The sequence below is a fragment of the Crassostrea angulata genome, chromosome 5 (assembly GCF_025612915.1).
Source record: "Crassostrea angulata isolate pt1a10 chromosome 5, ASM2561291v2, whole genome shotgun sequence".
Lineage (NCBI taxonomy): Eukaryota > Metazoa > Mollusca > Bivalvia > Ostreida > Ostreidae > Magallana > Magallana angulata.
In genome coordinates, this window is record NC_069115.1 from 28728256 (window position 1) to 28800155 (window position 71900).

At 30.7% G+C, this 71900-nt stretch overlaps 8 protein-coding genes, 1 long non-coding RNA gene and 2 pseudogenes across 14 annotated transcripts; 3 read left to right on the forward strand and 8 right to left on the reverse strand.

Moving 5' to 3' along the window:
• Positions 1-2047: 2047 nt before the first annotated feature.
• Positions 2048-4959, reverse strand: LOC128184651 (uncharacterized). Of its 2 annotated transcripts, none has more exons than XM_052854213.1 (6): positions 4792-4959; positions 4363-4421; positions 3803-3934; positions 3463-3594; positions 3062-3165; positions 2048-2183 (listed from the first exon to the last, which is right to left on the reverse strand). In XM_052854213.1, the coding sequence occupies exons 1-5, from the start codon at positions 4829-4831 to the stop codon at positions 3127-3129; spliced, it is 402 nt and encodes a 133-aa protein (XP_052710173.1). In that variant the 5' UTR covers positions 4832-4959; the 3' UTR covers positions 2048-2183; positions 3062-3126. The 2 variants fall into 2 exon arrangements, with proteins under 2 accessions (XP_052710173.1, XP_052710172.1); XM_052854212.1 differs by having other exon boundaries at positions 2049-2183; positions 3070-3165; positions 4792-4957.
• A 2388-nt stretch (positions 4960-7347) lies between these two features.
• LOC128185858 (N-acetylglucosamine-1-phosphodiester alpha-N-acetylglucosaminidase-like) lies at positions 7348-10288 on the reverse strand. Its single transcript, XM_052855530.1, has 4 exons — positions 10147-10288; positions 9938-9993; positions 9451-9582; positions 7348-8253 (listed from the first exon to the last, which is right to left on the reverse strand). The coding sequence occupies exons 1-4, from the start codon at positions 10230-10232 to the stop codon at positions 8027-8029; spliced, it is 501 nt and encodes a 166-aa protein (XP_052711490.1). The 5' UTR covers positions 10233-10288; the 3' UTR covers positions 7348-8026.
• Positions 10289-14188: 3900 nt separating this feature from the next.
• Positions 14189-22079, reverse strand: LOC128186088 (multiple epidermal growth factor-like domains protein 10). The gene is made up of 7 exons (XM_052855815.1): positions 21906-22079; positions 20513-20568; positions 18527-18658; positions 18208-18339; positions 15698-15739; positions 15109-15174; positions 14189-14899 (listed from the first exon to the last, which is right to left on the reverse strand). The coding sequence occupies exons 1-7, from the start codon at positions 21983-21985 to the stop codon at positions 14727-14729; spliced, it is 681 nt and encodes a 226-aa protein (XP_052711775.1). The 5' UTR covers positions 21986-22079; the 3' UTR covers positions 14189-14726.
• Positions 22080-24687: 2608 nt separating this feature from the next.
• Positions 24688-29075, reverse strand: LOC128184945 (uncharacterized). The gene is made up of 5 exons (XM_052854596.1): positions 28010-29075; positions 27822-27880; positions 27240-27371; positions 26815-26910; positions 24688-25045 (listed from the first exon to the last, which is right to left on the reverse strand). Exons 1-5 carry the CDS (start codon positions 28102-28104, stop codon positions 24915-24917), a joined length of 513 nt encoding a protein of 170 aa, XP_052710556.1. The 5' UTR covers positions 28105-29075; the 3' UTR covers positions 24688-24914.
• Positions 29076-29117: 42 nt separating this feature from the next.
• LOC128184943 (uncharacterized) lies at positions 29118-32769 on the reverse strand. Its single transcript, XM_052854595.1, has 5 exons — positions 32679-32769; positions 32467-32522; positions 31197-31328; positions 30296-30409; positions 29118-30102 (listed from the first exon to the last, which is right to left on the reverse strand). Exons 1-5 carry the CDS (start codon positions 32765-32767, stop codon positions 29972-29974), a joined length of 522 nt encoding a protein of 173 aa, XP_052710555.1. The 5' UTR covers positions 32768-32769; the 3' UTR covers positions 29118-29971.
• Positions 32770-35421: 2652 nt separating this feature from the next.
• Positions 35422-37598, reverse strand: LOC128182991 (uncharacterized). 2 transcript variants are annotated; one of them, XM_052851776.1, is made up of 4 exons: positions 37497-37598; positions 36822-36880; positions 36106-36215; positions 35422-35839 (listed from the first exon to the last, which is right to left on the reverse strand). In XM_052851776.1, the coding sequence occupies exons 1-4, from the start codon at positions 37583-37585 to the stop codon at positions 35798-35800; spliced, it is 300 nt and encodes a 99-aa protein (XP_052707736.1). In that variant the 5' UTR covers positions 37586-37598; the 3' UTR covers positions 35422-35797. The 2 variants fall into 2 exon arrangements, with proteins under 2 accessions (XP_052707736.1, XP_052707735.1); XM_052851775.1 differs by having other exon boundaries at positions 36099-36215.
• A 3157-nt stretch (positions 37599-40755) lies between these two features.
• Positions 40756-45022, reverse strand: LOC128183099 (uncharacterized; annotated as a pseudogene).
• Positions 45023-48068: 3046 nt separating this feature from the next.
• LOC128185277 (uncharacterized) lies at positions 48069-49921 on the forward strand. The gene is made up of 2 exons (XM_052854911.1): positions 48069-48355; positions 48940-49921. The coding sequence occupies exons 1-2, from the start codon at positions 48213-48215 to the stop codon at positions 49919-49921; spliced, it is 1125 nt and encodes a 374-aa protein (XP_052710871.1). The 5' UTR covers positions 48069-48212.
• Positions 49922-51088: 1167 nt separating this feature from the next.
• Positions 51089-52916, reverse strand: LOC128182820 (THAP domain-containing protein 11-like; annotated as a pseudogene).
• Positions 52917-61068: 8152 nt separating this feature from the next.
• On the forward strand, positions 61069-61689 carry LOC128184335 (uncharacterized). Its single transcript, XR_008243722.1, has 3 exons — positions 61069-61196; positions 61309-61370; positions 61550-61689. It is a non-coding gene; the product is annotated as an uncharacterized LOC128184335 (long non-coding RNA).
• A 7691-nt stretch (positions 61690-69380) lies between these two features.
• LOC128184330 (uncharacterized) lies at positions 69381-71567 on the forward strand. Of its 4 annotated transcripts, none has more exons than XM_052853774.1 (4): positions 69381-69506; positions 70146-70172; positions 70772-70866; positions 71099-71567. In XM_052853774.1, exons 2-4 carry the CDS (start codon positions 70149-70151, stop codon positions 71460-71462), a joined length of 483 nt encoding a protein of 160 aa, XP_052709734.1. In that variant the 5' UTR covers positions 69381-69506; positions 70146-70148; the 3' UTR covers positions 71463-71567. The 4 variants fall into 4 exon arrangements, with proteins under 4 accessions (XP_052709734.1, XP_052709731.1, XP_052709732.1 ...); XM_052853771.1 differs by having other exon boundaries at positions 69383-69506; positions 70139-70172; XM_052853772.1 differs by having other exon boundaries at positions 69390-69506; positions 70117-70172.
• The last annotated feature ends 333 nt before the right edge of the window (positions 71568-71900 follow it).

Below are 71900 nucleotides of genomic sequence, written 5' to 3' on the forward strand. Positions count from 1 at the left end.
TAAGTTCTCAATTGAATCATTTGATTATTATCATTGCATTGTTAATAAAATTTAAAAAATCCCGTGATTTTTCAACTTTTTGGAAGGATTTTATTATCGTTAATTAAACTATAGGTGCAAACATACTAACGCTTACAATCAAATCGATGGGCATCATAGTACTGTAAGTTGTTATGTTGCATAGAACAAAGTGACCTATGAGTAATTCACAATACATATATTATAAATGCATTACATTATGGTAAACTGAAGCTTCAAAACAAAATAGAAGAATATCTTGCATGTACTACAAAAAGCATTGGCCTGGGGAATTGGTGGGACTTTATGATACAATGTAAGTAAGTAAGTAAGTAAGTAAGTACGTACAAACAATACATTTTTATCCATTATTTTCTAAATAACCATTTGTCAGCCGCATGGTTGAGTAAAATCGAAAAATAAACAAGCGAACACGTAGTCAAGACAAAACTATGAACAAAATCCTCACGTTACTAAACAGAACTCTTTCATACAATCTCTCATTCATACTCATACACGCTTGATTGGTAACGTGAGCCAAATAGAAATATACTAATACTTCATACCCGAAAAAGTTTTTGGAAAAATGTCCTTAAAATTGCATGGATCTCACTTGTTGAAAACAATTTTGAATTATTTTTCTTTAACTGTAAATCAGTGTGACAATTACTCACTTTTGTCGTGTGGTGCTGATACATGTTGAATTATTCAGGAGAAAAATAACCATGCAAACCCTTTATGATAAACAATTAATTTGTACTTCTTAAATGAAAAGAAAATCTAAGGGATATTTTATTTTTATTCTGAAACACTGAACATAATTTTACTAAATTTGATCATTAACTCATATACCATGTAATAAAAACAAGCAAATTACATGAACGTTAGAACAGTTTTTCATTGTTGCTGTAACAGACTGTAATTTTAAAAAACCAAATAATTGAAAAAAAGGTTTCAAATCAATTGTAAGGCAAAAGTGAAATCAAAACAGTTAACGCTGGTTTTAAAATCAGCTGGGTTTTTTTTTATTTGACTGCATTTGTCAATAAACATTTTTTTTTTTATAATGGATCTTTTTAAAAGTAAATTACCGCCTAAATTCTTTCTCACATTTGCAAGATCTGGTCATAATAACGCTGCGTGTATGTCTCAAGGTATATTCGTTCAACTTCCTCGCACAATTAAATATTGAACTTGAATATTGAATAATATGAAATATTTTAGAAATCAGTAGTATAGGCGCTAAAACAAAGTTTATGATAAGTGTACAATATTCCTAATTAGTATGACGCAGAGCTGACATTTTTATGATTTTAAAACTGCCTGTCTTCCTTGACTAAAGTCCCCCTTCCATGTTTATGAGAAACAAGCCTGATCACATCTCTTTCTGAGAGGAGACAAACGTGTGTTTCATGTTATCAAACTATTTTGGTGTGAAAATAAGATTCAGTAAATTGTACAAAGATATTTTTTCAGACCACTTTTTTTACATCAACATACACCGTGAATAAATTGACAAACGTGTTTATCCTGTAAATATCTTATGCACAGTTCCCTCGACTAGGTTTAAAGTTAATTTCAGTTAAAAAAGGAAAATTGCATTAAAAATAAAAAATTTCCGCGTTGTTTACGAATGTTAAGGAACATATTTCTAACCTCATGCAAGGAGTTTTAATTGCATTAATTATTTAAATACACCACTTCGTTGCTAATTATTGGAGATATGCCTAAATGTATTACCAACATTACATCATAGAACATAGCAAATGGGGTTTGAGTTCATGCATATCTTAATATATAATCATTGAATATACAGAATGAAGTTATTAACATTGATTTAAAGCAATGAGCTGTGGTATAATTAGCATATCTCAATTCCTAAATACATATTAATTCTTTTCATTTAACTATCATGGTATCTTACATGAAGAATTTTTTGAGATTGCATTAAAACGTCAGTCTTTATTTTCAATGGCTGAAAAAAAAACATTGCTTGTCTAGTCTTCATTTCCGATAGTAACTTATAACTACATTTTTCTTCTTGTTTAAAACAATGATTATTAACAAGAAGATAAAAAAAATGCTTCCGATAATGCAAATGCTAACAAGCATGGCTTTATGTGATGCGTTCATTTTTGACCACGTGGATTTGTTGTTTAGAAGTCCTGCAAGAAGAGAAAGAAATCAATGTTTTTTTGTAAAGGATGTCTGATTTCAGACAGATAGAAAGATAGATAGATAGATAGATAGATAGATAGATAGATAGATAGATAGATAGATAGATAGATAGATAGATAGATAGATAGATATACTGGTAACTCTTGATAGCTCGAAGTCCATGGGACCGAGGAAAAAGTTCAAGGTTTTAAGAGTTCGAGTGTTTAAGAGTTTGGAATTTTCCGGGTTGACCTACGGGTTTTAAAATTAATCTTACCGGATGTTATTATAAAGCCAATTATTTAGTGCTAACATTACGCACGTGCTTAAAGAACGTTTTCGTTTCCCTTAAATATACAGAACTGGATGTTTTTAAAACTAAATACAAACAACTATTGAATAAATTCATATCTATTATTTATTTTATGCATCATATTCAGACCAGATTGCTCAGAACTACTGTACTGAGAGACGATCGACATGTCATACATGTATATGTGATCACTATGTATCACCTATTGTTCCCTTTGTATGGGTCCTTCACCAGCTCTACAAAGTTGTTCAGCAATAATCATTTTAATGACAATAATGCTGATCAGCATGATGTTTACGGTTTAATGATTCTAAAATTTGTCCATGGATCAATATTATCTTTTCGTCTATATTAATGTTCATTTTTATTGCGTTTCAAAATTATCGAAGGATCAAGGGTTTCGAGAGATCAAGAGTTTGAGAGATTGAGTAAATTCGCTAAGTTATATAGGGAAAAGAATCGGGACCCTAGACGCACTTCGAGCGATCAAGAACTTCGATCGATCGATGTTCGAGCCATCGAGAGTTACCTGTAGATAGATAGATGGAGAAATATCGATAGATTGATACGTACATACATACCTTTCTTTGAAGTTTTATGTTCATAAGAAACATACATTATATTTATTCCTGACGTGTTCAGTGGAAGTTCTGTCGTCCAATACATCTCATTTTTGACTAAATAGCAAAAATTAAGAGTTGAATACAACGTAGAATGACAAACATAAACTTTTTAAATTATACAATCGATTCATATTTGTAAGAACGATTCAACGATTGTTTTAGACGAGGGTATTCATAATTAACTTTCATATATTGCAAAGAAAAAAAAAGTTATCGAAATAATTTATAATTTTCACTTGATTTGTTTCAAATACTGTTCTTTGCCGTTTAGATGAGAATATTCAACATGAACATGACTATAAATATATAATCGAGCTATAAATAAATAATCGAGCTAGTTCATAAAAATACTTGAAGTTGCACAGCCAGTGATTGAATCACAATGTTGCCGGTCACACGAACAATTAAATCGGCAGCCTGCACCGTATGATGGGAACTGACATGTCGAATTACAACTAGGTCCAAAATATCCCTTCGGACATGCTAAATAAACCAGAGTAATAATGTTAACACTGAATAATAGTTATAATAAGAATAAAAATATCTTTGATTTTTTTATCGATAGGATTATGTTTTTTTAATAATCGTGGTATATGAACTATACATCATTATTTGATTTATTATTTTTTTTTGTATCCCAATTTTTTAGTTCAATATAAGTCACTTTACAAACACTTAATATAAGCATTACTTTTCTGTTCACACCCCGTGATATGATTACAGATCTCCTCATCACACAGACATTCTGACTGACAGTTTTGTCCATAGTTAGGATATCGGCATGCAAAGATGCAACTCTGTCCAAAATACCCTGATAAACACCCTAATATAGAAAAAAAATTCAAAATAATAAAATTGTAAAGAAATCATCTAACATGTTTTTAGTTTTACTTTTTTCCATTTTATATCGTATTATTTAAATGACATCTTCACTAGTTTTCAATAATTTTACATAGTAACAGAATAACATTCTCGGAAAAGAACCGTTGAATGGGTGTCAAGCATCCATGAGATGTACTGTCATGATTTTCCAACAGTGACAATGATTAAAACATTCAGTGAAGGAAGTTGATATTGGTGTACATAATTTTTACTTTCTAATACCACCTTAGATAAATGTCCCAAATAAATCATCTTTAAACATAAATATCTTTTTAAATTGAAAAATTTGAAATAAATTCTCAGTTCTGAGTAATGTAAAAAAAATTGTTGAGATACATGTACCTTCTCGTGTTTCATCGTAATACATACCAGTACAAACGGTTGGATTGGATTGATTCGAATGGTAACTCTTACAGCATTTTGGTGGTCTACAATATTATAAAAAAGTTTTATCATAAACACAAATAGTCGTTGATTTTGGAAATAAAGAACAACTTTTAATTGTATGTAACGTTATATCGGATTAAAGGAAGCAAAATAATTTTAATTTAATAAACGCAATGATTAAGTGCGCTGAGTGGTCGGAATATTGACAATAAGAGCAATCTTGAAGTTTTGAAAACGATTTGTTAAGCTTTAAACTTGTATTTAGCAAAGAAAATTTTAATATCTTTTAACTTTTAAATTTGAAGCTTTCCTTCATTTTCATACAGGCCTCTTCTTCGGGAGATTTATTCATTATAAAAATTGACAAGGCTATCGAACCCTCTAACAAAAATAACAAACCACAATACTTACGGTAGGCATGTACTACTCGTATTGTACCCTTCATTGACATAGATGTTGGCAAAGAAAATAAAGACAAATACAGTCAACATTTTCCATAGAAAAAAGTCCATTTCATTTGAAACTGCTTACACCATATTTTAGACACTGTCAGAAAATGTTTCCTTATGCTAGAGGAAGCAAATGCAAAATCGAAATTTGTTCTAAATTTGAAATTAACTTGGAGCTGTGTGATATCTCTAAAGTGTCAGGCACCATTTTAAGTGCAAATCAAGAGTAAATTAGTAATTAACGCTTTTGATCAGCAGAAATATGGAAATAAATGTTTCAAATTAATTTTTATCAGATACGCTGAATGAGAAGTGTTCATGTCTTTTTCATACTGATATGAATATCAAACCTAATCACATTCACTTACGTTTAAGTATTTTCGATAACGTATTCAATCTATGGATACAGATTTGTTTACACACCAGGACAAAGTCGTATATTTTTTTTATTTGTGGTTAAAAAAAAAACAAAACAATTATTAAGTTTATATGAAATCTTCCAACAATTTATCACGGAAATAATTGTCAGGATTTTCTCAAAAGATTACATTGCCTGTTAAAGGGTATATGTTGATAAAATTGCAGTTTTCACTTTTGATAAATGTTTCCCTTTGTTTGATTCTGTAATTATAAAAATAACATTGAAGGCTACAATTTATGTACAAAATGACGTAAAAAACCCAATGACATTCCGTTGAAACAAAATTGGCACAAGGAAAAAGACTAATATGGAAATACAGCCATTTAATCACAGTATCATTTTTAAACAGAAAACACAAATCTGAAAGACAATTTCGCAGCACTTATTATTTTATATCATTAAAATAAAATATGCTTATAAAAGATAAAAGATAATAATCGCTCAAAAAACTTAAAATTACTTAAATCTATAGTTAAAATTATTAATTTGTCTAATTAAGAAATTTTGGTAGCAGTGAAATAATGAAGTATCAAAAGGATTCGCTTATTTAATAAATTGACCCTTTGATAATGGTGTGTATATATATATATATATATATATATATATATATATATATATATATATATATATATATATATATATATATATATATATATATATATATATATATATATATATATATATATATATATTTCTGGCATTGGGTAATGCTAAATGCAATGGTAATGTAATGCATTGCAATGCATTACATGTATTCAAAGTAATGGTAGTAATGTGTAATGCCACAAATTTTATGGTAATGTAATGCATTACTTTCCAAAATCTAGTGTAATTCTGTATTACCTGGCATTACTTTTGCATTGCTATGCTTATTTATGGATGCTCATTAAAAAAAATGTGATGAATAAATGAATAACTGAAATTGCAGTTGATTAAGATTATTTTAAAGAAAACACCCAAATCCCCTTCCTTTGAGTATGTTACAATAGAATAGTGGAAAGACATACACCCATAAAAAACATGAATGCACTGTCCATCCATGATGAAATCAAAATCACTTCCAATATTGTAACACATTTGAAAATTATCTCTCTCTCTCTCTCTCTCTCTCTCTCTCTCTCTCTTGTATATTAAGAATATTAGTTTGAACTGCTAGAAAATAAAAGATACACATGTATTTTTTCATTATTCCACTTAATATATCCTAAGATAAAGATTGCCAAACAATCTTTCAGTCCCAGCTTCAACTGCTCCCGTAGAACGTTTATTTAATATAGCTTGGAAGATTTTCAAACCTGACAAGATGCATTTGAAAGATGGACCCTTTGAAATTTTAATGATCACAAAGTGCAAGAGCAATCTTTTGTCTTAAAGTGTCCTCAGTATAAGGAAATTCGATTGAAATATATTAAGAAATATTACTGTAAAAATCCCTCTGTTCATAAATTAATACAATTAAATATCAACATTTTTATAGATATGTGTGTGATCTGGGGGAAATATCTATATTTAGTTTAAATTTAAGTACCGCAACGTTATACCATAATTGTTTATTGTTATGCATGTACTTCTGTGTCTCTAGTTCATACCTGATATTGTACAATGCCAAATGTCTATAAGTATCAATTAACTTATATGATAAGTTGTTCATAATGCCATAATTATGATTATATATTGAACACATAAAGAATGAATCTTGAACAACGTATAAGTCATGAAATTTGAATCTGAAAATGAACATGAACCTGTAAATAAGTTAAATTGTGTTTCATGTTTGAAACACTTGCAAAAACTCTTTATTTAGCTTTACTTTTTAAAATATATTTTTTACTTTACACAAAGTAATGGTAATGCATTACTTTACTCAATTAATGGTAATGTAATGCATTACTTCAAGAAAATAAAGTAATAGTAATGGTAATTTAATGCCCACATTCATGAAGTAATGGTAATGTAATAAATTACTGTACAATGTAATTCGCCCAAAGCCATATATATATATATATATATATGGGAAACGTGATGTTAAGGTTTTTTATGAAGGTCGTAAAGCATCGTGAAAACTCTGTTCATGACAAACGCATTATTTATAGGTTTTTTTATATATATTAACTTAAGGGTGTGAATTTTTTTATAGCAATGGTGTTGGCAATACAATATTTCCGCTTATTTCTCGTGTTTTATCAGCATTATTTTTTCGTATTCATAAAAGCCATATTTCCGCTTATTTTTCGTGTTTTATTAGCATTATTTTGTCTTATTCATAAAATAGAGTCATTGTTTTAACTTATTTATTTGAACAATTATAACATGAAAGGAACTTTTTCAAGCCAAAGAAGTATGCAATGATCATAATTTGATTTTATTTGAGTAATTTAACTCAAACATAATACGGAAATAATGCAATAGCAATGGATATAATTATCCACAGCTAAGTTACACTTGAAACTACATGTCTTAGAAAAGAAAAGTCTTTCTAAACCATGTTTATTTATTAAAATAACAGTAACCATATCTACGTAACAAAGCACTTCAATTGTTTGTAACATTTAAATTGTTTGCGCAATATTTTATATGATACATTGATTTTACATTTGTGTTGAAAAAAGACTATGTACATAAAAAACACGTTCTACCAGTGTGATAATTGATATGCATAGATGTCAATATGTTAGTCCTTTTCTTGTACATTTTATTTGTATGATTTTATTGTATATTAACACACGTGATAGTGTATAAACATGTAGTGAATAATCAATTTATTAGTGTTAAACGGTTATACGTTAGATGAAAGTAACCGAGTATCAGACATTTTGTTGGTATTTTGCTCTCGAAATTGGAGAGAGTACGTTAAATATGTAGACTGCATAGACTTGACTTTGAAATAAAATCCAATGATGAGAATAAAAACACCCATCAATATACAGACACTGATGGTCATCATTCTGCTGTTAGATCGGTCAGTCATGTGTGGATTCTTTGTCGTACAATTGTGCAGCTCACCTGAAAAAGTATTCATCCGTAAATATTGTTGTATTAGAAATGAACGTATACAATTCTGTATGCACGAACACAATAGATTAGAGCAAACGTTTTTAAATTTATTTGTGAGAGCACAATCTGGTTATAACATGATTTTTAATGTTTCAGACCACAATTTGATCAATATTTAATGCTATTTTCTAATTAAACGGTAACAATTATAAACAAAAATTTTAATTCAATGATTAAATGAATGATTAAGAAAGTATCTGTGGGTTCTTTGTCTTTTGGTATACATTATGAAGTATAGAAAAAAGTTGAACATTTACGCATTATTGTAAGTTGTGCTGAAACAGTGTGTACATACCTTAAAACTTTTTAATCTTTTAGACACAATAGAACTGACCTTTACATAACGTTCAGAGGGGCACTTATGTGGCGAATTTACAAAGTTTTATGAATATATGCTTACAGATTTGTTTAACTTATTATAAGCGTTAGCTTAAAAAACGTTCAGTCGACACCTTAAATCATTATGATCGATATTTTTCCTAAGTCAATTGCATTTTATTAGATTCGACACAAAATAGTATTGTAAGGTACAGGCACATAGTTAAATCATGCTACTCCATTTCCTCCGTCATAATTTTTAACGTAAAGGTATAAAAATTATAAAGGATCTGTCATGTCATCTGTGTTATTGAGCGGGTAAGTGGGGTTTTTTCCTATCAAACGACCTAACAATGAAATATTTTATTATCGAGTAATAAATACTAAACTCTCGATTTAGCAAATCCATTTACCAGGTCCTAGTCAACTGGCCAAGACAGAGAGACGGACGGACGGACGGGTGGTCGGACGGACATTTGTAATGAACTGAATTTATTTGACCGAAAGTATTGTTGCTGTTTAACATTCGGCTGTGTATATTTTTAGCGTACATGTATTTAGCGGAGAATGGCTTTTCGTGAATAGAGTAAGTCACTACATGGCATGCTAATATGTATGCTTGTACGTATGTATGAATTATGTATGCATGAATATCAGAACATTTACAAATAAGCATATTCAACTTTACACTAATATACTGAAAAATTAAACATCTCTACCAAAATTGCACGTGTGTAATTCATTATTTTCACAGTAAGACAGTAAATGTATCATTCAATGATCAGGAATGATTATAACTAGAAATTAATGCATTATCATGAACATTACTTAATTGTCTGCATCCCGTTATATGATCACATTGTAGTTCAACACAGTCACAAAATGACTGACAATCATCGCCGTAGTTCGGATATCGACATGCGTAGCTGCAGTTAGGTCCTTGATATCCTGACAAACACTCTAGTTAACACAAGTTCAAATATCTGTGTTGCATTTCGTAAACAGAAGACATCTAATTACATATAATCTCAATCTTATTGTAATTTTGTCAATAATTTTGTACTTGCTATTGAATATGAACACGAATAGATATTTTTTAAACTGAAAATACAATTATTTCAATAAAACTTCAAATAATTTTTAACTTCATCGGAATGCTTCATAATGATTGTATTATCTGGTAAAACAAAAACAAAAACGAGTTTATGAATTATTCTCAATATTAATTATTATCAAAATTCATGATGTTCACAGTTAAATACAGTAAACTGGTTTTGTATCTCATATTACTTCACTTTTTTTTAAAATTACTTACTAGAACAAAGATTGTGCTTTAAGTCATTTTGGTATCGTGGACAGCACACAGGAGGTCTAAAGAACAGGTGCATGTTAACTTCATATCAAGTTCATTCCTTATAAACACATATATGGATACTAAAACTACCACAAATGTTTATGATAATTCTTTTTAATTTTTGTTCATTTGCAGTTATATGCAAAATATCTAAATATAGTTAATCTTACGTGCCACATGTCAAAACATCCCCGACAGACATACACAAATGTACCTGTGAAATAAGTATGTGCACAATCAACAGACAATGATTCATTGTTCACACTTTTACTCTTGAATACAGAATTTAACTAACTTTAATTAATGCTTAATTGATATTGAATTTAATTTATGCACTTGGAAGGAAACTCTCTATACAAATGAATAAGGAAATATATTAAACTAAAATAGATTGTAGGATTTCAAATATTTCCTGCAAATATGTAGCAATAATGCAGTTAGGTTTAATGAAGATTCAATATGAATGTTCGTAAAGCGTTAAGTAGTTTGTACTTAAATGTTTCTCGGTTACTAAATGAATTTAGTAGTTTTTATTATGTGCCTATGAATCAGATAACAGATGTTAATATTCAAGTTAGGGATATTTGGCTTGATAATGTTTAGGATTAGTACTACTACATGCATTCAAATTAGATTTTTAAGATATTACGTGACGAATAACTGCTGCTCAGACAAACGTTCTGTTTTATATTTTTTTCTCTGATCCTTTTTTTTAACTTTCATATTGTAGTGAGTTAAAACATTAATCAACAAATTTTTCGAATTGATTTTCTATGTGTTTACTAACACCCAATTTATAGAAGTCAATGAAGAAACGTAAAAAACAACATTGATAGTTTAGTATACAGATCTTTCTGTGCCGGTTCAAGGGAAGGATATGATTTAGAATCACATCTTTTAACTATAGCGGAATCAGAATTTAGTAAAAAAAAAAAAAAAAAGAGAGAGAGAAAAAAGAAAAAAAAAAACCTTTTTCAAATCCAGTTGCCAGCAAGTGGTAACCTAAGTGTATAATATGCCGTGCTTATAATATCAAATTCTAAATACAGCATGTTGTTCGATACAGCAGGAGTAACAGAATGTTCAGCAATGTTGTGATCATTTTGAACATTTCATGTCACTCCGTGTCACCTTTTTGCCATCAAATGACGTTTTAACCTCGGCTCCCTTTGATCATACGTTGATACATGTACGTAAATTTGAGTATTGTATCTGCAATAACAAAAATTACCATGTTTAGCGTTCAATCGCATTTAGGAGAATACGTAAATTGATTTTAAGTAAAAAAATATTTTTTTATCTTTTGAGGCCACAGATTATATAAAAACAAAACGAAGGGATTTTTTTCTTTATTGATTCAATTTTATACGCTTTATGTTTAATTTTTTCGTTTTTTATTTGTTTTTGCATTTATCATGTAACAATACGCCCTTGTTAACATTTTGTTTCAATTTACTAGTAGGTGTTAATTTTTCGATGAATATTGTAATTGCATTTATCACCATATTGTGATAAATGCTTTTAATTCCTGTGGAGGCGAGACATTGTTCAATTTAAACGTCCCTGAGACTATGATCTTGGCATAAACGCATTGTTTCATACGACTAAGCCTCTAATAAATACTGATTTATCAGACGACAGTTACAAGACAGAAGGGCAGCTTGAAAAAGTTCAGAGCGTTAAGAAATTAAAATCGTTCGCCATCAAGTCTAATGCCTCCTAAAAGCACAAGAAAGGCAACCAAAACGTGCGGGGGAACCCGGCGAAACGAATTAGAACGCCGAGCCGGAGAATTATCGAGGCTACATCGGCTGCGAGCGAGACCAGTGATGAACCATTCGCTCCTGCATCAAACAGCGGAGGGGAGACGCTCAGCGTAAGCCTGATCATGAATCATCTACCGTCAGCACCACAGGTCTTTCCACAGCCGTCATAGGATCGCAAAAGCCCCAGTGGACAGTCTCGTCCTCAGGGTCAGTTACTTACGGACCAAAGTCTGCAGCACAGTGTGGGCACCGCAGCCACAGGTTCAACCATTAGTTTTAGTCCTGATGTATTGTCTGTTCAAAATCTGCATTTAATCAGTCAAGTGTTGGCTCTGTCGTGGAGAATCAATGTATTTGGGGTCTCATTACTGGGGAACAGATCCAGGTTAGTCTGCCCGCCGCTGAGATGAGCATTGGTAACCCCAAAGGAAGTCACGTGCCGGTAGCCATCCGCGAAAAGATATGGGCTGGGGCCTACATTGACTTACCATTATTGTTAAAACAGGGCCGTGACTTACGGACAGACCCTCACATTACAGGGAAACTCGTGATTAATAGACATCGATTGATCAGACGACAGTTACAAGGCAGACGGGCAGCTTGAAAAATTTCACCCACTCACCCTTTCCATTACACACTAATTAGGGACAGATACTTGCTGTGTACCTTGGCAATCTGCGTCGACACATGTGGACTGGACTTGAGCACACCTGTTTGGATAAATACTGACAGGGCCTGATAGCACCCTGTGGTGCATAAAATTAAAAAGAACCGGTTTAAAGAATCTTTAATCCACCTCCGGTTGCAGACAATATGGGTTTTACAGAATATAAGATGCTGGTTGGTTTTTTCCGGTATCTTGATTATTTTTATCAAATAATTGCAAGTAGGTAAATATCCTTCGAATAAAGCATAAAAACATGACCAGTCATCAAAAGTGGATTCGAAGTCAAACTTTCAGTGGCAAGTGCCATCGCAGGGATACAAATGACATACATTTTCTGAGGTTTACCTTTTTAATTGTGAGTTGCTATATGTTTGAAGCTTATTGTTCTTTCTACCCAACTCTTAGTGTCTTTCATGAATACAATACAAATTAATATTTATATAATAAAAATGGAAAAGATCGAATATTGCATTTTTTGACATGCCATATTACATCATTGTTTAAGTTATATTTATAAAGGTTCATAAACCTTTGTATATAGCAAATATTCTATAAATTACACTAAGGTAAGACTGAGTTTTGATTTGAATAGGTTAATTGTGATTTCAGAGATATTTCATATTTCAGAGATAGAAGTTTTATAAAAGTTGCCAAAAAGAGTTAAAGAATGAAAAATATCCAAAGACACTTCAGATTAAATGGGCATTAAATGAAATACATATGAAAATACAAAAATCACAATTTATCATTTTACATCCTTATTTTTTTTTACCTTAAAGTTTGTTTTAAAAACCGTTTTCTTCTACCTACATGTATGTTCAACCATCAAGTCGCCAGTCATGGTTTCACTCTAAGAAACTACTTGTATTTGGTGACAGTTGATAAAAAATACCCTTAAAATATATCTTAAAAGGAAGACGGGGGGGGGGGGGGCAGGGGATGAGGCAGATCTGAATAAAGTAATCTCTTGTGTTCATCACTAAACATGTTTAATGAGAAGGAAATTATCTATGGCTAATTGTTAAAAAAGCCTGTTCCTACAATAAAATTAACTACGAGTCAGTCACTGCCTTGTTTTGTAGTTTGATACAAATGTTGTATTTACAATTGCGTATTGCGTAGTACTTTGCTTATTCGAATATATTTTTAAAAACAAGTGATTTCAAGATGTGACAACTTGTACTGTCAATAGCATGAGCCATTATGTTAAAAGCAGGGTTATTCATTACAAACGTTATTTCCACTACATTCAATATTCTACTTTATAAAAATCGAAATCATTTACATTTAGAACAAATCAGCTGTTATATAAATGTAATAATGATAGTGTCGATCTTATTTTGGTTTATGTCTTGTTCCGAAAATTTATTTCTCTCAAAAGACATAAACAATAATTCTTGTGTTTAATTTGACAGAATCGAAGCATACTTCTTAGAGCTCAATGGTTCAGTTGCAATGGCACATGTATATTACAGAAAAACTTTATCCAATTCATAGTTACGAATATCTAGAACTTGAATCAATGTGTGTAGGTTGAATGTATAAAGAAATAGGATTGATACCTTAAATTAAAGATAGGATTAAGAGATTACAAAGGGCAGAGGAAAATTATGTTTAAAATTTGCCTCATTGATTAAGTCATGGTTGTTAAACGTATACACTATCAAAAATACATCTAAGATCAACGTTAACGCAAGTGACAAGGAACGAAAGACATAATAAGATGATGATCATAAGTAGCAGTATTCACACAGATTCTGAATCATTATCTAATTTTATTTATTTAAGGTTTACAAACAATAAAGCGCTACTAAAAGGTTCTTTTTACAGTTTAAAACATATCAAAACAAACATGCAGATGTATAACATAAGGATAAACAGTTATTATTCATGAGTTTTGATATCAGAAAAAAATGAAAACACTGGCCAATGCATATGCATTTGTCTGTAAAAATTAGCAAAAATATCCACAATTGGTTTCCAAGACACAACGAAGTAAGAACTCATTAAAATAAACAGTAAACATTTTTATTTAAATTCAATTTCAAAACTTTCAACTCATTAAAGAAAAAATGACAATAACAAACTGTCAACCATCTCAAAAATCCATAAAACGAAATACAAATTCAAAGCAGAGCAACACGGACCTCTAAAAATAAAGAGGTAGGATCAGGTGTCATGAAGGAGTGAGCATCCTCTGGTGACCGGCCACACCCGTCGTGTGCGGTTTGTTGTAATCGGAGGAAAAAACCCCGGAAAAGTCCGTAGACAATTAGGTGATTAATTATGGTCAAACAATTAGTATGAAAAACGTCAGTCAGCATCGGACCCAGTGGAATGTTTCTTGCTGTGTTGTGTTAAGTTTATGATATATCCACATAATCAGTAGGAAGGCAACTATTAAAACGCAGAGGCTGGTCACCATTGTTTTGAGTTCAGATGATATTAGCGTATCATATGGACGCATTGTTGAACAGTTAAGCGGCACACCTAAAGCAAAAATCGGACACTTTGTTAATACTATATTTTAAAAAGAGAAGAAAAAAAATCTGCAAAGTGAATGAAGTTTTCGCGTTACTCTACTCACATGACAGTTTCACATCAGTGTTTAAATCAATCACATATTTAATTTTCTCTGCAATTTACACTATTGTCAAGATAGCAAAACTTCGTAAAGAATAAACGTAAAGATTTGATACCTTTTTCTAAGATAATACTTGCAGATGAATCCCCTGTTATTCCCAGTGTAAGGTGTGGTCGGTCTTCTGGAAGTATGTTAATTATTACATCTGAATATAAATCTTAAAATATTTTGTAATTGTAACATACACCGATTATAAATTGAAATTTTAGAGATAAATTTCAATACAAATGTACTATCCGAAAAATTGAAACATTATTCAAGAGCAAAGGAAAATTTCAAATATCAACAGTATACGTCCAAATAAAAGAATACAATTCTTTTAGATTTTTGGTAAATTGTATCTCAAATGAGTAGCATCTTAAATATTACATTTTGCTAAACTTTTCATTGCATATCAGTGCCCAAGAGAAAAGATACTTAATAATTTTCCACCTCTATCATTACCTTTGCCAAAGGTTAAACTTTTGAGGGAATATAGAGAATTTTGGAAGCAAATAGCATAAACAAAGATCATTGAATTTTGACATGAATTCTGATTTATTTACTGAATTATGATAGTGATCAATGTTATTACAATCAAAATCATTTATGTCTAATAATGGGATGGTATTACTTTGGACCGATGTATACAGATCAATTCTTACCTTTCCCGGAATCATTTCTGACATATTTATAATCAGTGGTATCTGAAAAATATAAATTATCATAATATAATCTGATCCAAATCATTTTCAAACAAATAATTGGCAAGATTTACATAGCAATGTTTTTTCAATTTGGTTTAAGAAAATTATTCAAATCCAATTGAAAACAAGTTGCCCATGCGCAGCAATGGTCACTTTAGCAACATAAGCCATAACTCTGTTCAGATAAGCTTTCTGTAGTAATCAATTTTGGCCTCAGCCATGGCCATTATTTGTCTAATATAACAAGTTGCTTCTTAAAAAGATTTTTTTTTAAAAAAGGTTTTTCATATATGTATTCTCATGCTGATCTATTTATTCTTGCCAAAGACCAAAAGAATAAGCTCGGGGTCATTGTTTAATCAAAATGTAAATCATAATCAAATATCAAATTTTGAACCTTTTCGTGTGGCCAAGTAATGGTCTCGGAATCAATTGTTGAAATATTTAGAATCTATACATCTTATCAGACTGAATGCAAAGCTATATCACATATTGAGCTTTGCATTTCTCAAGAAAATATTTAACATCGTTTTTTCATAATAACATATACATACTTCAAACTTTATAGCACTCCTGGAGCTCCATAAAAGTCCAAGGGTCAAATTGACAATTTTAAATGTCAGAATGCTTGCATGAAATTGGCAGTCTTGATGAGGATTAGATTCATTCCCCGTTAAAAAATGAACCCAATTGTGGCTCTACCCTACAACTGGGATTCATGTGTAGAATAGACTCAGATTAAATAGCAAATTTTCTAGCTAATTTGTTATATTATTATTTTTTTTTGTAAAAAGCACTTTAAAGGAATCCTTTTCATAATTTAATGTTTAAGTTAACCCCCTCTCCTACCCCTCCCTGTAGTTGCCTCCGAGGTATCATTGTTTGAATAAACTGAAATCTATGCTACCTAAGAATACTCTGATACACGTTTCATCCTTAGTATTTCTTTTATAGAAGATTTTGAAAGTATATCTCTCTATATATTCAAATGTAAAAATTTGAACACCTCCCTTCAAAATGTCACAATATCCTACCTCTGAGGATAATGGTTTAAGTAAACTTAAATTTACACTACCTGAAGACGATTCCACAAAATTCTTTGCTGAAACGGTTCTTGAGTGAACGTTTTAAAAAAATTTCTCTATATTTTTCTTCGTAAAATTTATAACATTCCCCTTTGTGACAACCCCACCGAGGATCATGATTTAAACAAACTTGAATATACACTATCAAATGATGCTTGCATTTCTATACAAGTTACATTTGTTATGATCAGTTTGTTTTTAATCTGAAAGGCAAGTTTCTATTAATTGTTATGTAAAAATCTGATCCCCTTCTGTTGTCTTATTCTGCCCCTGCGTATCATTATTTGAACAGACTTGAATTTACACTACCCGAGGATACATATATCCATAAAAATATCAGCTTTTCTGAAATTATGGTTTCCAAAAAAAATGTTTTCTTTGAATCCAACAAATTTGCAATATTTCATCTCTCTTTGTTTTCCACAGACTTCAAAAACCTTTACCTGAGGGCCCTTTTAGCAAAGTTTTTATGAATTTGGTCAAGTGGTTTCGAAGAAAAAAGGCAAATGCAAAAGTTTACAGACGGACATGCGGCTGCTGAAAAAAAGTTGTTTTAGCATTATTTTCAATTCAGGCACAGCTTTAAAAAACCATTAATAATTTATTGTCGACAAGATGCAATAGGTGGTTGAGAACAGAGCTCAGCCACCAACCCCATCCCCGTTCCGATTAAAACTCCCAAGGTAGTTAATTGTTTTAAATAGAAATTCCTATAAAGTCATGTATACAACATGTTCTATTCTAAAAATCTAAAAATTAACGTAAAATAAACGATTTATGTAAACCATCCCCTTGCATATAAAAAGAGTAAAGGTTTGCCACTCCGATTTGTTTACATTACAACCCTTTTTTCATTTTGGGACAATAAAAGATGTATCCGCTTAATATATCCAACAAGCACACATCGCAGTAAATATGACTTTTCTATGTCTTTTAAAATAAATGAACATTTTTCTGTAAACCTACTTTATCAAGTTAAAACAGTTTTACTAGGTAACTGTGACGGAGGTCAACATCTTTCAGTGACGTTATGTACACTCATGAAGGATGAAATCCAAGGAGTCTTTGCGCGCCAATAAAATTTAATCGATTTTCTCAGATGTCATCGTAGCAAAGTGACCGACAAATGATTACTTCCGTCATAGTTTTCTAGCGGACTGAGCTTCTTTTCTTCTTTTTATATGCAGGTTGGTGTTGTTTTAAATAAATTGTTTATTTTCAATAAATTTTCAGATATTTGAAATAGAACATGTTGTGTACATGACTCTTGAGGAATTTCTACCAAGAAAGTGTCAACCACTCCTTGGTTCTAAATCGGCGCGGGGATGGGAGTGGGGAATCCTGACTTTAAGCACCTGTGCAAGAAACCAGCAAAATTATTACTTCTAATCGTGCATCCCGTTATGTGATTACAGTGTTGTTCTCCACACAAACATTCAGACTGACATTTGATGCCATAGTTCGGATGGCGACATTTTTTACTACAATATGGTCCTTGAAAGCCAGGGGGACAATCTGGAAAAAAATAAAACATATTTTCAAATGCAACTGTTCTATTTATGCTTGTATTCGGTTTTCACATTTCTATTCACAACATACAATTTCAATTTATCGGTTTGTTTAAGATGCACTATTCAATCAAAGTGGTGGTTAATTACCCAAGTGAATGTTAAAAGCTACACATAGTATGAAAAACTATTACCCTTTCTTCTGCAACCGTGAGCATAGCTGCAGTCTGTCACATCACACAAACATATTAACTGACACTCCTTGCCATATGTTGGATAGCGGCATGTATTATTGCAGATGGGTCCAAAATGTCCCGATATACACTCTAGTTACGTTTCAAATCATAAAAATATTTCACTAGAATTCCCCAAGAATAAAAACAAATATACAACTAATATATATGCGACAGGTGGTGTGAACTAGACTAGAATTAAATGATTGATTTGTTGCCTTTTAATTTATCATTATCGATGAATATCGGAAATATCAGCTCAATTATACAATGTATTTCTTGTTTTCCATTTCACTGGGTATTTATTAATCCGTTAAGCAACAACTAATTAAAATTAGGACAAACTGAAACTTTGTTGGAAACGTAACTTAACCGGAAATGCTCAAGAATTAGCTATAGATGTAAATCAGCCACACCAGAAGCAATACAAACACATGATTTTTTCCACAGCAGTACATTATATTACATAAACATTTAGTACTCTATTTCATATCTTATATTGCTATAACAAACATACCGAAAATAAAATATTTCAAATAATTTCATTCATATAATATGGACTGGTATTGAGAATCAAATATAAACAATGTATTTGTTAACATGGAATTGAATGGTTGCTACATTGAAAAAAAAGTGACGCATCACACACAGGCACTGACAGAATTGTGAGAAATAAAGATGAATTGTACATCAAACAACTATTATTATCGTTTCAACAATTCCTTTAAAATGTTTAGTTAATCAAACAAACAAAAAATCCATATATTTTTCCTCAAAATAAACAAAACTGTATCATAACATTTTGTTTAGCAGTACAATGGCTAGTGTTCTTCTAATTCAATTATTTAGTGACATTAAAAAGTTGAAGTTCTATTTGCTTTTTGCTATTCACTATTCGAATAGCGAATATAATTCTGCAGTCGGTTCGCTATTGAAATTACCGTAAATATGCTGATAAACGTAAATTCCGAATTCCCACTGAACTTCCTCTTTTAATCAAGAGAACAAGTTACCCAATTTTCTTTGAGGATCGACTGGGCTTTCCCGGGGCCCCACCCTCATCAATTATGAAGGCCCAAATATGGTATACAGGGTGTTAGACAGTCCCTTGAAAGATATCCCATTATAACTGTTTTGTCCGAAATGTCCCATCTTCGTCAGGCTAGCTTAGCCTCTTACTGGTCGTGTAAACCCATTTCCTTTTGTAGGTCGACTGGGCTTTCCAAGGACTCCATCCTCACAAATTATGAAGGCCCAAATATGGTATACAGGGTGTTAGCCAGCCCCTTGAAAGATATCCCATTATAACTGTATCATACAAAGTGTCCCATTTTCGCTAGCTAATCCTCTTACAGGTCGTGTAAACCCAATTCCTTTTGAGGGTCGACTCAGCTTTACCAGGGCCCTATCCCCACCAAATATGAAGGCCTAAATATGGGATACAGGATGTTTGCCTGCCCCTTTAAAGGTATCCCCAACACTACCGAAACCAGGCTAGCTAATCATGCCAATGTTTAGGTGAGGTCAGAAAGTGATACTTTTTACTCTGTAACTTGTTCCTTTGAATAAAAATAGAAGTTGATATGGAATTTTGATTTTTGTTTATTATCACGTTTACGGTAATTTGAATAGCAAACCGACAACAGAATTCTATTCACTATTCAAATTGAATAGCGACAAGCGAATAGAACTCCAATTTCTGAATGCCTCATTTAGTAGTACATGTATATTGAATATAAATCAACCTTCTAAGTTTTGAACTTCTAATTTCTTGAAAAAAGTAAATTTCTACATACTAACATTATTTCTTAATTATTTTTTTTTCGGTTTTTTAATCTCAAAAAATAACTGACAAATTAAAAAGAAATACAGGTTTTTTTGCATATGTTGTTACACGCAAAAATTTCATCGGATATACGATATGAATCTGATGTTTAATATACATACCGATGCAATGATTTGATTTTGCATCATTGTTGAAACGTAGGCAGCACATAGGAAGTCTAAATCAAAATAATATATATATATAGTTAGACACCCAAACACTGATTAGAATTTTAAGGCTGATTCTTTTGCCGAACAACACTTTTTATCGTTCAACATTTCCTATGATAACATTCTAAGGGACCCGCTTTAAAAAGGACCTAACATAGAATTTTTCTTAGAAGACATTGTTCGACCTTAACATTTGAGAGAGAAATCAATTGTTTAATCATCACATAATTATTCTTTATCCAAAAAGCTCTGTATGTGTGTAATTTAGGGCAAAATTGACAATTTTTTGCCATGAAAACAATTTTATGCAGAATCTGTTTTACTTTGACATTTAACAAAGAAACTTAATGTAAAAGTCATTGCATCTACAGGCAGTCATTGAGCAAAGGGAAAGAACGTTTGGTTAACAGCTGGATTTCAAAGAAATGTGCAGTGACTTTCATATTCAACATTTGATAAAATAATATTGCCGTGACCAAGCTAGTCTCAGATCACAGTAAGAATTCGTCTCATGTACTAGCAATGTTGCAGCCGCGAAGCGGATCTGCTTTGCGTCGATTTTAAGTCTATTAAAAATAATCTGCAGGTGAAAACACATTTTAATACATTACTAACCTACTAAATATAGTATAAACGTTTGAATTTGTCTTCCATTTTGTCAGAAATCGCATTTGGATTGTCTCGGATTTACATGGCGAATGTAAACAGCGAATTTTCAAACGTGTTCCTAAAATTAGCCTTGATTTCGTTGCAAAAACAGTTAATGTGGTAAAATTGGATTATAAAAGAACAACACTGGAGGAATTATATGTACAGACCAATCATAAAAAAATTAAGAATATACACAATCCGATATTTTTTATACATTTGTCACGAATCAAGCATACGGGACGAAATCTATCGATAAACCGGGTCAGTATGACATCTGTTATTTTAACGATATCGATAGACCATTTCATCTATTCAACATTCAAAAATGACTCAAGGCCACTTCACATTTCCTCCAAATAAGCACTATTTATGCAAATGATAGGCCAGATAGAGGTATAGAAATAAAATATATGTTCTCAACAAAATTTTTTGCAGTATGATTTGAACTAGACCATTGAGATCGACAGACGGACGCACAGGCTGATCACTTTTTGGCACCCTCAGTGCATCATTGCAATATGAAAAGCAAATGTTTTCAAAACAAGATTTGAAATATTAGCAAAATTTTAGACACAAAGAACAGAATAATTGAAATACATGTTGATGTAAACGTGTAATATGTACTGTCTTATGTACGGACTGATTAAAATACAAACGTACAATATGTAATGAAAATCATTAATAACAGTCTTACCTGAGACATGTCGTAGCATACGTAAATGTTCCTGCTAAACCTATGCATAAAAAATGCGTTATCCATCGCGTGTTAGGCATTGTCCATTTACGCAATAATTTGAATAAACCAGTGTACTAATGTTTTAGTACTTGTTAGTCTATTTAAACCGATCAACATGGAAGAAAAAGTTCCGTTCCTATAAACAAGGAAATACCATTTCATCAATAATACTTGGTAATATAAAACCTTTCTAAAAAGCAATTTTAACATTTTAAAGTTTGATACTAAATGTCAATATACATGCAAACATTTATCATTTAATGAAATTAATATTTTTGTTTTTAACCTTCGATAGACTTAAACGGTAGAGTGCTTGAATGGTGTACAACAGATCAAGATACTGATGAATTTCAAAAACTGCATTTGAAGAAAATTTCACTCATTAACAATACTTTAGTCTTGTAAATAATGCGTGGACTTTTGCATTTAAATACATATAATAATATTTTATCTTAAATAGCAAGCAAGTGGCTTTATGTACCTTTTGATTTGGTGAAAATATTCATACTTTTTTTCTTCACATCTACAAATAATCAAGCAGCGCACGTTTGATAAACGAGTATTCTGATAAATACAATTTTATATGTGTCGTGATGTTAATACAGTGTAGCTGTAAATTTATAATTATACACATCTTATTGCGGAAGCATGAATTAGTTCTTCCTTAATTTTAATTAAGGCAAACTGCAGCATAGAATATTACATTTTTGCAGCATATTCATGCAACAACGTAAAGATATCTTCCACGATACAAACTAGTTTCATAGCCACTTCTTTCTATTATTGGTAGACCATTTGAATTACTTTCTTTTATGAATAATGCATTTTCCGTAACAAATTCGGTTTTCAGTCTTTTAAAGATATTTAGTTCTGTTAAATTTATATGCAAAATGTTTGCAATAATCATTACAACGGATATGAATTCAGGAATTAGGTGTAATATTGACATTTCTGCTTGATAATATTGGAATATAATTTAAAAGTTTATAATACATGCACATTTACATTTTTTTCAATGTTTAGAGTTGCTAGAGATTGTTAAAGAGATTAAACATGAAACTCTACCCAACTCGTTTGTAGATTGTCAGGTCACAGGTTTTTTTTTATATTAGAGTCGGTTAATCCTTGAATTTTGTCAGTTTGCTTTATGACTGAACAAAACCTGCTTAGTAAGCGTTAAACTATACAACCAGAAATTCGATTAATTGTGTTTAGATTTTTGTTATAAAAGAAAAAAATTCTTCTTGGATTTTAAAAGCATAACAACATTATATATTTTTTATGATTTTTTTTTTGAGAAAGTAATATCATTTTTCTTTAAAATCAATAAAAAAACATCAAACTGAAGTAGTTTACCAAAATGTTTATGATTTTCTACCATTTGAGATACTGAACTGCAATATTTTGTTTTTGAAATAAGATGCTCTGAATGGCTGACAGTTACAAAACATAATCACAGTCGCAGAACATTTTATCCCCTATTATACCATACTCTTGGTTTTCATATCTTTCCACTTCTTAATGAGTTTCTTTGCTATGTTTTTGCAATAAAAAAGTATAAACACATCATTTTAGAAACAGCTTTTACTAATTATAAGCATCGTACTTATCTAAAATATGCAAAGGTAACATTTCTTTAAAAAGATATGCAGAAATTGTTTCTTATTAATAGTTGAAACATTTTTTGGCATACAACAAAAATGGATAAAATATATATAGCATATGATTAACTCTGAATAACTCATGTACATAGCCTTTTTTTTATTATTCACATTTATTCATTGTATTTTTATAAACAATTTTAAGATTAATACAGGTTTTACAATGATTTTTTCCTGTCAGTGCCCATTTATACATGTACACACATTCACATCAGTAAAGTAATATGCTCTTAGATTTACACAGGTAAATGGAAGATATAAAAGAAATCAGTTAATCGCTTACTGCTCTTAATACTAAAAAATTATAAAATATTGCACTACTAATTCTGTTCAAAAATACATTTCCAGAGCGACCACTGGTTACATGTATTGCTACACACCTTTCAATGTAAAATTTATTCATATGCTTAATTGTTTTGATTTACGTAAAATAAAATTGTACCTTTTGAAAGCTACTGTAGATTCCTTATTTTACGCGAGTACTTAATTCTGCGATTAAAATCGCGAGAATAATCAATCGTGAATGCCGATATTTTATCTTCTTTTATATAGTTTACATATGTCCAAAAATTAAAAGCGATATTTTAAAATTCGCGTGACGGGTTTCTGGCGATTATAAGCGCATATTAATTCCTCGCTTTTAATTAGGAATTTACCGTATCGAGAAGAGATTTAACGCAAATTAAGAACATGTAGATACTACGATATATCAAATCCCAATACATTTACAGTGAAACGTAAACATATGACCTTCAAAGCAAAAATTATCTTGCAGGTTGTGTAGCTATTGAGAAAGCGGAAGGAAATTCTCATGCGTTTTAGATTGTTAATATTGTTTAATTATTAAATTATGAGTGTTAGATTGATATAACCACTTGACCTATTTTTTACATTGATTTATTAATCCTTTTCTTGATATTTCGATCGTGGATTAAATAGATATTGAAATTTCATCATTTTCATTATGGTGTCATGTTTTAAGTGTTAAAAATGTGACATGAAGCCAATTGTTACTATTTATTCATATTTTGTATCAACCTCAATCAGAAAATGAAAACAAAAATAGTTAAATGTTATCATTAACCAAAACATCACTGATATAAGGAGTTTTTTTTACACTACATGCAATCATTGCAATGCAATATACTAGTTCCTTCGAGGTACTTTCGTTATATTTCTCTAATTTCGCCTAGTAACGTTAATATATCGGTACCAAGGTTTGACAATACTGCTCTCAGATATAAATACAAGTAATGTACATGTATGTTCATAATTTATCTACCTAACAATTCTGTTCTAGTACAATTCAATCCACAAAACATAGTATAATATGGAGACACACCAATAACACCGCTATAAATAAAAGTCCTATTATGAAATAGAACAACACTTTGTTTTTATGCCATGATTCGTCCTCTTGGTATGAAAGATACAATTCTAAAAATATAGAAACACTGGAATTACGAATACGTAGTTCTTGGTATTAAAAACATTATTTCTAGCATTAAATTGAGATTTTGAAAATAATATTTAGAGATACAAGGACTACTGTACACTTTAGATGCTTTTAAATATCTTAATACAGTTATTAAAATTATATCATGATATCGTGATAGCTAATCTTTATCATTTCCGTTTTATTTCTAAATTACTAAGTTAATATATCGGTACCAAGGTTTGACAATACTGCTCTCAAATATAAATACAAGTAATGTACATGTATGTTCATATTTTATCTACCTAACAATTCTGTTCTAGTTCACAGAGGACGCCGGACGGGTAACACCTTTCAATACCGATTCTGTTCCTTTGGACAATTTCTTTAAAAATCCAAACGGTTGATATATTTTACGACATAATATAAATAGTGCCTGTTTGGGAGGGTAACAGTTGAAATTGACACACCGAGGAAACCATTGTCAACCAACGCGAAGCGGAGGTTGACAATGGTTTTCGAGGGGTGTCAATTTCAACTGTTATCCTCCCAAACAGGCACTATTTATTTTATTATACTGAATGTCTTAATTTTAGAGAATGCTTAACTACTTTTATAAAGAAATGACATGAATACTGCGACGAACCGTACGCGAATGATTTACGTGCATGTAACAATTCGTTGTGTTACCCGTTGCTAAGTGTGTTGCTAACGCTGAGGGTAATAGAACGGATTATCAACTGCGTCTAAACCAATCAGATTTCAGTATTTAACATGAAAGTATAATAAAAGAAATTGGCACATGTGATAAATGACTTTTAATCAGAATGTCTTTAAAGAAAAATTCTTTCATACGTGTATATTTGAACTTTTGGAATTGGCTTTGTCTTTTCTAAAGTTAAAACATGTCGCCAAATCATAAAAAGGCACTTTGTAATAAATCAGAAGTGACCAAAAAAAAAAATTGGGTAAATCTATAGGGTTTCGAAGCATGATTCACATGAGTACTTATATTCTCCGTCTTTTTTATGCAAACTATTCTAAAATTGTATTAATCTTTCACCTGCTCTTTTGCATACATTAAAATCGATCTTTATTCTTTTGTTTACACGTAGCAAAGATAATCTCAAAACCATCAGTTTATAAAATAGTTATTTAATTTAGACAAAACTTAGAAATTTCCTATCTTTTTATTGAATATTGATATGAATGCGTTTTGTCCCTCTTGTATTAACCACAACATCCATGTAAAGGAAACAAGTGGTTCTTTTACGGTTTCATTACAATTCACTTTTAACGTTACGATCTATTTCCAGAAAACTAAAGGATGGAAACTCAGATCGCGACGTCAAAGCTGTTTGTGACGTCATGTCGTGTGAAGGACATACATAAATGACTTTCTACAAACCGCTATCAAATCAATCTGCAAGCACTAACATACACGTACTCACGATGTCTATGAATATTTTCTTACCTTTCTCTGTTGATTTATTTGAGTATTGGTCATATTTTGTCGAGTTTTGTGTAACATCTGATTGGTCTTCAGCTGTCGTATCATCGTAAAAGAATATTTATGATCTAAACATTGCTTTAGATATAAACAGTTTTCAAACAGTTTAATTTAAGAAAAAATAAAACACCAATCGTACATGTACCACGCCCACATAATATTTAAGATATTGTATATATTTCATCTTATGTTTATTTTATTAACATGCCTATCACACTTTATTAGTCGATAGATTAAGATAGATAGATAAATAAAATTTACCTTTCTTAAAAGTTGTATGTTCATGTAAAACATACGTTATATTTGTTTTTGTTTTGTTCAACGGAGGATTAGTCGTCCAAAAGGTCTCATTTGAGGCTATTGAATGAAACAAGTGATATAATACACAAATATAAAACTAACAGTCTGCATAGTACATTGAAAATTGATATGTTTACATCGTGTTCCAGAACATTCCTATGAACATGATCAAAAACATGATGAATCAAATTAGTACTGAATAATATTTAATAACAAATAAAATGCTAACAATACACATAATAATATGACAATGATAAAAAGTAATAATTATCCAGTTATGAAATACCATTACATATAAGCTTATAAACTGCAATGTTATTGCAATATTCTTAGATATTATGAATTTAACGTCAAGCTCTTATAAAAATAAATAACATGAGCATTACTTCTCTGTACATATCCTATGATATGATTGTAGTTTTCTTCATCACACATACATTCTGACTGACATTCTTTTCCGTAGTTAGGATATCGGCATGTGTAATTACAACAGGATCCATAATACCCTGGTAAACACTCTAAATTAAGACAACTTAGAATTATAACCGAAGAAGAACCATCAAAAAATATTTTCAGTTGTACTAACGTGTATTAGATTTAATAACACACATTGATAGCGTTTTTTCTTTCGTAATATTCAAAATATATAAACAACTTTACCAGTATTCATCTTTCACATTAAAACGATAGCAATTTACAGAAATGTTTGTTGAATCAAGTATGAAGCCCGAATGATATGAATTGATTGCTCAAAACAGATAATACAGAGATGAAAATAAAACGATCAAGTTGTTTAGTTTTATCATTAACTTTAAAAAAATGAAATAAAAAATAAGCACAAAATAGAACCGTAATAAACTTTAATGTATTCTTCAACATGATATCAATTCCAAATTTTAGAGAATGGCGATGAATCAAATATGGTGATGGATTAAATATATCCTCCCAAAGTTCATTGTAATACATACCTGTGCAGATGATTTCATTAAAGTGATTAGAACGGTAACTTTTAGTGCATTTTCGCGGTCTACAATATTATTCAAATCAAATCATAATACACATACTCGTTGACAAATAAGATCAATGATGATAGAAAGCAAAAGAGTTACATTTTGAAATCAACATGAATAACTGATACAAAAACCACAATACTTACAGTGGACATGTTGTATTATAACCTCTATTGATATGCACGTTCATAAAGAAAATCAAGCTAAAAACTGTCAACATTTTCACATGAAAAAAATCCATTTCATTTAAAACTGCTTACACCCAATTTTAGACAGATAACGTTTCCTTATTCTTAAGGAAGCAGATACAAAATCATAATTTGTTCTAAATTTAATATTACCGTATTACCGTGTAATGTTTTAAAGTATCACGAACAATTTTAAGCAAAAATCAAGAGTATTTCGAACTTTACTTTACAGATTAACGGGGATATGCAGATGAATGTTTTAAATTGATTTTTTTTCACATGAGCTGAAAGAGTAATGTTCATATCATTTTCATATTTCCATTTCCTGACCTTTATTTTAAAATAAATAACAAATAATTTAGTTTAAGTATGTTGAAAAACATATTCATTTAATATCCGAACGTTTTTTATACACATCATTACATTTTTCATGATTCTTGGCCAGTAAAACCAGTTATATAAATATCACACAAAACTTCCTTGTTGTATAATATCATTTAAAGTTTAAGTGGACACATTCACCAATTATACAATAGCCTAATTAGTACAGTGATAAAATATATTATGTTTGTGATAAGTGCATGGGCATTCATACTGAAAAAAATATATATTGAGCAAGTGCCTACATGTTTAAAATACGACGTGCACGTACTAAAATGTATTTACCATGATATTAACAATTAATGTTCCTGTTACTACGATATATCAGAATTTAATTGTGTCTCAAGCTTTTTATGTACAAACTTAAATGTTGAAAACTAATTGGTACTCTTCTATATTTGGCAAAAAAGAGTTTTGACTGTTACGGGTACTAGCCTTATTGCGTATATTGTCAGTTTATGTTAAACCCTTTTTAACTGACCAAAGCTTGCTTGATTCCATGATGGACTATAAAATAAAACATAAAATATTAATATTGAAACATCATGTCTACATCAAAAGTGGATGAAGACCCACAAACAGTTGATTAAAAAAAACAAAAAATATAAATATAGAAATAACTATATTTATAGCAGGTTATTGCATTTTAAAAAAATTGGTATATAGTAAGTGTTAAAAGATTATATTAATATAGATCTTATAGATCAATTTGTAAGGAAAAAAGCAAAGTACAATATATTTGTTACAGACTTAAAGCTATCTGAAAATGGAAAAAAGTCATAAAGGAAACAATGTCATCCATTTTTTTTTCTATGTGCAATTTGGTCAAATTTCCTTTCTTTATATAAAAGTAAATGTTGCTTCCAAAAATACATGATATATTCTTTCTCTGTATTTCAATAAAACCAGCACATTTTAATACATTTTACAATGCATGGATTTTATCATTTTCAATCACGTGTGATGTTGAGGAGTTTTCGGAAGCGTGAGATGGCCTTCGTTTGTTTTGCTTTTTAAAACCTTATCAAACGTATATTGATATCAATATGTCTCAAATTTACAACTTTACCTATAGCAACTTAAGTTCTAAAATAAATCTTTAAAAAGAAAAACTTACCAATCAACATGTGAGGACAAACGCAAGATAGAAAATATCTTTTAAGCATTTAATGAGATTTTTTTTCGAAAAACGTCATTAAAGAATATAGTGTAACTTGGTTCTTTATGTGTGTGATTTGTAAAATTTCTTTCTTTCCTAACTGAAAAAATTAAATGTGTGATGAATACAGATAATTCCATCATCAACTGAAAAACAGCATCTATAATTAATTGAAGATAAAATATTCTTTTTAAAAATAAACAACGAAGAAACAAACACAGTTTAATATAAAGTTGTTCTTCCTTTTATGCACTATTCCTCACTTCCGCATAGTTTGCCGACGTTTCAAGTGTGTTAAAACGCTTAATTCACACCCATTTTGTTTTTACAAAACATGTTATGAATACAATGTTTGTAAATGCGGCTATTATGAATACAATTCAATCCACAAAACATAGTATAATATGGAGACACACCAATAACACCGCTATAAATAAAAGTCCTATTATGAAATAGAACAACACTTTGTTTTTATGCCATGATTTGTCCTCTTGGTATGAAAGATACAATTCTAAAAATATAGAAACACTGGAATTACGAATACGTAGTTCTTGGTATTTAAAACATTATTGAAAATAATATTTAGAGATACAAGGACTACTGTACACTTTAGATGCTTTTAAATATCTTAATACAGTTATTAAAATTATATCATGATATCGTGATAGCTAATCTTTATCATTTCCGTTTTATTTCTAAATTACCCTTTTCTCTTTGTGTAAATTCCTCGGTCAGTGTTGTTTGTTTTGATAACATCGATGTATCTTGATTCATTAACTCTGTTGGCGATACATTTGACACTGCTTCAGAGGATGAAACTATAATGAAAATATTTAAATGTATATTGTATGAATAGTTTAAGTTTAAACTAATAAATATATTTTTTTCCAAAGCAAACATTAGGTGTGCCATGCATCATTTTAACGATTTTTTTTAGAGAAGATCATTTTAATGATAAAACGACGTGTACATATTACTAGACTAAGTATATGTAAATGTTTAAGGGTTTTGTAAAAAAAAATATTCAGAGGCCACAGGCATAAAAAGTAGCTAATATTATTATTCTATGACAGTGAACATGGTTATTACAATCATAAGTATTAAATGTATAAAAAACATCTTGAATTTTAGATAACGAAGCTGCAAAAGCACGTCTTCAAATGATATATTACCTTTTTTTTAACTTATTTCTGATATCTACAGGGTTATCATCCTAACAACTTACAATTACATCTATATCTTAGCATAAGATTTTGATCCAACGTTTTTTACCAACTATCTGACATTTAATTTAACAGATCTCCCAACGTTTTATCAATTCTTTTGAATATAAGTTGTACGTTGTCAACAGTCTTAAGAAAACATTATTAAAATGATATCGACACTTATTACTCCAATATAGCCCTTGATACCCATAGGGACAATCTAAAAAAAATCCATAATATGTGTTTATAAGCAACAGTTCTTTGCATGTTTGTATTAAGTTTTTCACATCTCAATCTGCATAATACAGTTTCAATGGAGTCGTATGTTTTAAATGCGAAAAAGTGGCAATAAATTAAGGAAACAATAAATGGCAGCTGCATACGTAAGATGAATCATTACCCTTTTTTCTGCAACCTTGAACATAGTCACAGTCTGACACATCACACGAACACATAGACTGACACCCTCTGCCGTAGAAAGGATAGAGGCACAATTGACTACAGAAGGTTCCAAAATATCCTGGCATGCATTCTATTAAAAGGGAGTTTGAAGACATTTAATTTAAAATGGTAAATTTTAAATAATTCCAATGCAATATACGTACATACGTATATCAGTGTTAGTATGAATGTTACACGAGCCAAAGATAGAATAGAATGTTTTTTAAACATATTTTTATTTGTCATTATTGGTGAAAACTATGTACACGAGATAAGTCATGCATCATTAATCTTGGTTTTTATTTCCATTTAACTCTAATACAAATACATGTATATATTGATATATTCATCAAAATAGGAAATAAAGGTATCTTCTTTATATTGATTCCTTGTCTCCTTTTGTATACAAAATATAAATAATGAATTTAAGACTTTTCAAAACTTAATGTGTATCAGCTTGCTTTTTTATATATAGATTTATAGGACTCACTAATACTGGGCACAACGAGAGGCGGCTTTGCAAAGCGATTTTTATGGCAAAACGTATTTTAAAAAATGTTAGTGAAAATAAAAGTTACCGGTATATCAGGGGTACAAAGAGCTAAAAAATGTCTTCCAGCTCATGGGCCTCTCCATATTTGTAAATTTTAAACTCTCCTTTTAAAGGAGCATGGTCACGATTTTGGTCAAAAATTATTTTCCCACCTTAATGTTAACAATGCTGTAATTAGAACAAAGTTTGACATTTTTAATAGGCAACCAAAATTTGTTTTGAATTTTAAAGTAACAGTTCCAACTTTAGACCTAAAATGAATGTGTTGAACGTTCAAAACTGATTATTCATGCTAAAAATGAATAAGAAGATAGACAAATCAGTTTGAAAAAGATTTTTACTGGTATCTCGAACCAAAGTAAACAAAAACAGGGCACGAACCTTGTTAACATGACAACGAACTGTAAGCTCTGTATCATGCTTATCACTTAACGACTGACTGAAATTTCATTTAATTTATAAAGCTTTGTACGTAATTAATACAGAAAAAAAGAATTTGACTTAAGCCATGACCATGCCCCTTTAAACCGTATTTTCTTCCCAAAAGAACCAGAAGTTGGAAATCTGTCTTAAAACTTCTTACCGGTTCAGAAATTGAAACATTAACTTCTAACTGATACTACAAATCATTTTGACATTCTTAAAAATGTTTTCATCTTAATATGTTTTTACCTACCGATACAACGACTTGTGTTTCCGTCAGTATGGTAACGGATGCAGCAATTAGGAGGTCTATAAAACAATTTTTTGAAAATATCCTAGAATTTGGTCATATAAATTCTTTGGTAGTTGCATTAACAAAATAAAAAATGAATTTTGCCACCCGAATGTTAAACATGCATGTATGTTATGAAGTACGAAAATCTAAAGAACATGAAGATTTCTTACGTGCGGCATGCCAAAGCATTCGTAAACGTCACTGTTACAGCTATGAAAAATACATTTCCAATCCACCGCAACTGTACGGTGTTGCTCATTCTCATCATTACGTTAATAAATCCATGGACTAATGTTTAAGCATTTGACGTGGATATTTTCATCCCAATCCAAACGGAAATACTTTTTATTAAAATGTATTAAAATTCTGTTATGTCATAGCAAACTAAGTTTCCGAATTGTTCATGATTATAATGTTTAAATATGTTTTATCGCAAACATTATCAACTATGCATCGAGCTGACGAAGCTGTACTCAGGGGCACGGGAACGTTTTTTTTTTATTCAATGTAGCCTGGGGATGCGTGTCTTCGGAACTCTGTAACTAGAATTTCCCATTCAGCACAAATACCTTTAATTTACTCTTTATAAGGACAGTCAACAATTTCTGAAGAAAATTACACGTCAAAACCTGCAAGATTTTCTACATAATAATTTTTATGAGATTTTGATTCTTTCATATTTTGCTAATTTTTCATGATTTTTCAGCTTTTTAGACACCCCCAGATAATTTCCTGCAAAGGGTTGACCTTCCGTACAGTGTGCATGTTGCACCATCACCTCAGAAACTTACCAGTGTATAGTTTACAATGTCCCATTGACGTACTTTTCGTGTTATTTTACAACCCGTCTGTAACTTGCACTTTCACTATGCAAAGACAACACAACAGTCAGAACCGCATGTTTTGCTTTTTTCTTCTGATTTTCTTTTACTTAACATATGGGGCCTGTATATCGAATATCAATTTCAACAAGAAACATTCCTCTAACTAATGATAATCATTGAAAATCATTTCATAAATTTTATCAGCAATCATAAGCCTTCAAGTACAACAGCTCTCAATTTACGAAAATATTGACGGGTATTTTATCCGAAACTGTCCCTTGCTACCTCAGTTTTTGGACGATGTTACATGTAGTACAAATGAAAAGACGAAACGGTAGATTTGTCGTTACAAAAATACTTTAATAATGTTAGCTTTGGCACCAATATCAGATTAAATCATTAAAATACACTGAAAAGCGTTAAACGGTGAATTGTAAATTCAAGCAATTGGTATGCTGCGAGCAGGTGTTAGTCAGTGTAAGATAGCAAGGCCTTTAAATTTTCATCCATGTACAATAAACAGGTTGTTGCAACATTTTTTATCAGAGGGGATCAACAAATGATCTTCGACATGGTTACCCGTCTGTGGCAACAACAAATGAACAGGGGTACATACACCAACGTAATTTGCGAGAACATTTCACGTGAGTACGTCAAAGTTGGCATATTCATCCTTGATAGTTTGTAGAATATTGAAACGCAATGTGATCTACTGCAAAGAATCTTACAAAGGGCTATGACTGAACCCGCATCGCCGACGTTACATATTACAGTGGACCAAGCAAAATCTGAATTAACGTCAGGTTGTGTTCTCCGATGAATCAAGCTTTAATGTTAACAATGCAGACGACATATGTCGAGATTTTCATTGTTAACATAACCTTTGTGTGTCCTTGAACGCGATAGATTTAGATGGGATGGCGGCATGGTCTAGGGTGCAGGTTACCAAAGGTTTCGGTCACAATCGGTCATTTTGAACGGAACCCTCATTGCCATGAGGTAAAAGTCCGCTCAAATTTATTTTTGTACCGCAAAAATGTTTTAGCTACAAAATATGATTTCATTTTAAATCGCTCGCCCGCTCGTATCCTTTTTCACTGAATGTCCGACGAACAAGAAATAATATTGGTATGGCCTTAATATTTTGTTCCTAGGTTGATGTGCCTGTTATCAGAATTTCTCCCATCTTACTAGTCGTTGTCTTCGACAACTTCGACACTCTGCTATACTCAGCACAGACAGAGTAATGAACAGTCATAAGTGCGTGTCTGTCTGAAGTTAGAAGTTATTATAATATTTCTTAACCAAGATCACTCTCTTGACATGTATGTTTAAAAAAGCCACATTGATATCATCAAAGTTTCAGAATTCAAAAGATGTCAAAAATAAAATAACGCTTTTATAAACATTTGACTTAATAATTTTACATACACATAGTTCACAATTTATTGCATTCAGTTGTTGATCTCCTCATATCTAGCGTTAGGTACTGTCGTGACGATTTTGGGAAAAAAAGTTTTGTATCAAAAAATTTGAACGATGGTAGTCAAAAATTGAGTCGTTATACGAATAGTTACTAGAATTATATTTATGCAATACATTCATATTTTAGCTGACAATATTTGATTTATCTCTACAATGACTACAGCAGTGTTCTGTCATGATTGTGTAATGTTTGAAATTTTCTAAGGAATCGTACAAGTGTTTATTTATTTCCTTTTTTCTATTATAGTATATCGATATGAACACGTTACATATCTACGTTACTACTATTATCTGCTTTCAAATAAGTTAGGGTTACAATAGTAGAGTAGCAAAATGGTTCTAATTCAACCTGATAAGTTATATAGGAGCATTGCAAGGTAGAAACATATATTTTAACTCTGTGTTAATTTCTATATCCTATGAAAAAGGATAATTTGATTAGAAGAGACAAAAAGTAAATAGGCTTTTTTTATGCATTTGAAGTAATATTCCCTATTTTAGTTAATCAATGGGTATTTATTGTTATCAAAATAAACAAGAAGTGTTTTTTACCGGAGAGTTATATTGTTGTTTTTTTCATCAAATTGAATTTTAATGGCTTGCTTGTAATAATTAAAAATTACCTACACGTGGTTTTTCGTCCTGTTTATTGCATTGCATAATGTACGCAATGTGTATACCGGTATTTTTATTTCCAAATGAAGCATTATAACATATTATATATGTTTTTGTCATGAAAACAATGTAGAAACAAACATAATTTGGTACGATTATTCACATCCGTCAAGTACTCTTATGACTTCCGCATAGTCTAATACATGTAAAATTTAAAGAGTCGGATATTGGTGATATTTAAATTGACATTTTCATTGTGGCTTTATATGGATACAATTTAATCACAAAATATAATACAACATGAAGACACACCATCACCACTGCTACACATGAGAGCCCTATAATGCAATAGAATAGCATTTTATTTACACGCCTTGAGTACTCCTCTTCATTTGGTAGATACATTTCTAAAAATAAAGACACACAATTAATAAATACTTTGTTGTGAATATGACGGAAAAATGCTTTTCATTAATTTGGTTATGCAATATGTAATACCATTTATATATTTTTTTTTTAAAATAGGGAACTCAGAGAAGTGAGAAGCTTTTCATTTTGATAATAATAAGAAGCAATCGAATTGTTATTAAATAAAAGTGTTTTCCTTAATGAAATTGAAAAGAATAGTTTGTTAAGATTATGATTCATATTTCAATTCAATAATACCGTATACTTTCGTCGTGTTTTCTTCTCTCACAGCTGTTGTTTGGTTTGATAACAGTAACTTATCTTGAAGTAATATTTCTGTCGAAAATCCAGTTGGTGTCTTTATAGATGATGAGACTACAATAAAGAAATTCAAAATGATATTCGACGCCTAGCTAATGTTTAAACTAAAAAAAAAACATAATAATTTATAGCGAATATTAAGAAGTATTTCATTTATCATATTTTAGTTCATGCTTGATACGAGCATTATTTTATAATAAATGCATATGTGCATATTAAATTTATTCAATAAGCGCTGAAAGAATATCTATTAATAATTACGTAACATTTTTTTAAAAAAAGAAACATTTTACATAGAAAGCCTTGCCTACTTACAAATTCTGCCACAGTGTACAGTATTTATATTTTCTCAAAGTCATTATGAGAAAATGCTATACTTTGTATTTGATGAGAATGAGATGGTTTCGATGCAAAACAAACATATATAAAAACAAGATAAAAGGTCCACTATAAAATCTGAAATTCAGTTTTTGGCAACTGTTAAGTCTTTGGTTATCATGAAATGATACAATAAGTAACAATAATAATGGTTTGACGTACAGAAAGAGATGATTCAATTTATACTAAAAAATTTATGAGGGCTTTATCTTATGTGTCGTAACTTTCATATATTGAGACAGAAATTATATTTTAAATAAGTAGTGAGACTAAATTACTTACTGTTGACAATGTCACTGGTCTCATTAGCAAGTGATACTGCAGAAAACTGCCAAAGATACCTGAAAAGATTGTAAAAAACTTGATTATTCGTAGAAATGGGCGATTTTTTTTATTAAGCTAAACATTTAAATTATTTTTGTATGATATTTGTCTTGCGTTTAAGGGTATGTAGAAAAATTGGGGGGGGGGGGGCAAACTAATCAACATTTGGTTACACATCTTTTGTATCTAAATATCGATGATTTATACGAAGATCAGACATAGGATATTTGTTGCTTTAAGATTGTTTCAGTCTTTTAGTTATGCACGAAGAAAAAGATTAATATCGATAAGCTTTTACTTTCATTCATCGTTTTGCATTATGAAAATCATTACACAAGCAAACTTTACCTAAGGCCCAATTGAACAGTTTTGATTTGAAAAAAAAATTGTCAGACTTTCCGCGGTACATTTCACCGATTCGTCACTTTGAATTTTAGAATACCGTCATTTTTACACAATTTCAATATAGCCTAGGGTAGATTGCAATAGTTTTCAAAAGTTATGTACATTTGCTGAACGACATATAATCAATTAAAATGTTATCATAACTAGGCAGACTTTTTAATATATCACTACCAAGTGTAATTTATTTGTAATTAATCGAAAAATGGTTCATGCATACAGCATACTTACCAAAATATATCAAAACATTCTACAGCTGGCAGTGAAACAAGTATTGATATGGCAGCAGAGAAACATAAAAAATAAAATTTCAGAGCCATACTGCTGGCAACTTTGATTTTCAAAATGAATATATTTAATGCCAGTGCACTTCAGATCTATTTAAATATTGATTCTAATATTTCAAGTGTTAGATACGGATATGGTTATCCTAAAAACTTACGAGTGTTTGGCGTGTTAAACAATTTGATGGCAATGCAAATACTCTAATATCAACATATAAGCAATATAGTTATCTGTTTCATTACTAAGTCAGCCAAATTGAATTCTACATGGGTCAGGTACGGTAAATTTGATGATTTATAATATTTATTTATATACATAATTATTAAAATGTGTTTGAAATGTTTAAAAAGTGTAGCTGTAAATTCATCTACACATTTAATTGCGGACGCAAAAAACTAAATTTTGTTAAATTCTTCCTTAATGTTAATGAGGAGGATCAGGCTATTTCGGTACGAACTATAACTCATTACAATTTTAATACTTCAGCATAAAGAGTTCCTCCACAGTATGTTAGCTTTGTGGTCACGTTTTTGAAAGTTAAGATGAAATATTTTTAAAAAACTCTTTTTGTATTTAGAATAATGCGTTTTCATGACAAATTCAGTTTAAGTCATTGAAAAATAGGAATTTAAAAATTACTTAAAATGCTTTCTATATATTGAGTTTTACAACCTTCTGTTTTACAAGTTACTGCACTTTTTTAAATGTGTATTATCAAGACGTAGTGAGTGATATGTATTTAGTCACGTAATGTTCTGATCATCATTTAATCAATAAATTCAACGCGGGAATAATTTTAGCGACTCTCTTTGTAAAAAAAAAAGCGCTGATTCACTATTTTCATAACGCCGCACGGATAACGCTTTCTAAAACCGATTTTTTTTCATTTATTTCAAAATCCACTCCACTCCACCTTTCCATTTTTTTTATTTTAAATAGATTTGTTTCATTGTTCCTTTTTATTTCTTCTTTCATTTTGTATTTTAAGAAAAATGTACATTATTTTATATATATAGCGTAATTTTAGACCAAAAGCAATTTGTTTCACGATGTTACTTTACAAATTTTTGCTTTCGGTTTCTCAATACAGTCAATTAAAAAATCTTCATTTGTATACTATTATTAATTACTAGTACTTGTACTATTCAAATTTTATTATTATTAAATCATATTATTATTAAAGAATATGGGTGAAAAATACCAGTAAAATGCCTATTTAAGTAGAGATGAATACTGTAAAATTGAAATATCAACAAATGTTAACGAATGTTTTTAATAAATCATTCCAAACGATGTATATCTTACATAACAACGATTTGTAACCCTTAAAGCTGCATGGTCCGATTTTTTTTTTGGCTATTTTAGTATCACATAGCTTGCCATAAAAAGTAATTACTTTAGAAAGTTATAGAATTTCGCCTATTATCATTAGCAGAATCGGCCTCCTTTCAAAGTTAGAAATATTCAAAGTGAATGAAATATTTTTGTATTGAAAACACAAAAAAACAAACCAAAATGCATCATGGTAATGTTTAAAAAAGGGAATTCTTTTGTTTTCGTCCCCAGAGATTTATTTTATTCCCATGTTATACATTGATTATAAAGAAAGCAAAATTAAGAAATATTAGTGAACATTTGATTTTTGATTTGCCAAAATATTATGAATTTCATTTATAGCGATGTCAAAGTCGTGATACAATATTACAAACATATCTGCTTCGACGTCAGAGGGCGAATATTGATATGGGGCGAAATAAGGCGATACCTTTTTATGTCGTTTCTGTTATAAACAATTTTTTTGTTCATTTAAAATGCATAGAAAGATGGATGTGAATAACTTATAGCTACAATATAAAATCAGTGTGAAATTATGTTTGATCAACTATTAAAACATTATACCATCCTCTGTGTATTTATATCTTCAATGTTTTCGATATGTCATCTTTGATATGTTTTTGCAATAAAAATAGTTTAAACAGGTTATGTTAGAAATACCTTTACTAGAGATAGAAACAAGTCTACAATATGAAATAGTCACACATGTTAACAAAAAAATATACAGCACAGTCTCATTAAACAGTAAAACATAAAAACTGCTACTTTAACCTACCACGATATCAAAAGAGGCATATACAGCAAAAACTTGACTATGAATAGCAATATATATATATATATATATATATATATATATATATATATATATATATATATATATATATATATATATATATATATATATATATATATATAAGGGCAACTTGCCCTTTAGGCATTAAAGAATAAATCCGTATTATTGAGATCCCGGATTAGATTGATAATGATATCACATCTTTTCCTTAGTGAAACCATGTTTGAAGTGTTATAATTGCCAAATATAGTTACAATTTACTCTTTATTTTATTCATATTTTGCAACAAGCTAACAGGAGTCATGACAATATGCTTCAGATGTGATTGCACTTTGATAAATAACATTTTATAGCTATGGTTTTCCTTTGAAGACTAAAAATAAATTGCATGTTTATATTTATAATTATATTATATTTATTTATTTTCAAGAAAATTTATGTCTTAAAAATTGTACATTAACATTGCAAACAAATTGTTGTTGGGGTTTCTTCTTACTGCTTTTTTGTTAAGAACCCTAAATCCTCAGTGATTATTTCACATAGATATACAAATTATAAAAATCACTTTTGAATTTTGTCATGAACAATCAATAATAAAAAAAAAGATTTTCACACCACTAAATGCAATGCAATATACCAGTTCTTGCAAGTCATTTTAATAAATCTTTCTATTTTTGTCGGCTAGTGACTAGCATGTCGTTTTCCAACATTTAAAAAGACTGTTCACAAATATGGGTACAAGTAATATATTTTCAAATTTTGTCTACCTGACAATTGTGTTCTTATTCAAAGCCTTATTAGAGGAATCTTAACGATGTTATCAGTGAACATATGAGATAAGTGTAGTTAGTATTCTTTATGCATCCCCATTCTCCTACCTACACATCAAACAAACTCACAAATATGTTGAAAATTTTATTGATCAGAATATGATTATATCCTGATCAAAATATATAAACATTGCTCTACATCATATCTTCTTTATACCAATAATTCAAGTAGAACAGAAATGTAAAAAACTGTAACTGTTAAAAGCATATGTTAAAACCAACTGCAACATATAATATGTAGAACAGAATATTATACAAGATAAACTATGCATTGAAACACATAGGTAAATTATTCATATACTGATGGCAGAAGGTTAGTATACTATATAGATAAATTGATAGGTACATACATATTGCATGTATGTAAAGTGTAACAATTAAACGATTGGATAGAAAAGGAGGTGTCAAATATGTTAGTGCAAACATTGATGATTTATTTTAGCGATGCTGAAAGCATTGCATCTAAAGAGAAATTGTACACCTATTTCTTTAATCTGAAATAAATTGCAGTGATGACAAAGAAAGCAGATGTCAATAAGCAGAGACTAATTAACATTGTCCTGCTCCTAAATGGCCTAGTTATGTATGGTCGAATAGATGAACAATTCCATAGCACATCTGAAAATAAAAAATATAAAGGTAAACATTTTTAAATTTAGGCCTTATACATGAATAAGGCAAAATAAACAACTTATTGTCTTTTTTAATAGTTGATTTTAATCAACTATTCTATGCAGTTACTCTGGGAAAACGGATGTGAAACAGTGTATATAAACAAGCATTCTGAGCGTATTGCATAAGCAATACACGTCCCCTACCGGTTTGTGGAAATTGTGAAAACAATACACTGTTATGTAGAATATCGACTCCGAACATTAAAAAATTGGAATATAAAAAATTAATTTTATCGAAAATATGTCAACCAGACGCTACAAAAGTGTAAACTTGATCTGTAGTTTGACATTTTGAAGCTGTTCAGCAAATTTCATATTATTCCTCAAACGCATAAAGAAAAAAAGTGTGGAAAACTGAATTGGGACAGAGAGGCGGACGGACAGACGGACAGACAGACGGACGGACGGACGGACAGACAGGACTGACGGACGCAGAGGAAAGCTATAGTCCCCTCCGGTGAAAACCGGTAGGGGACTAATAAGCACAACCCATTAATAGAAAAACCATCACCGCTGACAAGACTTAGTACCTTAACATAATCGATAAATTCGATGTAATGTATTCAGAAGCATTGTTTTTCAAGGGAACTTATTTATAGATACCTTGAAAACTGTCAGATTTTAAATGATAAGAACAACTGAGATATTTTTGTTGTCGTATGTATCCCTACGCCAGAGCATTTATGACAAAAGCGCCGCCATTTTAACAGCCGAAAAAGATTAAGGGCATACGATAGAACCAGTACTGGCGTAGCTAGACTTGACTTCTTTATTATTTGTTTGTTAAAAAACTGACTAGATACAATTTTCGAGAACGATTTCAATTATCATTGAGTTTGATGGCGTCAAATCTATTATTAAATATTACACAATAAGATTTATATAGGGTTTTCCTCTATATCTTGGAATTCTTGTCGGAAAATCCCCAAATATTCATATTTGATAAAAATGTGCGTTATTATATAAATACAGCTAAGGAACTACTACATATCGCTGATTGATTAATAAGATCAACTATGGTTACACGTAGTACTTCAGTGCTTCGATTTTAATAGCAACTAACAATAGGAAAAAACAAACCTTGCATGTAAGTTATGTTAGCAAAATGTTAATCAATCAATATTATTCAAACCCACATATATAATGAAAAAACAATATGTTAGAAATGATATTTAACAATTATTGCTGGAGTGTTTTTATTAAGGTCAATTCGATAACTGAGCTACTCGAGAAGTACAAAATATACCAAGCACGAAGGGCGAGGAGGATACTGTACTTCTAGGGATGATTAATCATCGTATTGATAAAAAAAAAAACCCAGCAACAATTGTTTTATTCTATGATTAAGTTACATAATGCAGACTTATGAAATTGAGTGTTATCAAGTGAACAAATCTTTAAATTGAAACACTTTAAAAAACGCGAGATTTCATTGGACGACAAGAATGATGTTAACCGATCTTTTGAAAATGACCAATCAATTTTAGTTTAATGTAGAAAAAATCAATTGTTATATTCACCTCGTAGGTCACGTGCAGGGATATAACTGATTTTTTTCTATAATGTTGGATTTCAGCCAATCAGAGAGTTAAAAATTAATCAATGGTAGAATAAACCTATATACAACGTAATGTCTATGAAAATGTCTTACCTTTTTCTACAGATTTGTTGGAAAATGGTTCATATTTTATTGAGTTTTGTGTAAAATATGATTGGTTTCCAGTTACTGTACTGTACTGTCTCAGACAGTTTTATAGAGGAAACAAAAAACAATCATATTAGTCTTACATTTCATGGAAGATAATATATATATATATATATATATATATATATATATATATATATATATATATATATATATATATATATATATATATATATATATATATATATATATATATATAATACAAGATCACAATTTACTGGTCAGTGTTTTAATAGCTTTTTATTTGTCGGAATCACACAAATACTAAGAAATTGGGGTGTCTCGAAAAACAGTGATCTCGACAAACAATCTAATTAAAATTAGACCTTTCATCTCGCTCTCTGTTATATATGGATACCGCTCGTGCACGAACGGTATCCATATATAACAGAGAGCGAGATGAAAGGTCTAATTTTAATTAGATTGCCCGACAAATAGAGCTTATGCAGATCACATAATGAATAAAGCTAACCTTCATTCACTGTTGCTATATTTGTTGGATTCCGTGAAAAAATTGACTGGTCTTCAACGTCATTATCCTCTGTAACATCTGAATCAATATGAAAAGTTGAATATAATTAATATATTTGCAGGTGGTTTAAGGTGTTGCTCATATATACATACAGACGAAAGGATGGGAATATACAAGAAAACAAGATGATACATAAATTAGATTAGACAAGATAGATAGATAGATAGATAGATAGATAGATAGATAGATAGATAGATAGATAGATAGATAGATAGATAGATAGATAGATACATTACGTAATTGTTCACATCCACTGATATGATTGCAGAACTTTTTACCACATATACATTCTAGCTGGCAATTTTGCCCGTAGTTTGGATAGCGACACGTAATATTACAGTCTTTTCCAAAATATCCCGGTATACAATCTATTAAACACCGAAAGGAAATTAAGTAAATGAATATAAAGTAATTTTGTTGAAAAACATTATATTTTATGTAATAGATTTTACATCCAACTTTGATTAGGTTCCGTCCTGACAAAAAAAAAAAGGAATTTCATAACAAATCAATGGATTTGGGAATTACATGTATGATAATTAATAAAACTGATAATTAATAAAACTGAGCTTTTACAGACGCATAATCTCTCGGTTTTATGAATGCATCAAGCTCACTCTTATATGTAGATAATTTAAAAAGAAATATTTTTCATTACCTTTACAACAATAAGGAATAGTTAACAAAAAATTCAAAAAAAAAAAGTTTCCCTTCTATAAAAGGCCTTTCGTGTGCAAGTTATCATAACGTCATCAGCATTTTAAACAATAAGTAATAGTAGTTAAAAAAGCTCTAAAGTAAATGTTTCTGTCTAATAGAAGTTTATTTAATCGATGGTTCGTATTTAAAAATACAAAAGTTTTTGACTGATCAATTTCGCAGCATACGAGTGGTTCAAAGGTCTTCTTTTGATATTATGGTAATATTAAATGCTGTTTTAGCACTTGTTTGGTATTGTGAATAGAATAAGTGTCTAAACCTACGTTTAATACCCAATCATTTTCATTAAATAACAACAAAGAAATTGAGTACAAAAAATAACCAAAACTGTCTCATACTAGTGAACATTTTTTTCACGCTGAAGTTTCTAGCGTATTCTTACAAGTAAAATTCCTGAATTGTAGTTTCAGTTGTACTGTTTTGATCTAACATTCTTTAAGTACTTACCGCTGCAACTATTAGATTTCTTGTCAAATTGGAAATACCGACAACACACTGGAGGTCTTAAAAAAATCAAAGATAGCATGTTAAATTATATTTATATAAAAGTGTTGGAAATACCAACAACATATTGGAGGTCTTCAAAAATCAATGATAACATTTTATATCATATTTATTGCATACATTTCGTATGCTGTGTGCACATGGGCTATATGTCTAGTCAATATTACATATTGTTGCTAAAATATAAACACCGTATAATCTTAATTAAAAAATGAATAAAGATGTCTTACGTGCCACACGACTCTGCTGAAATGGTAAAAGTTATAAAAATGTCTACAATAAATATGAAAGTAAGTCTCCTGAATACACTTGTACGTATGTACATGTACATGTCCATGTTACCAATTTTCAAAAGTTTTATCCGATGACAAGTTTTCTTTTATATATGATACTGCATGTAAATAAAAATTATATGTACTTGTAAACTTAAAATATTCACATCATCTCTTTTTTTAAACAAGGAAATGATCGAAAGTTACAAGTTGAATGAAATTTCCTTAATGCTTATCATAGTTGAACATATTTCCTCGAATACATTTTTTCTTAATTATGCTCATATTGTTGTGACATAGGCAATATTCCTACCATTCTATTATGACTCCTTTATCCTATACATTCATTTGTGATCATGCACCTACATGTACAAACAATTTTAATTATGTATATGTAATATCTGCACAAAGTAACTCCTCTGTCACTGCTTGTCCTGTCAAAAGTTTGATTTTGGTCATAATGACAACTTAAATAATTTATTTACATTGATACATTTCTAGAGTTGTAAAGGGTATTGGGATGAATGTTTTGCATGATATTCATGAAAGATTCAAAAGCAAACATTTGCAAAGCAAACCATTTTTTCATTCTTTCATAATAACTTTTTATTTGAAATATTTTAGATTAAAGATCATTACATGTACAATGCCTGATTGTTATACTTGTACTTTTTTATCAATAGATATGAACATTTTTCGTATATAAGTATACCATTCGCCCATACATATTTTTTCCGCATAAGAAGACATGAATTGAGTATAATTTATTTTAATCCCCATCCTTATTCTCAACAAAATCATTAAGCTACGGCTATATATGAAATTGATTTTTAACAATTTGAATCTTAACTTCGTTTAACACAAAATTAACGCCTTCTTTATATAACCAAGCAAGTCAGGTTCTCTTAACTTTCGGTTTTACAAGAGAGAGAGAGAGAGAGAGAGAGAGAGAGAGAGAGAGAGAGAGAGAGAGAGAGAGAGAGAGAGAGAGAGAGACAGAGACAGAGAGACAGAGAGAGACAGAGAGAGAGATAAATTCATTTTGATTATCTATGTTAAAATGTGATATAGTTGACAATAAAAATGTGTGAAGGCTGCTTTTGACGCAAACGTCTATGTATTTCCAACATCACTTACGTTCCTTTTTTTGGTGTATTTATGTTTAAAGGGAGACAGATTAGTGATTTTGGTAATGTTTCACTACTCAACCCTTTATAGTTTTCACCTGTAACCTAGACTGGATATTGTCCAGCTATGTGTTAGGTAGTAGTATTAGTTTAGATATTTTTGCAGTGGATGTTTACTTCTTTAGAGAGTTACATGTATGATTTTAATGTAAGTTTCAATTTTTGAGAGGATTTGGGGACTATGATACAAATTGATTGAAATAATTAAAGTGTAATACATATGCCTTTTTATACTTTCTCTTCCTTTTGATAGAATGAATTATAACAAATTTAAATAATAAATTTCAAAAAATACATGCAATCAAATCTTCAAGTTTTATTATTTTCTACACTTTAATTTCAAATGGTTTCATAATAATAATTGCAAATTTACTTCAATTTAACGAAACGATGGCTACATAATCAACTTAAACAATCGAAGTATCAGTTCTTGCATTAATATTTTCTTTTCTGTAGTGTTGTATGTATTTCAATTGAGCACAAGTCAATTTGTACAATTTAAGATAAACGCTAATGATACCAATAAAAGCAGCTGCTAATATACATAGACTGGTCATTATTGGTTTGATACTTAATGGTTTAAAGGCAGAAACAGTTCATCCTCACCCCCGAAACTACAATTTTTTCAATGTTGAACGGTTTATATAAGTAAAAATGCTTGTAAGTATTAACTACTAGTATCCGCTAAATATCACGGATACTTATGGAAAATGCATTCTAAATTATTTTTTTTTGCTGTAGAAAATCGTTTGATGTGTTAAAAATGTATAATTATATTGTTTAATGGAAAAACATTTATACAAGGGATATTAATTGTTTCAGATTATCTTATATTTGTAAAATAGTAAAGTGTGGTTGGCAATGCAATATATCAGCAATACAAAAGTACGTGCATATGTAGCAAATAAATAATTATGCCTATTTTGTATATCTTTCCCTTCAAGGTAACAAGTTTACCTCTATACCACATAATCAAATCGTACGTAAGGGAACTGGATTACATAAACAGACAACTCGTATGTAAATAATTTCATATAGTTAAGGCATTATCTTCAATTCATTTACACTAAAGTTATTATTCGTTATGGAGAAATTAATTTGTGTATCAATCATGTATTTTTTTTGTATGGATGTGTAAATCGTTTACTCGTAAATATAAAACAGTGCATTGCTACTGTACATGCCGCTTTTCAATAAAAAAAACAAACATAAAGCAATACGTTTCCTTAATTCTAATCCATCTAATACCATTTTGTGCAGCATACATGCATTATGCGAATTTTTATTTGAACTTTAGTAAGGCAATGGTTGCCTTACTATCTGTATATCTTCAATGATAGCAAACTGAAAGCTTATTTGAGCACCAGCTGGCAATATTGTTAAACTGACTCCGCCCCTTTTTTAGTTAAAAGTAAAAACTGCCTGCTCTTATCACATGTGGTCAATAGAAGTGAAATGCCATTTGTATATAATTTGTTTGTTTAAAAACTGATAAGATAGAATTTGAGAATGAATTCAATTATTGATATATAATGCATCGTAGAGTTTGATGGCGTCAATTCTATATTTAAATATTACACAATAGCTCGGAATTCTTGTCGGAAAATCCCTAAAAATAGCCGATTTCCGAGATTTTATCGTCTTTACTGCGGAGGTAGAAAAGTTGCTGTCACGTGATCATTTGTAAGGCATAACAAATGGCAGATCAGCATCATCATATCGGTGCAAAAACCGTCCCAGAATTACGCATTTTTTTTTTAGAGAAAGGGGGATTAGTTGTAATGAATATAGAAAGTTCACGTTAGTCAGGTTGGCTCAAGTCGCACTAGAACTTCAGTTACCGATCATTGTCGCGAAAGACGACTACAAAGTCCTGAACTTGAAACGGCGCACCATACGAAGTCTTGATGGAGAAGAAATTGTCGCCCCAGATATAACGACTATTAATAGTCGCTTTACAAAGAATCTTAAAGAACTTCCTTGCCTGGAAATATGCGATGTGTTGATATATTTGCTGCGATGTTCTGCCTGGTCAGATAACAGATTAAAGAATTACAGACAAGACAACGGCTATAAACTGTACAAAGATGGACACATTAGTAATGTGCAGATGTACAACATTCCAAACTCAGATTATAATTACGTTTCGGCCACATGTGTTAAGGAAACAACTTTAAGCGAGAAACCGTATATTACATGGATATTGCAGAAAAAGGATGGCCAAGTAATTTCTGCTGGATGTGCATGTGTTGCGTAAGTGTTTATCACTACAGTACTGAATAAAAAGTTTAATGCATTACAAAATTATGTCAATAAAACATAATATTCATCAACACATATTCATTTAGTAATGTTTACACTGAATTTGCTTTTAAAATTAGTGGGAAACTTATAAGACATGCGCGGATCTGGGGGGGGGGGGGGGGGGGGTCCAGACCCCTCACCCCTGCAAAATTCTTTTCTTTCTTTAATTTTTTTAAAAATTACATTATACACTCACCAAAAATATGTCTTGGACCCCCCCCCCCCCCCATAACCGGCAAACTCAAATAACCGTCGGACCCCCTACCCCCCTGGAAAAATTTTCTGGATTTGTGCATTTAGGATCTACATTTACAGGCATGTATCGTGTATTGCTCATTGTTTTCAAAGTGTGTGTGGGGGGGGGGCACTAATGACAATTTAAGGAGACCTGCCCTGCTACATGCTTGATAGTGTAAAGATTTTCCAAATGTATTGTGATGTTTTATCTAGGAGCACTTTTCATTGTTTTTTAAATCAGTATAGATGTATTAGCAAATATACACACTTTACAATTCAGATTTAATCATTTTTAGGGATGATGGAACGTGTAAACACTGCACAGCTTTACTGTTTTCCTTGGCTGATTTTTGCACTCGCCATATGGACAGGAACACACAAGTAGGAACAGATCGCCCATGCATATGGGACATACCTAGAAAAGTGTCAGTTCCCACAAAAATTGATGACCTTGATGTTAGATACAATAAAACTAATCCGTGCATTGCACCTACTTCTGCAGCTTTCCACTCTTCTAAAGTTCATGAACAATCCTTGCGAGATGTAGAATGTCATTTGTACAGATTGTGTAAAGGATCGGATTCTTTACTGCTTCATGTTCTCGAACCTCCCTCAGATGACAGTGATGAAGAAATAAAGGATGAGCAGCCACCAAATATGACAAACTATATGAGTGAATTTATAAGAGAGAAGGTTAATACAGATTTTCCTACCATTTTGAAAAGCAAATGTGATATAAATTTAATTAGTAAAATTGAAATATTAACAAAAGGTCAAGGAAATTGTACTGAGTGGTTCAAATATCATGAAGGCAGAATCACTGCCTCTCTTGCATTTTCTGTGTGTCACTTTAGAGATTCAAACAAAGAAGATAATTATATTGTAAAAAAAATCATGAACTCCAGCTCTGTGCCCCTTTCAACTCCTGCAATTAAATATGGAAAAGAGCATGAAGCAATCGCTCGACTTTTAAACCAGGAAAATTATAAAAAAGAGCACATAAAAGCCCATATTGTTGAAAGTGGATTACATGTGTCCAAGCAATATCCATACATGGGTGCCTCGCCAGATGGACTTGTGCAATGCAAATGTTGCGGGAATGGACTTCTAGAGATTAAGTGCACATATACACACAAAGACTTATCTCCAGATGAAGTTGCTACAAGGGACAAAAATTATTTTGTTTATATGGACGACAACAACAATGTTAAGTTGAAAACAAACACATCTTGGTATTACCAAATTCAGACCCAGCTTGGTGTGTGTGACAGAAAATAAAATGGTGTGACTTTCTCTTTTACACACAGAAAGAAATATCTGTCAACAGAATTTCTTTTTACAATACTTTATTTGAAATGATTGCATCAAAATCAAATTTCTTCTTCAAGAAATATGTAATTCCTGCTCTTAAAAAGAAGTACAAATGAAATATTAAAACACAATAACTTGTACTTTGTTTTATTATCTAATTTTGTTTTAATACTTGTGCACTTTTACAAAAATGTTCAAATTTATCACAATTCAAATCTGTGAAAAATTACAACCAATCAGCATGACAATTTAATAGCTTTTTATCATGAATAAACAATACTCTTAAAATTTTAAAGAAAAATCAATACTTAAAACTTCTCTTCTAAAGAAATAGAAAATGTGCCACTCTCTTAACACTGACCAATGCAGACAGCGCATTATTTAATTTCAGCTTTTAATATAGATAAAGTAAACATAAAAATGTAATACAAGATCAGACATAAACAACATCGCTGTTTGACTAAATTATTAATACATGTACCATGATAACCAGTAGTGACCAGGCACATGCAAATACCTAAATACAAAAACTTACAATAAGTTATAAGCATCATAATTATGCACTTAATACACAGGTGATACATTTAATTTTTCACAAGAGGTTTCTCAATATTGCAGAAAAATGCAGCAACTTTTAGCATTTGATTACAAATAGGTTTTAATTTCAATGGAATAATATTTGAGAGTAGTTTGAAACACTTTAGTCTTTGTATTGCCCTTTCTACATGAATTCTTAAATTTGCTATTTTTCTAGTTTTCCTTACTTCGCTAGCATTCAAACGTTTTCCTTTACCCCAAGGACACTTGTGAGTAAAGGGAGGAATGTTTAGAGTAGCTCTTCTCAAGGTCAAAAGGTCCCCAATGTTAAAGCCACGATCAGCCATAACCTCATCGAATGGCTCTATATTATCTAAAAAGGAACTATTCTCGGTAATATACCTATCTGATACATTTCCAGACCACAAGTCTGAAATATAGTTAAATGCACCTGAAGGGGTAATGCTTACTAAACACTTGAAAGTGTTATGATGTTTGTAAGAGCTGTAGGTTGCTGACTGACAAGTAGGAGTTTTTGGCCTCTGAACAAAAAATTCTGTGCAGTCTATAATAGCACAAGCCCTAGGAAACGATTTCTTAAATGATTTTTGCATGTATTTGATATTTTTTTCTCTAGACTGCCATTTAATACGTGGACTGAAAACATCGTGCATATATGATATCCAGGTAGTCAAAATTTGGGATACCCGGGTCTTTGAAACACCAAATAAATCTGCAAGAACACATCCTACTATTCCAAGTCTTAGTCTAACAAGAGTCAAAATGAATTCCTCATAGGGACTGAGCTTCCGTTTGGGTCCTTTTTTTTACCTTCCTCTTCATACTTCATATCACCAACAGATTTTTTTCCTGACCAGTATTTGAGTTTGCATTTATCTGCTTCTATTGATGAAAACAATCCATCCAAAATAGGTTTACTGGGTAACCCTGTGTAATGTTTCACTGAAACATCGGACTTGATGACATTGTCTAAAAAACAGTTTCGCAACAATGCTTCTTTGTCAGATAGTTTTGCTTTCATCTCTCTGGTTTGCCGCTGCAAGAGTTAAATGCCCTCTCCTGTGAGATCTGTTTGTGTGGACATGTCAACAGGTTCAGGTCTTTCCCAGCTTTTTTCTTCAGACATGTATGAATGATCATGACTCACAACACCTACAATGATATAAATTTAGTGAAAAGAGCGATTTGTATATACTGTTGCATCTATGTTTAAATTTAAAACCTTCGTAGATAAAATAATTGCAGTATTATTATTTATCATTACAACATTTTATAAATGTAGCCTTACTGGACTTTGCTGCTATTCCTTGCAATTTTCTGGATCGAACATGAGAAACTGTGTTTTCACCTTTAACAATAAGAAAGAGATAAACATTACAATACCATAAACCTGAGTTAGATGTGCATTGTAAAACATCAGCTATAATGGTGTGCGACCAGTTCTCGCCGAGTACCATTTCTTGCCAGTGCATTGTTACCGGTACCTCATTTTTCGTATATAATTTTGTGTTGATAAAATGACGTAACAATGCACTGGCGAGAATGGTACTCGGCGAGAACTGGTCACACTCCAAAACATATATAAGTAAAGTTTTACTGCAACTGGTCAACTGCATGGGTATCAAAAGATCCGAGACATATATTTTTGATTTTACCTTCCATAACTGCAGTTACAATAACTTCTGCTGCAACTGGTGGTGCATTGACAAGTTCAGTCTCAGTTGTATTATAATCCTGAAGTTGATCAAGTCGAGCAGAAGTGATGTTTCTTTTTTCTACAGCATTCTGTGGTCTCTCCTTCAAAGGGCGCATGAAATTATTTCTTGGAAACAATGTTGGGATTGGGTTACACTCAGTAGGTCTTCCATCAACAAAATGATTAGAACACACCCGGTGATGTCTTTTTGGTTCAAAATTCTCTCTATTAATCTAGTAAATCAGTAAAATATTTGTATTCAGATAAATGGTTTATGGAGAAAATTCGGATTGACAATCTGTCATGTTTACATTCTTAAAATCTAGAATAACCGACATTAATTTTCTGATTAAGATTTGCAACATAACTGATTGGAATTTTGTATACGTCAAAAATTAAGTATCTTGGCTTGCTTTTGCAAAAACAATGTACCTGAGAGATCCACCGCTTTCTAATTTTATTGTTCTTTAAGCGGGTGGGAAACGGGAAAAAATCGACTCCCTCCATTGCAGGATACTTTTCCAGGTTCCGCTTTTTACGTCCGTCTGACGTACAACCTGGGACAACACACCAGTACTTGGAAATATTTGGTTTAGCCATTAAACAAATTGTCCACAATTATGACAATATGCCTAACAAATCAGCATCGTCACGTGACTGCGGTGCGTAAAATATAAACCAATACGGTAAAACAGAGCATCCCGGAAATCGGCTATTCATATTTGAAAAAAATATGCATTATTATATTAATAGAGCTAAGAAACTACCCGCCCTGCGTAATTACATATCACTGATTGATTGATAAGATCAATTACGGTTACATGTAGTACCTCAGTTCTTCGACTTTAATAGCAACTAACAACAGGAAAAAATAACCTTGCATGTCAGTTATGCTAGTGCAATGTAAATCAATCAATATTATTCAAACCCACTTATATAATAAAAAATATGTTAGAAATGATATTTGATAATTATTGGTGGGGTGTATTTATTGGTTAATTCGATAACTGAGCTACTCGAGCAGTACAAATTACACCAAGCCCGAAGGGCGAGGAAGATACTGTACTTCTAGGGATGATCAATCATCGTATTGATCGAAAAAAAACCCAGCAACAACGGTTTTATTCTAAGATTCAGTTACATAATGATATGATACAGACATGTAAATATGAGCGTTATCAAGTGAACAAATTTTTTGATTGAAACACTTTCAAAAACGCGAAATTGCATTGGACGACAGGAATGATGATAACCATTCTATAATGTTAGATTTCAGCCAATCATAGAGTTAGAAATTAATCAATGGTAGAATAAAACTATATACAATGTAATGTCTATGATTAAGGTCTTAACTTTTTCTACAGATTTGTTGGAATATGGTTCATACTTTATTGAGTATTGTGTAAAATATGATTGGTTTCCAGTTACCGTACCATCCGTCACATCTGAATAAAACAACATTCCTGTTCTTTAAGATTGTTCTAGACATAAAACCGTTCATGTTTTCAGACAGTTTTATAGAGAGAAAAGCAATCAAATTACACTTACATTTCATGGAAGATAATGTATATATATATATATATATATATATATATATATATATATATATATATATATATATATATATATATATATATATATATATATATATATATATATATATATATATATACATGTATATATATATTCTTTTTATTTCTTAATACATGATCACAATTTACTGGTCAATGTTTCAATGGCTTTTTTATTTGATGGAATCACACAAATACTGAGGGGGGGGGGGGGGGGGGGGGGGCTTGAAAGACAGTGATCTCGAATAATGGAGCTTATGCAGATCCTAGAATGAATATGAAAGATGGATGGATGGATGGTTAGATGGATAGATGGATAGTCAGATAGATAGATAGATAGATAGATAGATAGATAGATAGATAGATAGATAGATAGATAGATAGATAGATAGATAGATAGATAGATAGATAGATAGATAGATAGATTACCTAATTGTTCACATCCACTGATATGATTGCAATACTTTTCATCTCACACACATTCTAGCTCACAATATTGCCCATAGCCTTGATAGCGACACCTAATATTACAGTCCCTTCCAAAATATCCTGGTATACAATCTATAAAACGCCGAAAGGAAATTAAGCATATGAATATAAAGTGATGTGTTTGAAAAACACTAATTTTATGTAATAGATTTCACATCCAGCTTAAATAAGAGTCTGTTCTGACGAAAAAAAAAGTTTTACAACAAATAAATTGATTTGTGAATTATAGTACTATTGTAATATGATGATTAAATTAATAAAATTGAAATTTTACTAAGCCAGCAAGATAAGGATATGATTAGATACAGACGAATTATCTCTCGGTTTTGTTTTTAGCATCAAGATCATTTTTACATGAGGATAATTTTTTATTTAGAATATTTGTATTACTATTATGAGGTAGTCATTTGTGTTAAAAAAAACAATAAGATTAGTTAAACAAAACATTGAAAATAAAAATTCCTCGCCTATAGGAAGCTTTCAATGTGTAAGTTATCATAACGTCATCAGATGCATTTTAAACAAGAAGTAATAGTTACAAATTGCTTAACAGTAAATGTTACTGTCTAATAGAAGTTTATTTAATTGATGGTTCGTATTTAAAAATACAAACATTTTTGACTGATCGATTTCGTAGCATACGAGTGGTAAAAAGTCTTCTTTTGTTATTAATATGTAATTTAAAATGCCGTTTTAACACTTGTTTGGTATTGTGAATAGAATCAGTGTCTTTACTTACGTTTAATACCCAATCAGTTTCATTAGATAGTAACAACAAAAAATTGAGTACAGAAATGAACCAAAACCTTCTCATACTAGTGAACATTTTCTTTTTTTCACTCTGAAGCTGTTTACGGAACTCATACGAGCAAAGTTACTTAATTATAGTTTCAGTTGTACTGGTTTGATTTAAAATTCTTTACGTACTTACTGCTGCAAGTATTAGATTTCTTGTCAATTTGGAAATACCGACAACACACTGTCCAGAGGTCTTTAAAAAAATCAATGAAAACATGTTATATCATATTTATTGCATAATTTTTTATGCGTTGTGCACATGATCAATATAAATAGTCATTATCAAATATTGCTGTTAAAATATAAACACCGTATAATCTGAATAAGAACTAAAAATGCCTTACGTGCCACACGACTCCGCTGCAATCGTAAAAGTTATAAAAATGCCTACAATAAATATGAAAGTAAGTCTCCTGAATACACTTGTACGGAGGTACATGTACATGTCCATGTTACCAATTTTCAAACGTTTTATCCGATGACAAGTTTTCTTTTATGTTACTGCAAGTAAATAAAAATTATATATATATTTGTAAACTTAAATGTTCACATCATCTCCTTTTTTAAACAAGGAAATGATCGAAAGTCACAAGTTGGAAGAAATTTCCTCAAACATAGTTGTACATATTTCCTCGAATAGATTTTTCTTAGTTATGCTCATATTATTGTGACATAGGCAATATTCCTACCATTCTATTATGACCTATTTATCCTATACATTCATTTGTGATCATGCACCTACATGTACAAAAACATTAAACTATGTATATATAATATCTGTATAAAGTAACTCTTCTATCACTGCTTGTCCTGTCAAAAGTTTGATTTGGATCATAATGACAACTTAGATAATTTATTAACATGTATTACATTGCTAGAGTGGTAAAGGGTATTATGATGAATGTTTTGCATGATATTCATCAAAGATTCAAAAGTAAACATTTGCAAAGCAAAGCATCTGTGTAATTCTTTCATAATAAGTTTTTATTTGGAATATTTCAGATAAAAGATCATTACATGTACAATGCAAGATTGTTATATTTGTACTTTTTTTTATCAATAAATATGAATGTTTCTCGAATATAAGTATACCATTCGCCTATACATATTTTATACCTATAAGAAGACATGAATTGAGTATAATTTATTTTAATCCCCATCTTTATCCTCAACAAAATCATTAAGCAAGGGCTTTATATGAAATTGATTTTTAATAATTTGAATCTTTATTTCGTTTAACACAAAATTAACGCCTTCTTTATATAACCAAGTCAGATTCTCTTTACTAAAGGACACAAAAAAAATCTTATCGAGATCATATTGTCTAGTTAAGGATCTCAACACCCCGTGACTTGTGACGTATATAAAAAAAGAACTTTCAACTTTCGGTTTTACAAAATTTATGTAGCGCGAATTGTATAGAAACCCAATCCATATCAGTATAGGTCCCAATCCATATCTGCAATACATTTGCAGAGAGAGAGAGAGAGAGAGAGAGAGAGAGAGAGAGAGAGAGAGAGAGAGATTATTTATGTTAAAATGTGATGAAAGTGATAAAATTGACAATAAACATTTGTGAAGGCTGCTTTTGACGCAAACGTCTATGCATTTCCAACATCACTTACGTTCCTTTTTTTTCTGGGTGTAATTTGGTGATTTTGGTAATGTTTCACTATTCAAGCCTTTATAGTTTTCACATGTAACCTGATTGGATATTGTCCAGCTATGTGTTAAGTAGTAATATTAGTATAGACATTTTTGCAGTGCATGTTAACTTCTTTAGAGAGGTACATGCATGATTTAAATGTAAGTTTCAATTTTGGGAGGATTTGGGGACTATAATACTAATTGATTGAAATAAAGTGTAATATATATGCCTTTTGATGCATTCTATTCCTGTTGATAGAAGTTTTTTTAAATTGTGTACACATGATTTATATATATATATACTTTAATTTTGCTAGTGTATAATTAAATGGTTTCATGATAATAGTTGCAAATTTATTTCGATTTAACGAAACGATGGTAAATGCCCACATAATCAACTTAAATTATCAGTTCTTGCATGAACATTGTCTTTTCTGTAGTGTTGTATGTAGTTTCAATTGAGCACAAGTTGATTTGTTCAATTTAAGATAAACGCTAATGATACCAATAAAAGCAGCTGCTAATATACAAAGACTGATCATTATTGGTTTGATACTTAATAGTTTAAATGCAGAAACAGTTCATCTTTACCCCTGAAACTACATTATGTTCAATGTTGAACGGTTTATATAAGTACAATTGCTTGCAAGTATTAAATATTAGCTCTGTATTATGACCGAAACAAATTTGATATCAGATCTGGTGTATTTTATACATCTAAAATTATATAAATACCTACCTGTTGTATGTTAACCATCCTCTGAAGAGTAAATGACATTTGTAGTAAATGGGAATTTATAAAGCTTATAAGGCATTATGTCAACAGGCATGGTTACGCTGAATCTGAAGCATCTATACTAGTAAGTATTCAGTGCAATGGATGCAAGCCATCAAACGTATAAACGAAAAGACAGACAGATGAACAGACAAACAGACAAGATAGATAGATAGAGAGATAGATAGATAGATAGATAGATAGATAGATAGATAGATAGATAGATAGATAGATAGATAGATAGATAGATAGATAGATAGATAGATAGATAGATAGATAGATAGATAGATAGATAGATAGATAATTTTGTATTTAACTCTTACTTCAGTAGTTACATGTAACATATCAATAAACCTTACTTTTCCAGACACACCAAGTGATATGATGGCATTGCACTTCCCCACATAACAACTCTTACTGACAATCTTGTCCGTAGTTAGGATAGCGGCATGTCATATTACAGTGATCTCTATGATAAACCGGTAAGCAATCTCTTCAAAGAATATACGCAAATCTAGTTGTTGAATATATAGAGGATATCTATAGTGTGTGATTTTATATTTGCTTTATCCAACGAATTGAAATGGTGTATACTGTAAAACGAGTAAATTTGGCGCATACGTATTTTAGCGCAAACGCAAGTGCCAGTAAATTAGCGCAATATTTTTTATTTTTATTATATTAGTATATTTTAGCGCATGCATCTTTTCTTTAAAAAAGAATACAAAAAATGTTGTTGTTTGATAAACGATCACGCCCAAAATTTAGTTCTGTGTTCACTCAAGCACGTGAACACAACGACTTTGATTTCTATCTCGCATGCACGGTAAACTGTCGTTGAGAACAACACACTTACTTTTGTGTAAATCGTCAGTAGATAGATATGAAAACTTCATTTATTGGCGACGATGTGTAATTTTTGTTGGTTAACAAATTTGAGTTATCGGACTTGAGTTATCGAATTTAACGTGTCGACTTGGATAACACTAGAAGAGTCCCGAAACTTAATGCTACATTTAAATGATACATTTCGATCACCATGAGAGAATCTTTTTCACAGTTATTTTACAGTAAAATAACACAAAAAATAGGTTATCTTTATATCCACTAATCAGAGGTCAAAGACATTATTATCAATCATGTATTGTCAGCGTTAACGATCGCCACGCTTAATCACATTTTCACCTATAGACGCTTGAGAGACATATTGGTCCATAAGAAACATAATAACCTCTTCTTTAAGAAAGAACACTTATGCGAGCCGTGTGGTGCAAAAAATGTGTTGTATGTAAATATATTATTTGTTCTGGCCAATTCAAGATTCTAAGGGCAAAACGTATCAAGTTCAAAATCATATCGATTGCAAGTCACGTAATGTTGTGTATGGGGTGTTTTGTAAAAAGTGAAACAAAGTTGTATATATTGGGGAAACGAGGGTGACTTTATATCAAAGACATTATTTTAATTTATCACTGATAAGGAGAGAAACTAACGATCCTGTAGCAATGCATTTTTATACTAACGAACATACAGTTGAGGATTATTCTGTAATAGGTATCGAAAAATTGTACAAAGATGAAACTTAAAGAAAATTCAGAGAAAACTTGTGGAAGAAAAATTAAATACTTATATGCCTTTTCGTATCAATTGTCTTTACACTACATTATTACTAGTTTGTAGAGACACTTCCTATATTTTTTGTCCAATTATCTATACATTTTTCATATATTATTTTTTTTTGTGCTACGCAGTACCGTTAAGACGGCCAATAAATATAGTCATATTATTTGTGATGAAAACACGTATACACGTATACTTTAGTTCAACTGGCATGTCCTTTTTAAAATCAATAACAGTCACTCAAATGCAATATATTTCTAAAATATATATATAACAGTACACTATTTTATGTTCATAGTGGTCACGTGATATGGCAGTCCCATGGTACAGGCAGATGTATTTGAGGTCATTTAAAAAAATCAATATTGCAAGGGCATAATCATTTCAAAATTCACAATTGAATTATAAAATAACTTGATGTTATATCGTAGCTTTTGAAAAACGCTGTGAAGTTTGTAAGATAAGATTACTTGTTAGTAGAAACCGTAATTTATAATGCATATGTTGAATAATTTTGAAGGTCACAATTTCATTAAAAAATAATTAATTTGTAAGATTTTACAAGGATCGTAGAAGTTTTTAAGTTACATAGCATATTTCAAATTCACATGTAAAAGTTTGTCAGGATAATTTAAGTGTATGCCCTTGCAAATAAATGATTTATTTAGGTACTCAGCTTTAAGATATACGATGTTTTACACAAAACCAAGGTTGCCTCTTTCTACGATGCATACTTATAACAAAATGAAAATAAGACTATATAGGTAGCATTCTAATAATAATACTGTGGTTTCATCAATATTCGTTGAATACCAATTTTCGTGGATTTCGTTGTTAAGTTGATCCACGAAATTAAATGTTCATTGAAGTTCAATTTCAACTAACATTTTGTATTGATAGGATCATTGGCCACGAAGTTACGAATCCTTGAAACTGTGGTTTTCAGAAAATCCACGAAAATATGATCCCCACGAAAATTAATGAAACCACAGTAATGTAAACAAAAAATTCATTTATAGTTTTCCGTTAATCTATGACATCTATTTTTCTTCGCTAAAAACTGCTTGATAGCCTTCAATGACTTGTAAGTAATACCATTTGTTGTTTTCAATTAAAGATTAGAATAAATTAATTCTATGTGATGTCATAATGCACATTTCCCGAACTTTTTGTCTGAATGGAATTTATTGACAGCCTTAACTGTGCTGCGTAATTACGGCAATCAATGTGCTTACTATAGACTCTCACCTATATTTCATATGCTTTTGGCGCAATATTGTGCATATATAAAGTGGATTTGGATATATATATATTTATTTATATTTATATATTATATTATTACTTATTAGGTTCGTTACTGATTGTTTAAAGAAATTTGTGTGGGGTCGGTAAAGTCCATAGAAGACGAGGCGGAGCCGAGGCAAAACAAATATATATATATATACCGGTTACCGGTCTTCATCAGTCGGTGTTTATTGTCTATAGCAACACAACGTAGAACATATACTATGACGTGACGTCATAGTATATTTGAATTTTTTAAATGAACATTTAAAATCCCAAACAAGTTTCGAGGTCATGAATAAGAACCAAATGCTTCAACCAAATGCCCTACACTATTATTACAGCAAAATAACAAAAGGGAAATAATGAAAACGTTATTATGATAGCTAATTTAATCACAGACTGTGTATATTTTTTTTTCTGTTTCGTACTTAATTAAGCAAATTGAATGCAATGATGTATAGTTGTAAGACATTCGTATGATATCAAGTAATAAAGCAACCTTAAGACTGTGATAATAATCATTCATATAAAATGAATAAATAATACAAATTTAAGCGATAAACTTCATAGTATTTTTGCCGTGTTCTGTTCCTTTCTGTTTTCCAATTCGCGTTTTAGCAACACCCAAAAAGACGGAAGGAAACGGTTCTGAAAAATAATTATTGCGCCGAATAAATGATTAGGAAAGCAGATGTTCTTGATTGTTATTCTTTGAGGACCCATGATGTTTACGTTTGTTACAGTGTTTGTATTCTTTTATTTACCCTTTTTGGAGATGTTAGATGGATTAATATGTAAAGGGTATGTATATTCAAAAACAGTCTTATGGTACACATGTATATGTAAACTATTATTTTGTACATGTAAATCATTTTGAAATAACATTTCAGTTAATGAAACAATATGATTTCAGAGTTGATGGAAATGTCTGTTGTCTTGGTTTCTCGTGGAATAACAGTACTGCAATGTGTGAAAGTAAGAATGTAAATGATATAACGATGAGAATAATGGCGATTATTGCAATACTAAATAATAACATAATTACATGTTTTAAGAAATGTGAAAATAACATCTACATGTATGTTGCACATTAATTAAAACCAAATCAGTTATTTATTGGCTATCCTGATAAAATATTCTTATGATATTATTAGAGTGCCCCATTGGTTCTTTTGGCAAAGACTGCAACACGAATTGTAGTTACCCTTTCTATGGAGAAGACTGCCAATCAAGATGCAATTGTTCCAAAGATAAATGTCACTTCTCTCGTGGATGTTTTCAAAGCGTAAAAACTTTACAAACAAGTATGTTTTGTGTGTGTGAAATTAATAAATTTTGATTAATAAATTTGAATAACTGTGTATATCCACCTTTGAATTAATATATTTTACCATGGAGCGGCTTTTTATTTTACAGGTTCTATAAAAGTACATTAAGTGTAATTTTCAACCAGTTCTATATCGAGGAAAAGAGCTATTCTTTCCCCGTTAACACAAATTTTCCAAAGGATGCTCAAACAATGTGTGAAAATATAGTAGACAGTTTTCGAAAAAACGATAATGTATTTAAGAATAGTGTTCTTAAAGCCTTAAAAGGATTTTTATTCTTGATTTGCTGTAGATTTTTGTTCACATATTTGTACCTGAAGTATTTTAGAAGGACTACCAAAGCAACTATCATATAGTGTAAAAGAATGTTTGTAGAGTGTTGAATACCACTCGGGTACGAAAGCCGAGAAGGATCATTCGAGATTCGAGATTCGAAATACGAGATTCGAAATACGAGATTCGAGATTCGAAATTCGAGATTCAATATCTAAATTAACCAATCAAATCATGGATCTGAAACCTGTATCCTAGCAACATCAAACTGTTCTAAATAAAGATCATTCGTACATGCTCTTTCCTACAAATAAATGTCTTAATAGCTCTTAGTGGTTATAAAATGGTTAAATTAACATTGATGAATTACCCCACACAGTATAAACAATTAAATTAGAAATAACACTGTTGGCTTTGCGAATCTAAGTGGTTTTGTTTGCCCTGTATGTATTTTCCCCCGAACAATTTTAACACGAAGTGTATTCGCCCCAACCGTGTAAAGATCGGCTCGCGAAGAAAGATCTGTTTAATCTAAATGTTTTAGCTATGAAACGAAACTCAATGAAATAATCGACATGTCAAAATATAGGTTATGATAAAGTTTTAAACCATAGAAGATATAATGATTTACAACCTCAAAGACAAAAATCCAGCTAGATAAGAATAGTATATTGTAGGGTATGACAATGCCATTGTCGATATGAGAGAGAGAGAGAGAGAGAGAGAGACAGACAGACAGACAGACAGACAGACAGACACAGAGAGAGTTTTGTAGTGTCAAATTCAGTTTGATTTAGAATTTGAAATTGATTTGATTTGTTACAAGCATATATAGACAATAATTAAGCCTCTAAAACGAGAAAAGAGAGGAGGTAGCTAGGGTAGGGCAGACCAACTAGCAAGCTTTAATTTTTACGGTGTTAGCGCACCTGTGATTTACATCGACTCTCTCTCTCTCTCTCTCTCTCTCTCTCTCTCTCTCTCTCTCTCTCTCTCTCTCTCTCTCTCTCTCATCACCTAGCATTTCCTTTTCCGTGAGGGGGTTTGGGGTATTTGTGATGTCTTACATTAGCTAGCGAAAATGAAAAAAAAAACATGAAATTTTCTTTAAATTGTGTGCGGATGTTGTACGCCAATAATCTGTTTTCAGTATATACATTTCAAGAGGGGGGGGGGGGGCTATATAGTCCTAATTAATTTGTCAGTTATTCTGGCCCCGCTTTGTTTTCTCTTCGTTTTCCATGGTGTTTTTTTTGGCTCGGCAAATTAATATAAAACTTTCTGTGTAGCTCCATAACGACGCACTGTAAATAAATTATGAGTAGTTTTACTTTTGATAAACAGGTACATATCCGTACTTGATTTTTAATTTGACTCTTGTAATCGGATTTAATATTCCAATATTTATAGGGTAGGAAAGAGTAGACGGGACTTTTTTGCGCATATCCTACTGTACCATTCATTCAACACAGGTATTAGCACTCATCGAGTTCGACTTGCTTTCCTTTTCTTTCATCCACTGGATTTAAAGCTATTAATTTTTGAAAATATTTTGAATTTATGGCCTGATTATATATAAATTAGAGCTGCGCTGGTGCATATATTTACCCAAATGGACCAAAATATAACCAAATGAATCTAAAAATTTTGACAAAATTAGTTTTAAACGTACCACTCTTTTTCAATTCTAATCGGGTATGTCCTTTAGAAAAATCTTGAACCACACACATTTTAGCAAATAAAACGGCAATTGTTTCATTTTTTTAAGGGGAGGGAGGTGGTGCCGGTAAAGGACATGTATTGCTTGTGGCAGTTGTGCTATACTCTCATCTGTTATAATAGGTAATACTACATATTGATATAAAATGAAAGTTTCCAATTACACTGTACATAGCTTCTATCACGCATTTTGACCCGTGCGATAGTTTAAAACAATTTTCAAAGCATTTAATGTAATTCAACCGATCATTTTTGAAATTTAATTTTCTGGATCCCCGCCTGATACGTCCGCCTTCTTGTATATTAGAATTACATGTACGTTGACCATATGTACACATTAACTTAATCGGCTGTATTATGGGACGATAACATTTTTTATCAATGTTTTTGCAGGATATGTAACAAATAACAGCCTATTTGTGGGTTTTTGCACTGATTATTTGAGATAATTCGCCGCCATCTTTTATGCATTCCACACACCACTCACAGTTTCTTTATTTGTTCTGTGTGTATGGCGACAAATTGGTAAATTTGCACCACTCACCCCTTGTAGCTTCATCCTGATTACATTTTATCTGGCTAAGTGTAATGTAGTAGTATATTAAATACACACATCTTTGTTTGCAGTGCTTATTTACATCTTTAGAGATTTACTTACAAAAAAAGTAAACATTTGTATGACTTATTTGTAACTATTGTCAATTTTGGTGCGGTGGGGAGTAGGGGGGTAGGAAACTACACAGAAACTTAACTTGGCTGTGAAACATATGCTTTTATTCTTTCTTGTTGATATATCAATGAATGAATTATAACAAAATATATGTACAACAATTAATTTTGAAATATTCATGCACAATCAAATAAAAGGTTTTACTGTTCTCTGCACAAGAAATCGGCAATGTGAACAAATTGGCACCCTATCATCCCCACCTTTAATTGTAGAGAGTAGGTATCCTTCTATATTGAAAACAATTCCAAAAGTAAGACTCATAATAAGTTGTTTACTGAGGAAAAGGAAAAAAAAATTGTATTTATTGATAATTCCGTATGATGTGATAATATCTCAATGATTTGTTTATAATCATAGTACTAGTGTATCACTTTATGCATACATAAATACGATAAGTAATGCTTATATTTATTAGTGAAACAGGACAGATTATTTATATTTAGATTATTTAGATACATGTACTAATCTTCATGCGGGGATCTAGAAAGGAGGGGGTCAGGGGATCTGGACCCCCTCCTCGGGAAAATCGGAGCTTATTAAATTTACATAGTAAAATTTTTTAAAATTGGCCGAGGACCACCTACAGAAAAAATTAGCTACGCTTATGAAGTTCTCTACCATAACCGCATTTTTACACAAAAGGGGTGAATAAACCCGGGTTTTAAACTATTACTGGTGGTGAAATACCTTAGGGTTCAAACGCATCAGGTGGAAATGCACCAGGGCAAACAAAATCACTTAGATCCGCGAAGCACACTGCATTATTACTAGTCTACTTAGATATTCTGTGTAAAAGTAAATACAAATAATTATTTAGTTAGGTAGGTAGAAGTGAAGATAGCATTTATTTGTATATAAGAGCATGCACGTATGATTTTTATTTAGAACAGTTTGATGTTGCTAGGATACAGGTTTCAGATCCATGATTTGATTGGTTAATTTAGATATTGAATCTCGAATTTCGAATCTCGAATCTCGTATTTCGAATCTCGTATTTCGAATCTCGAATCTCGAATGATCCTTCTCGGCTTTCGTACTCGGGTCTCTCTGTTGTTTAACTTTAAAAAAGTCCGAGTCACAATTGAATGCGGACCTATGCATTTATACCCGCGTTTCAGTTACTGTAAAAATAATGAAATATCAGATTTTCAGTATTGTTAACTTTCTAGATAAGCAGACAAAGATACAACCAAAACGCTGCATACACTGAAAATGAGCCGCAAATTTCTTTATTATATTAGACATCAATGTTTTTATTTACAACGAATTCTACGGAGATATTCAGAATAGCTCTACTTTGGGCAAAGGTGAACAAACTGCTCGAAAATGTTATGTATGAATAACTCCTGTAAAGGAACATTTTACAAATATAAAAAAAAATTTAATTCTGAAGATCATCACTACAGGCTGTTCCTGTGTGTAATGAGTAAAATAATGTGTATAGAATAAACGTCAAAGGTCTTCTGTATTTGGTATCCAATTTTATAATTGCATAAATATTTGAGTTTACCTGAAGTCGATTCTGTCATCTACGGTAAGAAAGGAGTATATTTGAAATGGTCAAATATATGTCCCAAGTTTAGAATAGTATCGTAAAAAAATCAAATCTTCATAAACCAGTATACAGATGATGGCTATTAGGCTACTTTTAGATCAATTCTACGTAAGAGTCAAGATTCGGTGGGCTGCAATAGTCACGGATTTTCAAAAATGTACTGAACCTTTTAACAACTTGAAAAAACTGACATTTTCTTAAAGGAATGCCGTTGCTATGGACTTCAAAAATGTAAGAATTTCCGTATAATTTGTATACACCTTTAATTTTCATAGCAACAACACTTTTGTGTTGCATAACAAAGCTTTTTGTGGAATTTGAAAAATTTTAAGCATATTTTTACAAGTTCAAACAAAAACAAAAGTCAGAAATTAGAGCGTACCAAAATCAACTTCATTTTTATTAACATTTTTTAAACTCAAACACACAAAATTTCTATTAGGATAATTAAAGTTTTTAAATATTTTTAATCACATCTTTCAGTCATGTAATCAATCAAAAAAAGAAGGTAATTGAACCCTTGGGTTGTATATTAAGATAGATAGAAAAAATAAAGAGAAAAATATGCCTTTGTAATACTGATAGCAAATACATGTAGCTCTAAATAATTTCTTTTTTCAAATCTTTTGTGACATTATGCATATTTATCTTCGTGAAACTATATGCAGTAACACTACAAAGACTATATGCATTAAAATTAATTTGTGCTGCTATAGCATTATGAATTTAATTACAAAATATCTTTTTGTTTGGTTTCAGAATGATTGAGGGTATTTATATTACCAATCCTATACAGACAAATAATATGAATATTATCATTATTGTAATCCAATTAAACGGCTAAAAACGCTTCTTGGTTTTCTATGTCACATTATATCATATGAATAGTCCATATAATATTACGCACATTTAATGAAAGAATTACAGTAATAATCAAAGTACTGAAGTATTGACGGGAGTTGATTTTATCGATTATCATTTATTCAAAATCAACGATATGTGATTTTGCATGGCAAGTAGTATCAGTAATCGAAATATTTCTGAGAAATTGTATGGATCCATGCAAGATTGAACTCTTGTCTTGTTCAACTAAACGCTCGGCTGTCTCCGTTTATATCCGACAAGCAAGAGATACTCTGCTTTGTCGGATATTAACGGGGACAGCCAAGCGTCTGGTTGAACGAGACTACATTGAACTCTAGCGTAGGAATACATACTTTAAAAAATATCTAAACCGTTTGTACAATTTAAAATCTTACTATTTTCATGGTATTAATAAATAAGTTTTCTTGAAAAACAATGCTTCAGAATACATAGCATCACATTTATCGATTATTTTCAAGAACTAAGTGTTGTCGGCGGTATTGATTTGTGCTTAGGTCCAAACACTGTTTCACTTTCGTTTTGCCCGAGTAAGTGCATAGGAGAGTTGATTAAAATTAACTCCCAAAAATAACAAAATCGTTTTGTTCTGCAATACCCACAAGTCGTAGAGACCACATCTAAACCGCAAGGGAAAAAACAGTTGTATTACGCTTTGTTGTGGAAACATGTATTCTATATTTTTCTTTTTGCTGTAAAAAAAAATTGTTAGATGTTGAAAATTTCTATCTACATGTATATTTTTCAACGGAAAAACATTTATACGACGAATAATAATTGTTTCCGATTATCTTATATTTGTATTATAGTAAAGTGTAGTTGGCAATATGTCAGCAATACAAAAGTACGTGCACATGAAGCATTGAAATTAGTATGCCTTGTTCTATATCTTCCTTTTCGAGAGCAATTCAGATATGACGATGTGCAGATATTTGTGTCTGTTGTCTTGAATATTTCTCTGTATCACAAATATGTTCTTGACATAAAAAAAAGAATTTCAGTACTACTTTGCTTGGGTATTACAGATCTCAAGCTCATGTATAATAAAACATTCAGTTTAAGTGTGACTGACATTCATTAATTAGATGTGTTCCTCCTCAGCAGTATGCAAATATCTAATATTTTTGTCGAAATGGCTATAGCTGAGTTTTAGAAACGCACATTGTATATTTATAGCATACCGTTTGAACAATCTTGAAGAAAAAACATTTTAAAATATCATTTCTCCCGCCTTTTTTGTAAATTTCATCGATATCATTTACAGCAATAATGACAAAAGATTTTTTTTTAAAATGATTATTTACAAATTCAGGTTACCTGCATATTTTAGTTTTTTTTACCTAACCTTCAAATTAATATTATTATTATAATTATACACATATACTAATTATAAGGTTTATGTAAAATATTCAATAGACGAGGGAGTAAATTTATATCTCACAAAACAAGGACGTATATGTCCATCTGATCAAAACATATTTCTAGAATAACAAATGTTCAAGTCAATGTTATTCATAGTAATGCAACATACGATAAAAACTTGATGAGTGATTGCCATTTCAGCAAATTTTCGAAACGCCGACGGTAAAATAATGTTTATGACAACTAATATATTGCCTGCTACTTTTAAACTTACTTTCTAATTGAATAATTTGTCCAACAGACCAGCAGTCAGCTGTCAGGAAAGTAAAGAAAGAGACGAGTTTACCTACTGGAAGAAATGGTAAATTTCCTTTGCTGTTTAAATAACGGTTTAATATTTGCATGAAATGATTGTGCTACTCAATGTTTGTATCTACTGAAGTACTATATGTATTCTGTGCAGCATACATGTATGATCAGATTTTTATTTGAACGTTAGTAAGGCAAGTTTGCTTTACCGTCTGTATATCTTCATTAAAAGCAAATTGAAATCTTATATGAGCACCAGCTGGCAGTATTGTTAAATGTAAATTGTCCCCGCCCCCTTTTTAGTTAAAAGTGAAAATTGCCTGTTCTTATTATATGTGGTCAATAGAAATGAAATGCCATTTGTATGTGTAATGAATCAATTAAGGTGTACATGTAAACAAAGAGTAATTTTATGATCTAAAGCGTTAAATAAACATAGATGTGCAGATAAAAAATTAACAGTAATGTTGATATATTTTTGCCTTTTTATGATTTTTTAACATAAACAACATTGTGAACAAATAAGTTTAAATATGCTGTAAAATCCGTTCATTTTAAAAAAAAACACACAATTTTTTTTCTCATTGGTTCAAATGTTATTTGATTCTTGATTCTAAATTAACTTCAGTTATTTTAATAAATATCACACGACTTCGTCGTTTTTAAATTATTTAATCCTGATATTTAAGCATTAATGCAATGTTCATATCCCGTTATTAATTTGCCAGGAAGTCCTAAAAAGTTAACTCGACCAAAATCATGAGAAATGTTGATGTTATTTTAGGTATTAATACAAAGTTTACATCCCGTTATCAATTTGCCAGGAAGTCCTCAAAAGTTAACGTGACCAGAATCATGACAAACGTTATTATAAATAACATCATTCTTTTCACAAAAATACTGCCGGGTTAAAGCTTTAGAGAATCATTCCTAGAGACAAACTGATTAATTTGGTAAGTTTTTTTTATATACATTACTTTTTTTTGGCATAAATATTGAGTAAAATATTCAATACAAATAAGTCTAAAGGAAAACAATTGCTATTATATCTTATCTTTCAAAACAGTTTTAAATGGTTAACTATATTTTGTGTATTCTTGTCATTTGTGATTCACAATAGCATTGTATCGTCACGTCAGTTTTTCTTATCTTCAATTTTGTAAGATACTGGATATTTTGAAAATAATGGATAACTATTTCTTTGGAAAACAAAGTCTCATAACTGCACTGGTGTATGCACACAAATTGAATAATGTACGGCAGTGCGTTGTGAAATTTATTGGCACATACATGAACTGTTGTAATGGAAATAGCTAAAGCTTTCTGTCTCTTTTCAAACCAAAATATGTCGAATGTAAATATTGGAATATGATCCGTACTATTATTCTGAGTAACAAAATATTGCTGTAAAATTCACCAGTTCCTTTGTATACCGGTAATATACATTATGTAGCTATATGAAAATAAAATAAAATCACCATCCTTAAAATTCTTGATATATGTTAATGTGTTTCTTTGACTGATTTCTGAACCTACACAAATCTTTTGAAATGCTTCTTTCAGCTTATTAGGTTTTTTTCTGCAGTTTGTAGTTTATGAAGGCAAAAAGAATGCTTTATGTGAGTATTGATTTATACGTGTCATATCTGTGCTTTACATATATGTGTCTATTCTTGCATTCATGTAACCAAGATTTGCCGTCTTAAAATTTGATATGCGTCCTTATATTTCTCATTATCAATCATGAATTAACCAAAACGTTAAAATTGTTTTCTAGTACTGCTGAAAACTTTGATTCAAAGTTTGTATTTCTAAAGTAAAAGCTTGAATAGAGTTAATTCCAAAATTCTTTTTTCTAAACACACATGGTTCGAATAATGTCTTTTGAACATACATGTAACATTGGACGACTTTCAGAATAAAATACTAGTATGCTAATTGTACATGTAAATTGTTCTTTTTTTGACAAAATGTGCATTTAAAAAGCCACACTTTTCTAATATATCTACCAAACGTTATTCTGTCATTATAGTTCCGAATAGGCGTTTACTTTATCGACTGTCTTTTTTAAGATATACGACGTATGTGTGAATGAAGGTATGACTTAAGTTGAAAATTAACCAAGAAAACAAAGACACAATTCATTTACGCAGATTTCTTTCTTTCTCGTTTTTAAATATCTTGTGATAATAATTAAAAACGTTTCTCTTTTTTTCAGGTTTCCTTATCAAGTTTAGATCAGAATATCAATGATGCTGACAGGAAGATTTCAATTCTGGTCGAGTGTAAAGAGAAATCCTTTAAGCAAGAGAGGTTCTATTTTTTTTTTAAACAAAAGAATATCATATTCGAAGCTGACTGCTTACGAAAGATTATTTTTTTCAAATTCTATGGAAACTTTTTTTTAAATGAACCATACTTAAATAATTTGTAATTAATGTGTTTTTTTTAAATGTATGTGAGTGTATTTTTTTTAATGAATTGTTTGTTTTGTTTTTGTTTTTGTTTTGTTTTGTTTTGTTTTTTAATTTTTTTTTGGTTTCAGCGGGGTCGCTGTCAATTTCTTTGCCGCCAATCCAAGACAAACAAATGAGAACAGAGACATCTTATTTCACTTCAATCCCAGGCCCCGAAACACATTGGTTTTGAACACATTTTTACAAAACGGATGGCAAGAAGAAGTTTTCCTGAGGGACGATGAGTTTAGCACGAAGCTGTTTGAAAATCCTTTTAAACTAACCATAAAGGTAACTGATGCAGAAGATACACCGAAACAAATGACAGCATTTGGGGTTTTTGTGAACAACACCTTTCTCACTACGTATTTATGTCCTGCCGACATAACTATGGCAAGCTTTATAGGATTTTCTCCAAATCTTCGCATTTCTGCAAACATTGAGGACTTTTGAATGTTGAATTGAACGATTTTGAATACATAAATACTCTAGAGTACTACTCTTCTGTTGATATAAATTTACTACAGGTTAAGACACGAGTAAATTAATAAATGCGAACTTAATTGTGTTGTTGTCAATTTTTAATTAATAAATAAATTCTACTCAATACATACAAATAAGATCATTATATGCGAGGTACAAATTTTGAGAGAGAAAGAGAGAGAGAGAGAGAGAACTTTTGATAATTTATATATATATATATATATATAATAAAGGCTATTTTTGCCCCAAACATCTGTGCATTCCCAACATCAATTACAGTTTCTTTATTCGGTGTAAATATGTGTAAAGGGGAAAAAGTGGTGGTTTTGGTTAATTTTTTACCACTCAGACCTTTGTAGCTATTACATGTAGCCTGATTGGATATTGTCCAGCTATTTGTTATGTAGT

Coding starts and splice junctions, on each gene's coding strand:
- LOC128184651 (XM_052854213.1), bottom strand. CDS start 4,831: ATGTCAATGAAGGGTACAATACGAGTAGTACATGCCTACC. Junction 4,422..4,791: donor ACGAGTAGTACATGCCTACC/GTAAGTATTGTG, acceptor ATAATATTGTAG/ACCACCAAAATGCTGTAAGA. Junction 3,595..3,802: donor CACGGGGTGTGAACAGAAAA/GTAATGCTTATA, acceptor TGGTTTATTTAG/CATGTCCGAAGGGATATTTT.
- LOC128185858 (XM_052855530.1), bottom strand. CDS start 10,232: ATGAATCATTGTCTGTTGATTGTGCACATACTTATTTCACAGGTACAT. Junction 9,994..10,146: donor GATGTTTTGACATGTGGCAC/GTAAGATTAACT, acceptor CCTGTTCTTTAG/ACCTCCTGTGTGCTGTCCAC. Junction 9,583..9,937: donor AAAGCACAATCTTTGTTCTA/GTAAGTAATTTT, acceptor TGTGTTAACTAG/AGTGTTTGTCAGGATATCAA.
- LOC128186088 (XM_052855815.1), bottom strand. CDS start 21,985: ATGCCTAACACGCGATGGATAACGCATTTTTTATGCATAGGTTTAGCA. Junction 18,659..20,512: donor AAAATCAAATCATTGCATCG/GTATGTATATTA, acceptor AAACGTAACTAG/AGTGTATATCGGGACATTTT. Junction 18,340..18,526: donor TCACGGTTGCAGAAGAAAGG/GTAATAGTTTTT, acceptor ATTTTTTTCCAG/ATTGTCCCCCTGGCTTTCAA.
- LOC128184945 (XM_052854596.1), bottom strand. CDS start 28,104: ATGGATTTTTTTCATGTGAAAATGTTGACAGTTTTTAGCTTGATTTTC. Junction 27,881..28,009: donor TATAATACAACATGTCCACT/GTAAGTATTGTG, acceptor ATAATATTGTAG/ACCGCGAAAATGCACTAAAA. Junction 27,372..27,821: donor TAATGAAATCATCTGCACAG/GTATGTATTACA, acceptor GTCTTAATTTAG/AGTGTTTACCAGGGTATTAT.
- LOC128184943 (XM_052854595.1), bottom strand. CDS start 32,767: ATGAGCAACACCGTACAGTTGCGGTGGATTGGAAATGTATTTTTCATA. Junction 32,523..32,678: donor AATGCTTTGGCATGCCGCAC/GTAAGAAATCTT, acceptor ATTGTTTTATAG/ACCTCCTAATTGCTGCATCC. Junction 30,103..30,295: donor ATTTACACAAAGAGAAAAGG/GTAATTTAGAAA, acceptor CTATATTTTTAG/AATTGTATCTTTCATACCAA.
- LOC128182991 (XM_052851775.1), bottom strand. CDS start 37,585: ATGGCTCTGAAATTTTATTTTTTATGTTTCTCTGCTGCCATATCAATA. Junction 36,881..37,496: donor GAATGTTTTGATATATTTTG/GTAAGTATGCTG, acceptor CAATCTTTTCAG/GTATCTTTGGCAGTTTTCTG. Junction 35,840..36,098: donor AAACACGACGAAAGTATACG/GTATTATTGAAT, acceptor CTTTATTTTTAG/AAATGTATCTACCAAATGAA.
- LOC128185277 (XM_052854911.1), top strand. CDS start 48,213: ATGTACAACATTCCAAACTCAGATTATAATTACGTTTCGGCCACATGT. Junction 48,356..48,939: donor GCTGGATGTGCATGTGTTGC/GTAAGTGTTTAT, acceptor AATCATTTTTAG/GGATGATGGAACGTGTAAAC.
- LOC128184330 (XM_052853774.1), top strand. CDS start 70,149: ATGAAGGCAAAAAGAATGCTTTAT. Junction 70,173..70,771: donor AGGCAAAAAGAATGCTTTAT/GTGAGTATTGAT, acceptor TCTTTTTTTCAG/GTTTCCTTATCAAGTTTAGA. Junction 70,867..71,098: donor AAATCCTTTAAGCAAGAGAG/GTTCTATTTTTT, acceptor TTTTGGTTTCAG/CGGGGTCGCTGTCAATTTCT.